The 72,089-nt window shown below is 38.9% G+C and overlaps 1 protein-coding gene and 1 long non-coding RNA gene across 2 annotated transcripts in view; both read right to left on the minus strand.

Moving 5' to 3' along the window:
- Window positions 1-16,034: 16,034 nt before the first annotated feature.
- Window positions 16,035-51,041, minus strand: ADSS2 (adenylosuccinate synthase 2). Its single transcript, XM_057389749.1, has 13 exons — window positions 50,803-51,041; window positions 36,145-36,247; window positions 33,621-33,689; window positions 32,825-32,875; window positions 30,532-30,598; window positions 28,931-29,038; window positions 28,569-28,650; window positions 26,745-26,871; window positions 23,837-23,991; window positions 23,313-23,437; window positions 22,271-22,368; window positions 17,509-17,658; window positions 16,035-16,807 (listed from the first exon to the last, which is right to left on the minus strand). Exons 1-13 carry the CDS (start codon window positions 50,962-50,964, stop codon window positions 16,755-16,757), a joined length of 1,350 nt encoding a protein of 449 aa, XP_057245732.1. The 5' UTR covers window positions 50,965-51,041; the 3' UTR covers window positions 16,035-16,754.
- A 13,002-nt stretch (window positions 51,042-64,043) lies between these two features.
- The window catches only part of LOC130588812 (uncharacterized), an 8,625-nt gene continuing 579 nt past the window's right edge, over window positions 64,044-72,089 (minus strand). Inside the window, exons 2-3 of the long non-coding RNA XR_008967030.1 lie at window positions 70,337-70,472; window positions 64,044-67,154 (exon numbers count right to left, since the gene is read on the minus strand). This is a non-coding gene — a long non-coding RNA (uncharacterized LOC130588812). The remainder of the gene's footprint in view (window positions 67,155-70,336; window positions 70,473-72,089) is intronic.

Genomic DNA, 72,089 nt, shown 5'->3' on the forward strand with positions numbered 1-72,089 from the left:
CTCTTCTCCTGGGTTACAGAAACGAGATACAATAATTGGATCCTTTGAGCTGAAAGGACACAGGGCCATGCCTGCTCCCTAGTGCAGTGATACGAGGCGACAGGCAAAGGTTTCAGCAGCGTTTTAAAGCCGCCAGATAATCAATAGGGAGGCGAGGAGGAATGGTGGGGTTTGCAGCTAAACAGATCAGGTGTCACGTAGCATTTGACCTATTTCACAGCATAAGCATCACTTCTGCCCCAGTTGTCTTTTAAAAGACAGCCATGGATACTGCCACCACTGCAGAACAAGAGGTAAACACCACAGTCATCCAACAAGGTGTTAAATGGGGTCCCTCGAGGGTTAAATTAGCAACCGTCAGTGGAATTCTTTGCTAATATTTCTATAATATTGAAAACAAAAATGAATGGTCCAGTGGTTCAGGGCAGACTGTCAGCGGGCTTCTGCTTTTACAAGCCCACTGATCCACCCAGTCAGCATCAAGGGTATTCAGGTCCCTCTCAGGCAGCCTCATCCCTACGGAAGAGCAGGGCAGTATCTTTCATTCCCACCCTCCCACAGCCACCACAGGCTGACTGTTGCCAAATTCAGGACCACAGGCTGGAGCAGGCAGGCCCAACAAYGTAGGAGTGCAATCATCCCGATTCCTCTTGTCAAATGAATCCTTGCTGCTGGACAAACTAAGTCATGCTGATCAGCAGGTATTTGTGTGTCAGGGGTCCTGTCCCAAAGAGGTTGGATCAGAGCCTCCTATCCCAGCAGCTGTGGAAGGTCAGTCCCAAATGCCATCACATGCCACAAGGAAGGARCTGCCTGATTAGGAGACTCCAGCCATTACCCTGCAAGTGTTGTACTGGAGGTGAGAGGGCACCAGGTCAATAAAGGTGCAGGCAAGGAGGAACTGGCTCCTCACACATGTGGGGAGAAGGCAAAAGCCACCAAAATTGTCCAAAAAGGACAYTTTTCCAGCCTGCCCCAGTATCTGAATGGCTGGCACTAATGACTGCCCCTGATTTTTATGTTTCAATGTACAGAAATGCACAGATGATCGATGGTTCTTGTTCCCAATGAGAGCACAGTTATGCCTTGGGTGAAATCCAAAAGCATGCAAGAGAAAGACCATCTTTGACACAGCACAAAATGCTTTTCACCCCTGGGACTCCATGCACCAAGTGATTTCCTCCTTAAGCAAGCTAATCTTAAAACATGTTTCCAGGATCCCTTGATGCAGAGCAAAGTTAAGGCCAGAAACAGGATATTTAGAAAGAAAGGCAGCAATTTGTATCCCTCCTTTGGTGCACAGAGCCTGCATGCTAGGTTGGAACGCGAATGACACGGTTTCTCAGCTGCCATTGAATGAACTTTTCTCCCAGGGCTGGCTAGGAGCAAAGACATTTTGGGTACATGCTGTTTCACCTCTGTATCAGATTCACAGCCAGTGGAACTGGAAGTGCGTGAAAAGGATTTCCTGCCTCTCTGAGCCCCTCTCACATGAAGAGAGGTGAAGGTGACAGGAGAATGCTCCTTTGGGGCACTTTTTCATCCTTTTCTACCTTGCTGACTGGGCACTGCCCTTCARTGCAGCTCAGGACATCTCCCATGTCCCCTAAACTCCATCCTGTCACACCCTGTCACCCTGTCAATTTCAAAGTACGTGTTTCACAAACGTGTTTCAATCCCTGGATGGAGAAACTCACAGGTATTTCAGATTCAATTTGAAATTAATTACAAATAGATGCTGYGGAGCAGATGGAATTCTGCAGGTTGGATCCCTGCAACTGCATGTCCTGCTCCTGGATTACCTTGTGTCTAATGTGCTCCCTTCAGCAATTTCTCCATTTTTCGCTGCAGAAGGCAGAGATCTGCAGCTTCAGTGCTTGTCAATCTTTCYTTTCGTGGCACCTGCTAACACTGCTCCTGAAGGTCTGGGTTTCTCTTTTCTTCTCAGGTGCTTGTTCAGACAAAGGAGCTGAACTGCRGGGACTGAATACCTTTGAGAACATCACCTTCATCAAACTGGGCAGAAAGCAGAGAGTTTGAGATTCCTCTGGAGGGAGCTAACAGGATGATTGTCTTGGCCTYGTTTCCACATGAAAGAAGGTTAAAGAAAAGCCCCACAGATACAAATCTATGGAAGCCTCTTCCAGCCTCAGAAGAATCCTTTGCCTGTCATTCCCAATACAGCGACCTGGTGCTCTCACCCTTCCTCTCCTCCTCACAGAAGTGTGCCAGACACCAAGACTATGACCTCTGTTTCTCAGCAATAAAATAGTCTCAATATTTAGACTTCCTTCCGAGCCACTGTGTGTCCCCAAGGGGACCATGATCTTATTTTACAGTTGCACACTATTTTGATCTCCTTTTCAAGTTGCTTCCAGTTCCTGGCTCCTTTCCCCTTGCTGCCACAACCAGAAAGCCTGACCGGTTTCTCCAAGGTGGGAGCTGGATTCTTGCACCTTTCCTTTGCTCCTGCTTCTGCCTCGCTGATCCCCCTCCAGCATGGAGCTCCCATCGCAGCATCTTCCCATTCTGTGATAAGGGCAGCATATGTCTGGATCATGTATCTGGATCCAAGATCCAAGTTGTCTCTTTACGAATCGCCAAGAAAAGAGCACTCCTCAATCCAGCCCATGTGTTTCTTCTTCCCACCGGTGCCAGAGCGTGTGATTTGAGCGAGGCACCCACCTTTCCTATCCTGAGGAGAGCTCTGTGCTGACTTACGTTCGTGCAGGAGAGCTTGGAGCTGTGCAGCGCTGCTCCTCTTCCTCTCTGTGAGGGTTGGAACCAGGCTGGCACCCTCCTTTGCTTTTCTTACTATTGCAGGTCAGCCCAAACATCTCCAGGTGCRCCTGGGTGACTGCTGGAGCCATCCATGTGGAGCTGTGGGACGTTCTGCCTGAGTGAGCCTCAGAGAGCAGTCTTCCAAGAGCTTACCACTCATTCTGTTATCTTCCAGAGGAAAAATGATTTTATTTTTTTTCCGCAGATGAAGAACATTAATGTCATTAAAATAATAAGAGATTTGGAACATACTTTTGTTTATACAGTGACATGCCACAGTGACAAGCACAATGTAAACAGCTAAACACTGAGATAACCAAACACTTAGGCTGATGAAAAAACCCCAGCATTTTTCCCATTCCAAATTCTTTAGAGTAATCTGATTTGACCGCCAGCACAATGCATACTTTAATGATGCCTGAATAATGACTAGGCAAGGAATTAACTCCCACAGTGGGTTAATGTACTTTCACCCAGAAGACCTAGGCTCAAATCCCGAATAAATCAAATGGATTTGGTGATCTCATTCCAGTTCTTCACGGTCCTTTGTTCACACCGTGTGATTTGATAGAGCCAGTGGCCCCTGCCTGCCTCCTGCAGAGAGAGGCCAGCCTTTGGGGAGCAGAGAGGGTGTGGTTGGGSRGTGCAGTAGCAAAAACGAGCAAGTCCCTCTAATCCAGGGATCTCAGCTACTGAAACAACTGGGCAGGGGTAGGGAGGGCTTTCACAGATCAGCAGYGTTTCCACACCACCTCCAGGGTGTTGGACATGCACTGTTGTCAGACACCTTGATGTCAAAAAAAAAACATTTTCAGCTGCATGACAGGTGCTCGAATACAAAGTGTCTGAATGTGACCKACCACAAGTTTGTCTCTCCGGTGTATGTGCGAGAGAGCAAAGCCTCTGGCAGGGTCGAGGGAGGTCTTCAGCAGGTGCCTGTGCTGACAGCATTTATGCATTCTATGAAGGTGGTAATGTCAGCAGGGTGAAATGAAACCATGCTCCTATCAGAYAGGGAACATGGAGAAAAAAACACCATTTTTCTGGTGTCTGATATTTTCTGCATTAGTTTTGTGATCACTTGGATGAAAATGGGAATCTTTGGCATTTACAAATCCTGTTACCAAAAGCCAGACTGCTGGCACCTGTACTGGAGCCTACAAAATATATTGGTGAAAGTTCTCCACAGCTACGAAAATTACGTCACTCCAGCCTAGGCACTCCACTTTGGTTTAAAAAAGCTGAAAGGCTGCTTTGTTTACTTTTTTTTTTTTTTTTTTTTTTTTTTTTTTTTTTGTTTTTTTTTTTTTTTTTTTTTTTTTCCCAGAGCACACATTTTTTTGATTCCTCTTTTTTTTTTTTTTTTTTTTTTTTAATTTCTCCTGCTAAGTCTGTACCCAAAACAACCAATGACACCACAGACAAGTCTCAAGGAAATAATTAAGTCAGAATATTCTTTTACCTTTCTGAAGGCTGGTGAAATAAAGTACATGTATCTATGCAAATACAACTGGTATTAAAAACACCATGCTTTGGGTGCTCTGCCCCAAAGATGACAGAAAGAGAAACATGAGTAATTTTCCATGAATTCAGCATGTAAATCTAACAGGACTAAGTGCTTTTTAAGAGATGAATATGGACAAGTTTTAACAAGTTTGACTGCGTCTTTTTCTTGAACTGCCATTGACTACAATGCAGAAGCACCTGGAGTGATATGAAGGGAGCTTGTGACAGCTGAGTAGTGATGGCTGGTGAAATTCTGGTTACACCAGCATCTATGGAGGTTGTGCCATCCTTTAAATAGTGACAGGATGTCATCTCATGTTCTCAAATTCTTGATGTGCCAGTCTTTGTGAGGGTGCCCATTACTTAAATTCTCAGAAAACAGTTGAGGTTTCAATTAGGAAACCAGAGGAATGGTGCTAGCACCRAGCAGGATATCCTTCCTGTGCTGACTTGACAGAGAGCAGTTTTATTTCACATGTGAAGCACATGGGATAAACCAATGCAGCTGAATTATGGAGCCCCAGTGATGYCTACCAACATGAGCAGGCGCAGCCCTCAGCCTTTGTAGAATCAATCCTATTTATTAGCAGTGGCAGAGGGGGTGCAWGGCTCTTTTCAAGCTGTAGCTCGGTAATTAATGGTCCTGGGCTTAGCTCACTATTTGTGAGCTGTACCTGAGGCACAGGCTCCGTGCTGAGGTGGGTAAACTGAGGCACGGAGGGATAACACCTGATCTCCGGGAGCAGTCGCTGCTGGAGAGCAGGGCTGGGAAGCGGTCCTGGCAGAGCACCGCCCTCTGCCTACCCCCTGAGCGTCCACGGCTCTTGTCTTGCGTGTGCAGGGAAGTCCATGCTGTGCCTCCAGCTATGGAAAGCCACATCCAAACCCACATCCGCTCTGCCACAGCTCACCTCACCACCCTAAGCCAGCACAGCCAGTTAGCCAAGCTCTGCTTACAGGCAGGAAGCAGGAGCCGGCATCCACTGAGGTGGSCTGGAATGGTGACAAAACCCAAGTGGTTTGTACCCAGGTGAATCTACCAACACCCTGAGCTTCTGGGTACCTCGGCAGGGAAAACTCTGCCACGTGGGGAAGTCCATGGCAGCTTCAATGAAGAGACCCATGTAAGCCAGGGGAGACTGCAGCAGCAAAGGATGGAGACGCTTTAAAAATATCACGCAGACCCGCAGGAGCCGGATGAGGTCAGCCTGGCTTCCCGGAAGAGCAGCCAGAGGGGACAGAGAGGACAGAGGGGACACGGACCGCCAGTGATGAAGCTAAGCCACGAAACCGCACGGCGAAAGACCAAGCGCCATTCACCTGGCCCGGCGCTCTCAGCACACGCACCGGGGCYGCGGCTCCACAGGCCCGGAGTCAGGAGAGACTTTTAAAGCGTTTCTCTGGCAGGAGGGTTTGTGGTGCAACGCCGGGGCAGACAGGTTTGCGGCAGGGGTGCCCGAAGCTCTCTGCCTGCCGAGGGCTTTGCAGAGGCCACCAGGAGCGGGCAGGCTGGCAGCCAGGGAGCCTGTGCCCTGGCCCATGCCCCGGGACGGGCACCGCGCCCCCGGGAGCCRCGCACGCCGCACTGTTTGTGCTCGCGCTGTTTACACACACGAATTTAAAGCGTCTCCCCCGGTTTCTCTGCAAATTGCTGCATTCAGATGAAGTGGCAGCTGCTGTAATTAAGACACAGTTAATTACATATCCCCTTAATTGCGATGATAGGATTTTGTCAATTTGGTAAATAAGAATTGTGAGGTTTCTTCCGGCAAGTGCAGCCTCAGCAGGGCTCAGATGCGRCTCCCTTTGTCTCCCGGCAAGGGGCGAGCAGCCCGGCACCGGCCAGGGATGGCAGCTCTCAGGTGCCGGAGGTGTTCGCATTCGGCTGCCCGGCACTCTTCAGTCTCCAGCAGCGTCTCCTGAAAAGCTTTTGCAGCCGGCAGCATCTGAAGGGAAAGGCTGAGCCTGAGCTCCAATGCAAGCGCGGTCTCGGGAAACTTCAGGGGCGAGGGGATAAGTTGACAAGAGAGGCAAATTTTCTCAATTCTTTCTATTTCTGTATTTAAGAAAGGAGTTGGATTCCTGTAATCTCCCACTCACCTGCTACTGGGCCCAGACCATGGCAGTCAGAACGAGCACTGTCACAACCTTTTAAATTCCAGCTCTACCTTCAAAAATGACTTATAAAAAAAGCTCCACATATTTATTTATTTATTTACTGTGCCTATTTTTCTCCCTTACTGACTGTGCTGAATTTGTAAATAACTTTTCTAACTCACCAAGCCCAGGGCCAGCTTGAGCACATGCCCTCTGTCCCTGGCAGTTTCTGGCTCTCCTATCCTGTGCAGCCACACATCTGGCTGGCTGCTCTCCCAATGATAAGACTCCACCCGTGCTGAGATTACCACGTTGGTATCATTTTGTCTGAAAGGAGAAAACAGGAAGACACAAGAGTTGCACAATGTAAGGGCTGAATCTGGCCATCACCTGTTCTGGACGAGAGCTGAACTGGRCTTCCACAGGAATGGCCAGACCATGGAGTGAGCAAAGTGGTCAATGTGAAGAGAATCCCTTTCCATGCTGCTCTGGCAGCAGCTTGGTACTGATGAGATGTATGTTCCTTTTGGAATTTGTTTTTWGTGATTCAGTACACAGAGCTGTCATCCATATTAATTAATGAATTGTGGTTGACTAAACAAGTATGTTCAGAATTCTCTCATGCAAAAAAAAAAGAAAACCATGGCACAAAAAATCATCTAACTGCAACCAATTATCTAAGATCACCCTAGACTTAGTAGTTAGATATGATTAGCTAGAAATTAATAAAAATATTGTTTATTTGCTTCCCAATTCTTTATCCAACAGGCAAACTCAACCTTCCTCCTCATGGGAAGCAGCAAGCACCACCTCCAGGTGAGCAAGGCAAACTGGTTTGGCACAAGGCTCAGCAAACACAAAGCAAAGATCAGGATATTTTCTTGACAGTATTGGCAAGCTGTTGATATCAGCTCAAAKGGTGACATATTCAGACTTGCAGGATGCTTTCATAACCAAACAAAGGAATGTGATTAGATAAAATTGCTTTGGGGTAGGTGCAGAGTTGGTCAGGCAGCAAAAAACCCAACAATAATCACACCTAGAAAGTGATTCACCTTCATACCAGCAAAACCTTTTCAGTGAACAGGTCCTGATTTCATACAATTCAAATTTTTCACTGGTAAAGTCAGCAATGGTATAAAGTGTGTCCTTAGTAAATGTGCAGGAGATGCAGAGCTGAAAGGAACCCAAAGTACATTAGAAAACAGGTAAGAGTTCAAACTGATTTTAACAAATCACAGAAATGGTCTGAGAAAGATAGATCACAATGCACTAGGGCTGTAGGCAAGTTTCTATGTGTAAGAAAAAAAAAATCAGTAAGGCAAATGCAAAATGGACCAAAATATGACTCAGCAAAGGTATGACATTGAAATGCTGGGAAACATCATACTAGAATCCATAATTAGATTTCCTGATACAAGATACTTGAGGTCATCCATCCCTTACATTCACATGCAAACATCAGTGAACAAATTGTGACCATTTTCAGGTCCCAATTCCCCAGGGACAGAAAAAAATAAACCAAACACACCATCTTGGACATCTCTCAAAATTATCTCCAAGCAGAGCCTCAGAGAATTGATTAGCCTGAGGAGAAAACTGGGGCACAGCAAATACCGAAAACAATGCTGAAGGAAAAATAAGGAATCATCTGTATTCCCTATCCATAGCAAACAGGCCACAGAACAGCAAAGCCTCAACTTGCAGCAGGAGTGATCTAAATGGCTGGGAGGAGAAACTTTTTAAGGGTGAAAAACTGGATCAGAATAGCACAGAGGTTATGAGATCTCAGGGTAAGAAGTTAGGTCTCCTTCACTAAAGGCAGAAATGCTCCTCCTATCCCAGAAGCTCATGGTCSCTCCTGGCTCTAGACTGTGTCTGAAAAACAAACAAAGCTCTTCCTCCCTCTCTGCCCCACCTTGTTTCCCTTGATGTCTCCCTGTTTCAGTACTGAGATGTAGGTCRTAGCTCKTATGACAGAAGGGTGCATAAAATARTCCAGACTCAAATTACACCTACGCTTTTAATTCCAGAAAGGTTGAAGAAAGCTTTGCCTTCTGTCTACAGCATGGAAGAGGTACTGGAGAGCATGTCCAATAAGACAYCAGAAGATTTACCCGTTAAGCCCATCCCTGGGCTCCTGCTCATGTCAGATCTTTATTTTCTTACCCTTTGACTTCCTTCTTTAAACTTCACCAGTTAGGAGATGCTTCTCCTCTGAAATCTAGACGTAACTTGAGGAGAATGCAACCTGAGGACTAGCAGSTACTACTACTAATTTACCAAGTGCAGTAGCACTCAGGATGGTGGCTCAGGTGCACAGGAGTACAAGTTTCCCAGTGATTTGTTAACAGATCCCCTCCCCTGTCCAGCTCTTAAGTCTCCCAAGACACCACTCCATTTTTTGTGTGTATATATTCAGCTGCAACATTGCCAGTAAATTGGCTCAAACAGCACTCCAAAATGTACTCACAAGGCTGATGCCRGTGGGACTGCTCCTCTTGCCCCTTCCAAAACCAGTAAGGAAAGAAGGAACTATCACAAAGCCAGGCCGAGTGAGGCAGAGGGACTTGCTCCCACCAATTTAGCAAGGTAAAGGGAGCCCAAGCTGACAGCACCCATGATTGTACCTGCAAGCTTTGCTTTTCCTGATCTTCATTCCATAATTTGCTTAAGTCTGTAACCTCACTGCATGGACCGGGAAAGGTAAGCTCATATTGCAGCCTCAGTCTTTGCCCAGTCTGTAAGCAGAAATACCACTTAGTTAAACGAACKTACTAGTATGGCCTTCCTTGGTTCTCAAAAGCAGTACAGACTCCATCCTGGCAAAATAATTCCTTTTCAGAATGTTAGGTTTGAGAAAGTTCAAAAACAAGGGGAGGCTATTTTTTAAGGGATTATTATTAGTTAGCACAATGAGTAGATTACAGATGGTTCTGCAATTTTAATTGTATGGCTGTGGCATTTGGATGTATTGCTTCCCCTTGACTGCACAAGGCTCCCTGCAAGTCCCTACATGAACCATTTGACCTCTGCCTTAGGCTCCTCTCCTCCCCATGGGGCTGCCTGTTAAGACTGAAGCCACTTTTGCTCCCAGCATGATGAGGTTTTTTAATGCAGCAGGTTTGCAAAGCTTCTGAGACTTGTAATTAAACTTTTACATGCAAAATTACAAGAGAAAGATGTAACCCAAGCATTCTAATGGCAAATTTAAAAACTATTTCTGGATGTATATGCAGGATGAAAGATAAAATCTGAAACGATTCAAGGGTCCTTGAATTGTACACYAGGAGACAGGCAAGCAACCCAGGGTTTGGAAGCAACCTTGTAAATTCTGTGGTAGACAGTGCTACTGGCACTCTCTCAGGTAGCTGGGCTGGCAACCTGAATGCATGATTCCTGCTGGAGGAAGGAGGATGCAACCTCCCCCACTTCCCAAAGACAGGCATGAGGAATGCTTCCCGCTGAAGCCACGCCAGGGTAAAACTGGAGAAGAATCACCCCCGGGGACGAGTTGGGGAGAGGAGAGGAATCCTCTCCTCTGTTGGTGCTGCTGACTATGATGAGGACAACAGTTGTGCAGAACTGGCTGACAGGGATATGGAAATGTTGGTAAATATAACAGTGATTCTCAACAGCTCATATTGTGTGTGAGTGTTGGAGTTGTCACTTTTGTATGTTGTATAGCTACATTTTCCAAGATTGACTGAAATTATCTAAAGCATGAAAATACATTCTTTTGTAGACTGGATTGGATAAGGAGTTTTTGCATCGTGCTCTGCAACTAAGTAGAAGATGCAGTGGTCTTAGTTTTAGAAAAAAATTGAACTGTGGATGTGTTCAAGGAGTTTCTAAGATGGCTGTGTCMTGACACGATTCAAAACAATACTCTGACTTAAGATCTCTGGTGAGAACCAATTTTAACATCAAACTCCTGGAGCTGCCACATTATTTCACACTCAAGTGAAGTAATTGCCATGGAATAGCCAAAACATAATTCACCAACTTTGATGGGCAACAAAGTACAGAAAACATCCACTTTGTTTTCCAAATACTGGTGAGTCAGTGCTTTACACACAACAGCCAAATTTTGTTCCTTGGGAGGGAGGTAGAATAAATTATTACTTAATTGTGATAAACAAGCAGACCATATCAGACCATGGATATAATGAATCAGTCTGCAAAGAAATTCTGCCTTGAGTCACAGAACAGCACATTTTTRCCTGGAAATAAAATATTCTTTAAATAAGTTAACTGGTTCCTGCATTAGTTTCTACTCAAAGACCTGCCACTAATATTGTGCAACTCATTCTAGAAACTTCCATAGCTCTGCAAAATTTAATATTTTGTAGAACTTTCATTGTTATATGCAGACATCATTTCTTTTCTTCCTGGGGGATTCCTAATAGGCACACTATCCCACAGTGAATTTTGATACTAAAATGGAGATTAATACATTCATGCCATGTAAGTATTTTAGATCCATCAGAAGCTCCTGAACAAAAGGACAAACAAAACACCCAAACATTTTACATCATTGCTTGGAATTTGGCATGTTATACTCCRCAAAAGAAGCCAAGGTCATTTATAGATCCTGCAGCAATCTTGTCACCAGCTTCTTAAACAGAGGATGTGCACAGGTCAGGCTATCAGTTAGCAGTATAAAAAAATCCACTGAAGACTCCTAGCATTTCAAAGGCATACTTTTTTTGGGGAAAAAAAATTTAGAAGTCTCTCCAGCTTTTCTTAAATTCAAAAAAATGCATTCATCTGCATGAACTCACATTTTTTCAACTAAAATTATGCCTTGTTATCAATGTCATCCCCTTATTCATTTGTAAGCTCTGTAGTGGGACAAAAATATTTATTTTCCATGACTGTTATACAAAAAAAATTTACCTTTCCACAGCTAGACTGAGATTGTTACTCCGTAGGTTCCTGCTTGTACCTTCACTTCACTACCTTCTACTTGCTTGCTTCGTCAGCTCAGCTGTTCACCCTACAAAGGATGTCTCATTTCTGTCAGGGGCAGCTAGGATGGGTCTACAAGTCACATGCATCCAGAGGCGCTCCAGGGTAAGTTTGTGCACCAAGTAAACCCATGAGACCCGTGGAATATGCCTTCCCCCTTTCATGCCTATTGTGGGCAATACTGCAACAACCAACAACTTCTAGTGTTGTTTTGGTTTTTTTTTGTTTTTTTTTGTTTTGTTGGTTTTTTTTTAATAACTTTGATCTACAAAAGGAACAAGAGAATCCAGGCAGAGGAAATCAAAACTACATTCTGAAGTTTTTGGCCATACCAGGAGTGCTGCATGACCTGAATTTATCATGTATTTGAGAGTCTAGAATGGAATTTGCTGTTAAAAAAATCTGGATTTTTTTCTCCTCTATGAAAATTTGTTCTATTGCACATTGACTTCAATGTAAAATGTTGTAGGCTATTTATACTGGGTACTCAAGGCTTTGAAAATTCTATTGAAATTAAACTAATGCAGTTAGTTGTTCAACTGCAAGAGGCACAACCCTTATCGTGCTAATTACAAGTCAGATGGAGCCAATTGAACAATACTGAATTATTAAGGTCTTACTGTACATTCTCAGACTGTTAATATCTATTAGATTACAGCTGCATTATACTGAGTGCTCATTTCAGCAGGAGATTAGAAAGTACATTTATAATGCTGGCTACCCTTTGGGTGGATCATGGTATTTACATACCATATGTCAGCATGAGATTACAGAAAGATTTATGCTTTTTGCCCAGACCTTTCAGTAAACTGCAACTGGCTCTAGTAAACTACAACTGGCTCCAGTAAACTAAAAAGCTGAAATGCCATTCCAACCTGACTCTGACATTCAGCTCTCAGGAAAARCCCACCAATGACTGGTACAATCATGCCTCATTCACAGCAACTATTAACCTGCCCTTTCTCAATACAGCTAAATAATCCATGCTTGTTTTCCTGTCGAGAGGGACACAGAAGAACTAGGGAGGTGTGCTTCACTATTAAAAAACTAGTCCTAAATTGCATGCAGGCAAAAAAAGTGAATATTCACCTCATTTTTTGGAAAAAAAAGAGCTGCCCCAGAGCCATATGAACTACCAATACTCGGGTATCCCAGTTCCTTCTGTAATAACCAGACATCAGTAACTGTCAGCCAGTGAACAAAACAAGAAAAACCAGTCGTACTTGTGAAATTGTTATCTAAAAACAGTTACTCAAATAAACTATTGAGAATTTCAGCCGCATGCATCAAGAGCTAAAGAGTAAGTACTTGGATGCATGCACAAATAGATTAATCAGTGAAAAAAAATCTAATGTAGTGTAAGAAAATACATTGCTTTGATACACTTGGTTAGTGTTCCAAAGGGACATAGGGATTTAACAGTGTTATCTGTCTAAAACTGATAGAAGATATTTTAACGTGTATCTATTGCCAGGTATTTTGAAGACATGTCAAATGAGTTATTACACTCAGACCAACAAAAATGGTGTGAAGTATTAAGTCTCYGCAAATAATGCATCAGCTATGTGTACACAGCCATGCACAACAGTCTATACTTTACCTTCAGTATGTAAAGCTGTCACACACCAAAAACCAGTTTGCTTGATTACTATACTACCAGACTTAAGTTTGTTTCAGAGACTACCAACAGCAGGGACAACAGAAAAAAACTCACCTAATTGACTCGTCCCCTTCATTCCTAGCTACTTTGCCTTTTACTTTTTCTAAACTAGTCACACCTTTCGTTATTTTTCAGTAACGGAGCTGGTCATAACCACAAAAGGAAACATCTTTTATTAGAGAGCAGATTTCCAGGATGATGCTAGATGAAAGCTGCTGTTGTGCATGACATCAACATCATCTGTCTGCCCCTTTATCTGAAGGTTTTGTCCATTAGCTGCATGTCAAAACCCAGTTACATGTGGAACACAAATGAAAAGGCTAAGCAGCAGAGGTCTCCCCACCTTTCCCTCTTATTTAGTCAGTAAAGGAGGCTCACTAATCTGCAGGGACGTAAGGGCTATTAAATGAGGTAGTGGAGCACAGGCCTGGAAGATTCAGTCTCGTAAATATTTCAGTGGCAGCATGAAGAGAGTGAGATCAGAATACCTTGTCTGTCATCAGCTTTGTCTGGTCTAGCAGGTATATGTGCCTCCTAAAACATCCCATTAGCAGGAGGGGACACTTGGAGGAGAATCAATTTCAACTACTATCCTAYGCTGCCATCCTCTCCCCTTACATGGCAGCAACTGAAGAGCCTGCAGAGAGTGAGCAGAGGAAAGGCTTGAGAAACAGATGCCTGTCTAACTATGAAGTTTTTTTTTTGTTTTACCACAGCTTACTATTAGCCTGTGATGGCTAATGAATAAGGCAATTCTTTGGTGAATTAGGTCAATTCTTTTCTTGACCAATGAAGGGGAGGGGAGGAGGCAGAACACCGAATTTTATCTAGAGGAAAAAAAACTACACGTGTCTTCAAAGCCATTTACCTTTGTCCATGCTGGACACACTGATGGAGGTAAAGTATTAGGCTGCTGTTCCCTTCTTCCTTCTTGGTTCCACAGCTGAACATGAAGCTTGAAACAAATCTCTGTAACATACTATTTGCTTCCACAACATTCAGGTTGGTGATAACATATCCCAGCCTATTTCCCCACCTGTACAAGTGAAATAAGGAGAAGAAGAGGTAGCACAGGGGAAAGGGGAAATTTGGTAGGGTATTACCATTCTTTGACACAAAGAAAGTGTGCATGAGTCCAAGAATTCACTCCAGGAAGATTTAGGCAAAACTAGCATACAGGGACAACATAATACACTTTGCAGATGCCAAGTTTAACCACCTGAAATTGGAAAAGAAAAATTCTTTGTTCCAGGTCATGGGAGTAAATGCATACCAAAAGATCCTACACCACATATATCCTGAACCAGTATTGGTAGAAGAATGTTTTCAATTTCCCARGCCTGCCCTTCAATGTAAGAATCAAAGAAAAAGCTCAGCTGAATTTAAGAGACAGCAAAAGAAAATAAAACACTATTGCATCCAAGACAATTCTGTTTTGTTTCTTTCAAAATACTGCACAAATACTTTGTATCATTTTAGGCTACAGCTGTATTGTTCAGAAATGCTGCTGCATCTGGAAATATGAAGTCCTCCACCGGAAAACAACAGTAGTTTGTACTGTGGAGTTACAACAGTGGAAAAACTGAAACCTTGAACCTGAAGGTCTTTGCTTGCAGAAGTGAAACGCAGCTCCATAGATGTGTTTCATTTATTCACTGACTGTAGAAGGAAACATGCCCTCATTCCTTTTTTTTATTCACTAGGCCCACAGTCCTTGGCTGGTAGTTTTACTGACAGCACAAATCCCCTTGGTGCCTCCTACAACTACAAGGAAACAAGAATACTTGGTAATTATTGGCTATTGTTAGACTGCAACGTCAATTCCCTCTATTGCCTAGAAAATAGTAACTTTTTTTCTTTTAAATAAGCACAGGAATTTATGTTTCACACAGTTCCTCCTTCTCTCCATCCAGGAATTAGGAGGTTTTCAAGTCAAGATGTCCTTTAGCTAGGGAGGGATGGACGGTTCTCTACTGGGCTTCAAGGCTGACAGTAAAATAAGACCTTCACCATTTCAAAAAAAAAAAAAAAACAACACATTGCTTGTTTTTTAATGCTGATGAGAATGATCTTTACATGGATGCTGATACAAAGGTTTCTCACTGTATCTGCCAATTTTCAAGCATTCTGTGGTATCCACCTCTTTCCACATATTACACAAATAAAATACAGACTTGCTCTGTCACATGCAAGCAATTCAACAGAATATGTTCCTTAAAAAACAGTAGTTTTATCCTTACCCCCCCCCCCTCTCTTCTAAGGAAATAAAAAAAAATTAGAATATAAAAATTGTGCTAACCATCTTAGCAGCTGAATAGTCCAACAAATCTATTYCATTTCAGGCAACATGCGGTTACTCAAGACAAACCAAAAGGCCATGTGCCTTATTTCACATTAAAAGTTTCTTATATTCATCTGTGCACCTAAGATCTACTAAACTAAAACTAAAACTATTGCCCCACCCTGATATAAACTTGGGTTTAGGAAACAAAGTAAGTTTTATTTTGAAGTGAAAAGGAAGCACATGAATACCATAGTATAATGTGCAAAACCAGAGTCATTCTCAGCAATCTGGAAAGGGAATATGCAATTACTGAGTTGTTGCAATAAGAAATCAGATTCTTTGGAATATCTAATAATGGTTATAAATTTAAATATTTCTAGAACATTTCCGTATTTCCCAACAATAATTCAAAATAYGTTAGATGTCTTGAGGTGAACACTTGTTATTTACCATACACTCAAAGCAAATGCATGGAATATCTTAAATGTTATTTCTAAAGCATCTTCAACTTATAAATACAGAAGTGTCTGCACTTTGGCAATCCTCCAGAGAAAGATCTACTATTGACTCTCAAGAAAGGAATTTAAAAGGGCATCAAAATGTTAGACTTCTCACAAAATATAAATATAACCCCATTTAATTAGGGGAACGGTTTAAGATAYATGCCTTGGAAGCAGAGAAGCACAGTTTTTAAAATACCAGGAAAAGAAAGAGTAACATTATAAAACATTTAACTCAAAATCAGAATGGTTCTTTAATAATTGCAAATGAATTTTTTACAATATCAGTTTTCTAACTTTCTGGGCACACTTCCTGGTAAACACTTGAGTATCCTCTGTGAGTTACAAAGAGTAAGTTTTCTGTGTTATACAGCTAAAAAAACCTGGACATTCATAACAACTTGGCATCACATCTTCTTTTAAAAAACAAATCACACAATAATTTAGACAGCATTTATAGCATTATAAAATCAGACTCCCCCTCTTTAATCACTCACAAGAGCAGTCATTAAGAATACAACAGCTTTAGGAATACAAATAATGAGGATGAAAAACTATCTGTGCAAAACTGCATTATTTTTACTGCCTAAAATTTCAGGGAAGTAACACCGCCAAAAGCAGAGAGAATAACAAAGACAAACAGTCATGAAAGCAATGCTACCTTAGATTTTCAAACAGGAATTACATTATGAAGTAAATATTAGGTAAAGAAAAAAAATCTGATGGCACCTTGAACAACAATGACAAGTGTCCTGGAAATTGCAGTTGAACAGGAATTGATACAGGTTCATGTTAGAGTCTTTCAGGAGTAACRATTGATTTGGGGGTATCAACTCTAGCATTTCTTCCCATGCAAAAATCTATCTTTCCAACATCTTTGCTTTGCGGGCTACTAATGCATTTAAGAATGAGCAGTCTTTTGAGGAGTGTGCTTTCTTCCATGCATCTGAAATCTTTAAAACAGCTGGATCATTGATTCCCTGGATTTCCCTACTCCAATCCATTTAACTGCAGGAGAGAAAAGCAAACTTATTGTAAGTAATACAAAACAAGAGTGGATTGTATCTTAAGATACAAACTCATCTTAAACACCATACTTTGAAGAAAAACATAGCATATATATACTATTCACATACTAAGAAACGGTAATTTTGTCTGTTGTTCTCAAAGAATGCATTGATAACTTCAAAAAGCAGGTAGTCTTGAAACTGCTGTAATAAATTAATCACTTTTCTAGATCATAGGATAAAAGACATTTAGAAACTGTCAGAAAAGTAAAAATTTGCATCATCTTCTAATTCCCRGCTTTGGATGGAACCACAGGACCATCTTTATTAGGGAGCATAGAGAAATACATCAGTTTACTCTTACTCTCATATACAATTCATCACACTAATTAATAACCCATACTCCCGCTGACTTTATAGTAGCAGCAAAACTGAATTCCTACTATAACCAATCTAAAAGGCACTTGAGCAAGTTAACAAAAAAAAAAAAAATCTTAATTGAACAAGAAATGTAGTATGAGCCAAAGAAGGAATGCATATTCTGAAAATTTTGAGTTCAACAACTAAATAAAAAGTAGTAAAACAATAATCACCAGTGGCACTGGTTTTCAATATCTTACATGTTCATTAATACAAAATACTATATAGGTTTCACAGAGCAGGAATAACCCAGACAACAGGAAGAAAATCTGTTCTACTTACCAGGAACACCCAACTCCATTTCTATAAAACGAACATAATTTTGTGCATTTACAGGCAGCTCATCAAACGTCCTTGCATTTGATATGTCCGTAACCCATCCTGGGAGTGTCTCATACTGAACCTCGACTTTATTTAAGACTTCGTGGTTGGCTGAGAAGTAAACAGAAACAAAAAATGTTATGTCCACGTATACTGTAATTCTCTAACACAAAACACTAACTGTAAAGCTTTTATTCTTTCCTTAMACAAAGAGGTTTGCTCGTAACATAATACAAGCACTGAAGCTGCGGAAGTGTTGGGGTTTTTGTTAATATAAGCACATGGGAAAAAAATCCAGTAAATATCAAAACTTAAGACTCTAGGAATTCCAGTGCTCAGTCACATGCGTATCTTTTGCTGAAACCACAATCTTTTCAGTTCAAGAAAACAACTTTTCAGGGAAACAATTCCCAAAAATGTTTTTGGTGGGTTTTTTTTTTTTTTTCTGAATGAGTATTGAGAACCAGTTCCCCTTTCATGGGGGAATTGTGAAAGCAAAATTAAGAACCAGCATGTAAACTTGTAAGTATCAGGCAGCTAAAACATTTTAGAATTACGTGGGAGCATACTTTTTACTAAATATAGTAATAAAATCTAGTTAAGACATAAAAGACTTCTGATGCCCACAGATCCTTTGCCCCAAAACTCTACAATGAATTTATCAACCAGTGTGGAGCCCCACAGGATGTATGAACAGTAACTGATCCAATTGCTTCTCAGAACAGAAGTGATATTTTCCCTTTCATTTACATTCATTGGTTACAATGTTGTCCATTAACTGTGACTCCTGTGATGACTTCTAGAACTGAAAAACATGATAAGCATATTGCACTGGAATTGAATCATTCCAGTAATTATCTGAACATTAAGTCTTGGAATGACAAAGGGCAGCAAAACAAAGGGCTTAAGTCTGAAAATGGTCAAAATACACTGATTAAAAAAAAATGGGAGGAGTCAGGCATTACTTCTTGCCTTCCTGAAAAAGGGCACATGGTAATTAATKTTATGTAGGCTCTGTGTCTCAGATCAAGTCGCTCCTGCCAGGACAGCTAGCCAGCCTAGGAAAGGGTTTGAGGTCAAGRAGCACAGCAGAGGTGCAAATACAAAACCACAGCTAATCCCCTCCAGCATGTGTGTAGCCAACACACTCAAGCTCAGCACATTGAACAATTTSTCCAGATGCAGGCAACAATTCAACAGCAGAAATGCTGTAAGGACAGCCTTAATGAATTAGGCATTTCAAGAAAGGCTGACAGAAGACCGCTCTGCTGTCTTTAAAGTCTGGAACAGTGAGGAAATGTACATGTTTTGGACCAAAGCATTCCCAGGTTAAGGCAAATGATCYTGAACCAATACTCGTAGCAATTAGAACAGACAGAACATTAGGGATGTTGGGTTGTAGAGGCCAAGGATAAACACTTTCTTGTCAGCAGTAACCACTGAGGTATTGTCTACTCTCCAGGTGATCTGTACAATAAATAGATATGCTCTGTATCAGAATATAAACCACAAACTCATCTCCAGGCAGTACAGATGGTCCGCAGCCTCCCTCTTTCTGAAGAGAGAAAGTGAATGAACACCTAATCTTGGATGTTAATAGGCCTTTTTTGTTTGAAGCCYCTCTGATGAGGTTACAGGGAGACAGCTGAAAGCATTTGGTATTTAACAGTCTAGTACTGACTGCAATCTTCCATTAGCCTGTATTAGTTCARTTCCTTACTTCCCCATAACAGAGAAGAAATAGAAGGGATGACTTTGATGTTTCAAATGATTCTTTAATTTTGTTCCAGCAGGTGTGATATAAGAGGATGTGCATTAAAGACAAGCCACAAACTGAGCTCAGTGYAATATCAGATCTAGTCACCATCTACATTTCTCTTGGCTTTTCACTGAGGGGATTTATCTTTTAGGGTTTCTAGAATATTCGTTAACACCCTAATTACGAAACAGCCAGAGCAAATGTAATGACATCATAATTTGGAGAGTGATGTGATGTTACTTCCAACTCAGATAAAATAGCTCAGATTTGGGATCTTGGCACCACTGTAAKAGAAAGATCCTCCACCAATTTCCAGAAACTGAACATGAAAGTAGTCATATAGGTCAGACCTAGGGTGCATATAGAATAGTGTCCCAGCTCTTTAATCTACAGCAAATGCCCATGGAAAAAGCACGTGAGAAAAAAAAAAGCATGAAAGTAAAGCTTCTCCAAAGTGATAGCCCAATTTCCTACGCATCTGTGTTTTCAAAGTCTCCTGAGCTAGAGGTTATGTCTCTGTGCTGAAATCAACTGATATCTGAACTTCAACAGGAGACCATAGCTTTCACATTCTTTTTAAACTGATTGGCTCAAAGCTAGCAGCAAGTTTTGTCTTCCATAAATTCCTCTTACTGGCCAGCAAAAGACTACAGCCTCAATAACACCAACCAAAGTCATCTGTAAATTTACAATACATTTTAGGTTCCTTCTTAAGAGGCAATTATGAAATGTCCACAGAAAGCGAAGTTAAAAAAAAACCAGGAATAAGACTCATATGATTCTCTGATCCAGGTAGAAAAAGGAACAATATATGAAACACGGCACACTTTTCCAGAGATGGTGGCTACTGTGTGTGCTTCTAAATTAGAGACAGTCATTTCACAAGAAGGGTAAATCATGAACATCTCCAAGAAAGTGAGAGGGTAGGAAGGGGAGAAAGAAAGGAATAGTCTGCCAGTGAGAGATTCCTGGACTAGTTTTCTTCTAAATTAAATTCAAATGTCAGTGGCAAGTTTTTTTTAAATAAAGCACACAGCATGCAGAAATGTAGACATCAGAAACAGTCTAATGATCTGCAGAACACAAAGTGGAAAGAAAACAACCTTTTGTTTTTTATGCCGGGGTAGGGGTAACCTGCAGACTGTGCTGAAAATGTTGCCAAATGTTGAGGATTATAGCAAAGAGAGGTGTGGAACACAGAGGCACTGGGAGAGAGAGCATCTTCCAGCCTTCCAGAAGTTCAGCTCAAACTCCTTCCTGACACTTCAAAGAAGACAGCATGTCAACAGCTTCTACTAAACTTCTATCAGAATTCCTAATTGTTCATACAGTAAAGAAAAATACAGGCAGGTAAGCCACATTGTGCTGCTATGACCAAAGGTCAGCTACCTGTTACCTCAGTGCATACAGGGSACAAAGTCTGCCCCTTCAGGAGTTACATCTAACAAGATTCTGGTCCTGAGACACACAACAAATGAAAAAAAATTTCCGAAGTCTTAGTACTGTACAATATGGCCATCTGCTTACATCATCTTTAATGACAGACTACCAGAGAAGGTTTCCCTTGCTCGAGCACAAGGTCAGACGATGGGCTACAAGAAAAGCATTTACRAAGCAGTTCTCAATTCGAATATACCATCTCCATTACGTCCAAAGGCCATTTAAAGTATACACAAATGTCCTTAATGTTTTGATATGAGTATCAATCAGGGAATATCTCAGTCTTAAAAGGGGAAAAGCATTCCCTGGTTTAGTGCAAGATGAGTAATAAATTTCCTGAATCAAAGTAATTCAGCATGCATTCAGACTGAACTGGCACTTTTGTTTGAAGGCATGGGACAGCGTATCAGTTAGAAAACTCCCACAAGCACATGAAGAAACAAAAGGTTTTTTAAAATCTCTTATGAATTACTCCAACAGATACATGCTGTTTTCAACGACTAGTGGCAGATTATCATTTATTCCTTCACACATAATCACATCTTTGTACTACATAAATTCTCCTGTGCATTGTATCCAACTACTACAGTTGATCTCACCCACAAAAAGTTCTCTGATGATGATGATATCATATGAAAAAKTGTAACCTGTTACCAGCCTCTAAACCTGAGGTACCAATGGAAGAAAAATGGGCATCTRTGTCCACATTACACAATCAAAAAGTCCAGCCTTTAGTACTGTTCAATGTTCTCCCTTTCTTTCTAGAGTATCTCTAACTGTTGCAAACTGAACAAGATGTACTATCAATAAAAACACTGGCTTGTAGTATTTGGATWTTTTAACATGCAGGTGCACTTTTCAAGTGATCATGACCACTGTCCTCCTTAAGAACTACAGTTTCTATCATGCTGACCTGAYGTACGTTGGTCATGCATTAGAATAYAGTTTYGCTTTCACCTAAACCAGTCAGTTCCCTCCCCAACCCCTTGTCCTTCTTTTACACTGTGTAGGTGTAAGAGGTTTTTGGCTGCTCTGTGAGTCATTAAAGAGAAGTGAACTGACAGAAGAGTAACACAGAGMAAGAAAAACTTGGTCTTTCAACAGGACCAGTTTTGTCAAGGGGTTTACTGCATGCTTGAATGAACACCTGGCCTGCTAAAAATGAGGAGCAATTCAGTAATGAGAACAAGATAACTGAATTTAGAGTATGAAACAAGCTTCCAATTCAGCTTGAAGGTGATGCAGGCTGTATGAAATAAAAGGGAAAAGTAGTAGCATTTATGTTTTACAAGCTTTATATAGCTCTTTGCATCTTTCTAGTAGACAACAWTGTTTGGTACAGGTGTCTTTAGGGTGCAGGTACGGGTGTGGTAAAAGATATGTCTGGTGCATTTGGAGAACATTAATGGCTTGATACTGAAGAAACACATTGCTCTTGTTAGTTTTACAAGTAGAAGTCAAATGCATTTAGTACCAGATTACAGTTCACCAAAACCTAATTTATTTTTTAATAAGCAGTCTTACCAGGAAAATGAGGTATGATTTCACCATCTAGTTTGTATGCAACACCAACTTTGATTTCGGGAAACACATCCAAAATATCCAATTTGGTAAGTGCCAATCTGTAAAGAAACATTACTCTGGTTAAACAAGATCAACAACTCTCAAATCTTGTAACATTGTAAAACCAAAACRAATAAAACAAACCAACAAAGAATCAGACAAAATTAATTCCTGCAATTAATTTTATTTCTTTAGAAAARTATCTCATATGGAACTAATCTGTTATCTGGTCTGACTTTAAAAAACAGCCCAAACCAACAATAAACAACCACTGAAACAAAACAACAAAAGGAAAAAAGTGCTAAATGAAAATGTAAAAAAAAAAAAAAATCAAAGAACAGATATTCTCCAACTGAATTATCTGGTCTACAGCTTTAAATGTTGTAATTTTCATTGGTGAGGATGCTGCCAAGATACTTTATAACCATTTAAGATGACCATTTCACTGCATGATGCCTGTTGGTGTCTGTTCCTGTCCTCTGCCAAATGTTCCTGTCCTACAGTGAAGGCAGAAAAATAATCAGACCCTGGCTCTACAAATACCTGGTYGCATCTTATTTCAAATAAAACTCASAGAGAACAAGAAAACCAGAAATATTTAAATAAAGTATGTATTTACACTATTTGATCTGCTAGAAATTTTGTACCAGTTTGTTTCAGGCACCTATCCTTCATTTTAATTAACATCCCAAAGGCATACCCAAATTTTTAATATTTACACATACTAATGAAGATACTGCTGGTTTCCCATCTATCTTATTTTGAAGACAATTAACAAAATAAATCTCCACAAAAAAAATCTATGTATATGAAAATGTCAARTGTAAAAATATTTAATGATAGGAAAAATTAGGAACAACTTATTTATCAAAACATCAAAATAATCAACAGATCAATACTAACAGTACAAATATTACTAACTAGTATATGTACAGTTTACAGTACTCTACAGCACTTCATGATTTTCTGTCAAGTTGCCAGCAAAGCTGTCCAAACAACTCACGCAGTAAATCCATTAATCATGTAGACATATCGGAGTGAGACAAGGTCCAGCCAGCCACATCTTCTCTTCCTACCAGTGGTAACACCGAACTCTTTACCTCTCTGTTGCAGCAATTCTCCAATTTCCTAACAAAGAGTAAGACACATGAGTGTGTGGGTTTCTTTTGATTTGTAATACATGACATTATAAATTACCTTGAAAGTCCTTCCTCCAGTTTTCCACAATRTTGTCCACTTGGATTAAGACAGCAATACAAAATGCTATTTCTAATTCAAGAGAACGATTTTTAGGCAAACTTCTCAAAATTTRTTCCTGCTCTAGCCTTCTTTTTCACAGAAATGTCTAAGAAACTTGCACTCAGATTTGGCAGTCCTGTAAACTCAGCCTAGAATCAGAAGATTGAGATATCCATACACTGTCACCTAGTTGCACTTAACCATTAACACAGACTTAACAAAAGACAGACAAGGCACACCAAGTTATCTCACCCYGTTGCAGGTCACACCTGAGGCCGCAATACTCACGTTATTCTGTTCCGTAGGAAAGGCACCAATCCCAACCCTGGTTGTGTAGGCTTTCACAACCCCATACACTTCCCCAATRTTCTGCGGTGGCATGCCCAGACCTGTGCACACACCCCCAACTGTGCAGTTTGATGAAGTCACAAAAGGATATGTGCCTATTAAAAAACCAAAACATTGGGTTTAGGAAGATATTAAAACACTGGGTTTAAACTATTTTTTTTTAAGTCTAACTTGATGAGAAATAGTACCTGCATCGCACTTACCTAGATTTTACAACACTAAAAACCAAAACATAATAAATGTATTTTTTAGTCAAGAACACATTCAATTAGCTCTTAGCTTTGTAYGTACAGTGTCTGAGCCCCCTTTATTGAAAAAGGCAGAAATCTTACCACTTACTTCAGCTTGTAAAAATGGACTATATAATGATCACAGAGGTAAAAATTTGGAGCAAGACACCAGAAAAACATGTCTTGCTTTCTTATATTAAACATACTCACTAATAGAACAATGCAAAAATTTGAAGGGAGACGCTTGAGAAAATGGTATTAAARGGTTAGAATATACAGGTTTACTATTTTTAATTTTTGGAGGAAAAAATAAAATACAAGCTCCACAAACTGGTCAGCACGTTATAAGGATAAGAAATTGCAATGAAATGCAGAATCTGGAAAGAACAACTTTGCTTACATGATCCAATGAAAAAAAATCATCATTAAAAAAAGAAGACCCCTGGAATATAGTGCAGTGGTACAAGTTTGTCTCTAGTTAAATATTCAGTTTGCATTTAAAATGCAGCCTGGACTGTAAAGAAAAGAGTTAAACATCTCAAAATCCTTAGATTTCTGCCTTTTTTTATTAAGTAGTGGAAAATTAAAATAAACATGTCAGTCCTCAGCTGAATTGTRAACAAATACTTCAGCCTCACTATAATGGCACACAAACAAGAAACTTCTACCTGTTGCTCAGATTTTGTTGTATGTCTTTTGATATGAAGCAGAGAAGGGTAAGAGAGGTACCACCAAGAAAAAAAGAACTGAAAGCAACACAGTTCTTTCAGCAATACACAAATCTTTAAAAAGTAAAAATCCTTCAGAGACTGCTCAATGAKGTTTCACAGATTAGCTTCAGGTATCTCAAATTGCTCGAGAGAAAAACCCAGGCTTACAGGTGATACATAACAGCAGTTTGCAAGCATTAATTTGTTTTTAATCTTAGAACACAGTAGTAAAGCTTTTCTTTACTGATAGGTGAACATAGCTAGTGGACATAAAAAACAGAGTCAATGAATAATTCTTATCCTCCTTCACTTCCCAGCCTGATATATTGACATTGCTTCATCGTTACCTTGTGTTTAAAAACACACCCCCACACCTGCATCCCCACYCTCAGACAAATACACATATGAGCTTCATTACAGGCTCCAGGAAAGTGGGATGGACTGCAAGCCTGGGGATTTACTATCCTCACTGCCAACAGACACACACATTCATAAAACTCACTTCAATATTAAGACTTCTATGCAACAAGGCATAGACAATAGCCTCATTCAGAATCCTTAATAATCAAATCTGGCCACACCAAACCTTTTGATTAGGGCTTGTCTATTGTTAACATAAGTGTTCAAATCCACCGATGGTATCTGCTTAAGGAGAGTAGATAYTCTGTGTGTGTTTGGGTCTTATAGCAGAGGCAGGAAAAAAAATCAAACTTGAACAACTCTATGGATTATAGACATATCTGTGTTTCAGGATGCTTGCACCTTCTGATACCATGAAATTAAAAAAACCCATTTACAAAAAACCCAGCCCCCCTAGAYAGACCTTTTTGCAAATATCTCAGTTTTGGAAATATCTCAAAGATTACCCTGTGACAAGCATATTTGAAGACTTCTTTCCTCTTTCTTTTTTTGTATTGTTAAAAAAGGATGTGTCTTCTAGCATTCCAATTATTATGGGAAAGTTTGGTGCTTATACTTAACAGTGACTAATCTAAGACATATCTTACTCTTAAAAGAAGAAGAGGCTTTCAAACTGAGTATGTTTGAAAATGCCCAGTATCAGAACTCATTTTCRTTGAAAGCTGAGTGCATACCAATTTCCTATTTGTTTGACAGCAGTCTTTATAGGCTTCAATTTCAGGCTTTAGCACCTTCCTAACAATAAAAATGGTGTGGTTATAAGGCTAGCGAGATTGAAGAAAAATGTAACAAAATGCAGAAGACAATCACACAGGCTGCTTATGTTTACAGAGGTATCAGATTATCTGTCCTTACAGCATAATAACCAAAGAATCATCTCATAAAAAGGAAGCTGCTTTTAGTACCTAGAACCTTYTAATAATTATTAAACTTACAGTGTTTTAAGAAAAACGGCATAATTTTTAATATCAAATTGATTGGGACAATCTTTTCACTCTTGCCTCCTTAGCAATCCAATTACCGACACCTTTCCTGACACTGTGAAACAGTGGAAAACTGTTAAATAGAGACTACTAAAAAAAGCAAGCTGATTTTTAAAAGTCAAGAATATACTGCATACATGCTTTGCCTCTCAAAGCCCTCCATTTTTGTACTCAAGTGATTTCCACAGATGTATAAAATCATGATTTATTTCATATAAAATTTAGAGACACTGAAGTAATAGCTACACTCTAAGAAGAGCCACTTGATCTTTACTGTCATTCAAATTATTACTCTTGGGAGAGTCTATAGCGTTTTGAAATTATTTAATTAACACACCCACTCACCCACTCCTGTATTATTTACTAGCCATACAGAGTGCTGTTCTTCCAAAATAAAAACCACTTCTGCCATGAGAACAGCTAATCATAAGAGAGTTTGTATTTAATGTTCCTTTTTCACAACGTAAGTGTATAGCAACATGTGTCTCAAAAAGACCATACCTACCAAAATCTATGTCCAGCAGTGCTGCATTTGCACCTTCAACTAAGATCTTCTTTGGTGGTCCATGTAAAGCCTCATACATGAAATAAACACCATCCCTTACCATTGGTTTTACTTTTTCCATGTAGCCCTGAATAATACAAAAGACTATTGTATAGTATAACTTCATTATGATAAAAGCAGCCAGAATAGAATTGTTATTGTTCCCTTGTAACAATGCTCATATTCCTTTCAAAAAGGAAAAGCAAGCAAAGAAATGTTAAATACCCCATAATGTGAAAAAAGGGAGGAAGAATACGAGACTCAGAGTTACACAATAGACACGTATACTCTTCTAGGAGGAAAAGAAAAGAAGGGGGAAGGGTGAGGAAGAAAGAAATAAATCAAAACTTCTGGAATGCTTTAGAAATATTCAAGCATATTATCACTATAATGTGTTTGGTATTTCATTTTCAAGTCTTCAAAATGTCTCCCCCAAAACCAGCATGTAGGGAGTTCCACTTCTGGGCATCTGAAGCCAACAAATGCACACAATTGTGAATTGTAATTTGTGAATAAAAGTAAAAAGTTATTTATTGGAATTAAGGGTCAAATGCCTGAATGCCACTGAGTAGCTGAATGSAAGAAGCTAATAATGTTCAGATTATCACTTGGTATACAGCCTTTTCCTCCATGAGAACACACKGAAATTCTCATTTTAACAATCTACTCCACATGAAACATAACACTTGCTCTTTCAGAACTGAATCAAGTGCACTAGCATAAGACAAGTAATTTTCCTCAAGCTACAAACACATTGTATTTCCACCCTAATGTGGAGTTTCATATATTCTGTAATCCTGAACTGCATTAAACAAACTACAGAGCATTATAAAGCAATCAACTGTATACATATTGATAAAAATATTGTAACTCAACATATGCAACACAGGCATTATTTAAAGCAAGACAAACAGAAGTGCAAAGAATATATATATCCCATATATATTCTTCTGGAGCTGTAAAAATTAATCTAGTGGCAACTAAAGCTAGAGGAAGGATGATTTCTTTGGCCTGATTTTCTTAAAGAATTATCACATAATTGTGCATTCCCTCTCTGTTCCACACATACCTTGATGGTTTTAAACAATGTCACATTTGGTTAATGTTTTAAGCCTTAAAAGACATCTCATACAAGTATGTTTCTATAAAAAGCATGAACAMAAAGGTTGGGTAAGACACCTCACAAGATTTTCAAATAGTAACTTGGATGCTGCACAAATAAAACCTAATACTAGCAAGAAAATTCTCAACTGTCCCAATCACAGGGAAAACATCAACTCAGAATTCATAACTAACCCCAAGACTAGTTTGCTGGCAAACTAGTCATTCATTTAGTTCTGCTGCTATCAATTTACATTTTTTATGTTGCTAGGCAGTATTTTTTTTCTTAAGGTTTAGTACTTAGAAAAACAATTTATTTCTTGACTTTCTGAGACAAGGAATTAATAATTTGCTTTACAAATTAAACATACTCTCTCCGGCTACAATCATGGTTTTCCCCCTAGACTGTATGTTTGAGCCAGCAGAAGTTAAGAAGATATCACCTTACACAAGGCCTTTTCTTAAAATTCACAGTATCTCTCTGGAAACCAAGTTTGGAAATTTGCATAAACAAGGCCAAGAGCATCTTTAAGGATAGCAGCAGACTCTTCAAAACTGATAGATACAGTTTCCTATGATATATTCTAACTCCTCACACAAGCGTAAGCATCAGTCAACAAGGAATTTGCATATCAATAACTGCACACAGTGATTACATAATTGAAGAAACAGAAGCAGGCTTACCTTCAACTTTTCCAATTCCCCTTCAATATCTATCTTTAAGGTAGGATATATTGCTTTGTACTGATTGGCTAACACTTTGAACCTGAAAGGCAAAAATGCTTCACTAAGGTTTCTGTTTATTTGTTTTCCTCCTCAACCCTCCACCAACCCTCAGTTTTTACTGGTTATGTATCTGCAATTATGTGGTAATTTAACAATTTCAAACAATAAATAATGGTAATAACTATGATCATACAATTTTATAAAATTATTTTTTAAGAAATAAAAATAAATAATTTTAAATTAAGAAAAATATCAGGAACCAGATGTTACACGGGGTACTATCCAGAAACTGAAAACTGTGCTTACGACTGTGTAATTACCTCTCTGAAAAGTCATCAAAATCAGAAACAAGATCACACATTCTGAGTCCACTTCGAGCTGCCTTTGAAGAATATACTGGACCAATTCCTTTTTTGGTAGTTCCCAGACTTTGAAGATAATAACAAGAGGTTATTGATATAAAGATGTTTTTTTCTTTAAAGCTATTCCATCCTTAGCATAAAATGAAATGYTGTTGCATGGATTGAACCTTGTTTCAAGTATTTAAAACAAAATATACTTTTAAGGATGCAACCTAGTGTCAGAATATCTCTGTTTATACAAGCAAATATGTTAATCTTTTACATACTTCTGCTTTTAAACCAATATTTTTTCATACTTTAGTCAACTCTTACATATTTATTTGTACACAATTCTGAACCTTCATACTTCAGGAACCAAATGTAAGAAAACATCTTTCAGTAYTATGAAACAAAACTAAATAAACACCTTCCTTAAACACTGTTCTGAAGACCTAAAGAAAGTCCTCCATAAACCAACAGCACAAGGTGTATGGATTTTAAGTTWGCATGTAAGAAATACTTCATTTAATTCTAAATACCTCAGCTGGAGCCAGGAAAACAGAAAACACTGCTAAATATCCAAAAAGTCACAGAGACACTCAAAATGCTCTATGTCRAGGGTTTAGGAAAAGATTTCCCACTGTAGCTGATTCTGAAAACCTGAACTCTTTTTCTCAGCCTGATGTGCCCATTCTGYCAGAAAAGCCTTTTCCAGCCTTAAGTCTGTGATGATACAATACAAAACTTGTACTGACTTTACTGTGAGAGAAGGACAGCTAGTTCAGAGAATGTCTTCTGCCATAGTCATGCAAATCAGCTACCAAAATGAAGCTAAACTGCCCTTATCATGGGCAGATAATCAAGTATCCTCCCAATCATGCTCAAYACATGAAGCAACTTTTTAAGGAGAAGTGAACAGGTCTGCAGCCTTTTTAGAAGTGTACTACATGTTGCTAAGCTTAGYTGTGCACTTAATCTTAGTTTAGTAGGTTTAGTTGTTTTCAGTTTACTGTCTTCTGAGAAGTCTCTAGTGCTATGTTCCTTTCTCACTGTAGGTAAGTCACTTAATTCTGCCAGTTTTCTCCACATCTTCAAGAACTAGTGAGCTACTTGGAAAGCACAAGCTAAAAACATAGTAGATCACTTGTAAAAGTTTTAAAAGCTTCAGAAAGTCAGTAGCATCCTATAGTTGACAATGTCAACATCTACATGCATTTCCAACTTATATTTATTGGGAGATGCCAAAGAAGTCCTTCAATATTCATAATGAGAAATACAGTTTTACAACAATAAAACAAAATACCTCCAGTAAACATTTTAAACACTAAGAAGCATAGACTAGCAAATTAACAACCAGGAACCCTTTCATAAGGCAAAATATAAAAATAGAGCCCATTCATTAAGCATATAATCTTTCAGTAGCCACTGGAAGATAATGTTTAAGAAATAATCCCTGCATACTCCACATTCAAGAGTCACATGGATAATGTTTTTAACCCACTGACAAAGCAAAACAGAGATTGAACGCGTTAAGTCCTGTTTGTMCTAAGATATCCCATGTTTGACAAAAAACTACCTACTTCTTTCCTGCTTGTTCTTGCCTCTGTTGTTCTTGGATGCCATCAGCAGCTTGGTGGAAATCAAACACTAAGAAAATAAAATAACTAAAGTTGAAAATTTGTGTGAAACAAATTATTATCTCAGCAATGGTTTCTTCAAACCAACTCTAGTCCTCTTTACCAATGTGGAAAATAAATACATACACTCAAGACAGGCAAATAAAATTACAAGAGGTTTTTCTTCTCTTTCACATTGTTTTGCAGGGAAGAATTCTAAAGTTTTTCAGAGACATTTTTGTAAGTGTTTATTTTGTAGAATATTTGCAGAGTGAGTATACATAACCCACAGAATAACTAAGMCATTTCAACTTCATAGTGACCCCAAAGAATATATGGAAAAATGAAGAAATCATGCAAGAGAAAAAAAGTCCTGGAAATAGGATACAGCAAAAAAAGGTCATACTGCTAAAATTTAGGTGGAAACTTAAACATTTTCACTCATTCTACAGATTTCTTAAATAATTTTATTTTTATATTTTAGGCAGCATCAATTTAAACACATTTGAAAATACAAAAGCTTCCACCGTCTGTTATGCAAACCGAAGTCAACTTCATAAGCCCTGATTATTCTTTTGCACATTACATTGTTATTAATGACAAAGATTATGCAAAGTATCCCTTGTATCAATTCTTTGTCTACCATAAAAACACCCCCCCGCCAAAACAGAACAATAACGAAACTCAGCACCCCCAACACCCCCACCCCAATAAAAAAACCTTACAGGAGGACTCATGTCAAATACAAAGATTAGTGGCTTGGTGCACAGCTTAGGAGTTCACAGAATTAATTTAACTGATTTTCTTAAATACTATTTCCTGAAAGCTAAAAACTAYTTACACATTGCACAGGAAAGACTGAAAACTTGCAAGAAAGACTGATTTCATAAGTACTCTAATCTCTCTAGAACAGAAGTGGTTTTCCTGTTTGCCTTCCAATTTGGTTTAGTGTTTATTTCCTCACATTCCCATATTTTAAAGAATTACCTTATGCCCAGCAGCCTGAACCCATGTTTGGCTGATCTTTTGTTACAGACTAATCATTCACAGATCAATACCCATTTTAGAGAAGACATTTTTATCATGGCAACAGATTTTCAAATTGTCATCAAAATTTTCTAAATAGAGGCATTATGAAATCTCCCTTCTGCAAAGAGGTTGAATGATGAGTGACACTCAGTAACTGGCCCTTTATACTCACAATCTCTTAAGTATGAAAAATTCATAGCACTACCATTGCAATATAATCACCACAGACTAGTTTTTCTAGTAATTGAGCAATTTCCAAGTAATTCATCTACAGTGATTCTACTGTAAGTAAAGATACTGGTAACTTAGAAGCAATTACTCAACTATTTCAAACTGATTAGTTACTCCAAAGTAAAAACGTATTTACTCTGAAATAACTCTCAATAAGTTTACTCACTAAGCTATTCCAGATTGGTGTAAAAAACAAAACAAAATCAAAGAAAGCAAAACGAAAACCAAAACCTTCTTCCTCCCATGTTGGAAGCTTTTATCTTACGAAGCCCTAAATAGTTTACATCTTCAGAACATGAATACCAGAGGCAGCAATAACATTATAATAACTAAAGAGCTAATTTTAAGGATGAATTCATGTAATAAAGATGTGGTAGGAGTGGTACAGGAAGAGTTTCTGAAAGTCTGTTTTGGTGGATTGGACTCAACACTATTTTACTTCAGGCTTTGAACTGCAGTGCTGTCTGAWGCAAAGCTGGATTCAGTGCTTGATTAATGAGCTCCTTGCGAGGAAGGCAGCCATTCTCTCCATCCCTACAGAGTCCTTCCCATGAAATCTCCTTTAGGAAGCATGTGGCAATTTCCTTGATAGGGAGACCACTGGTTTGAAGTTACACCCAGTCACCTGATTTCCCKGCAGCAGTGAGCAACACCACTTTTACACCAAAAAAGGAAATGAATCCTTCAGTCAATTCACTTCTGAATGCTTTCTGACTGTCCTGTGCTTCTAATCTGACTTAGAAAGTGAACATGCTTTCCTGTCAATGTGATGCTTATGGAATAGGATTTTAAAAATCACTAAAATATAAACCTGGGAGGGTTCTGAGTGAACAATTTTTTTCTAGGTCCTTCAAAAAAACAAAGGAGCCAAGGACAGACCTATATAAAGAGATGGCTAAAAATTRTAACACTTTTACTGCCACAGAAAGTCCAGAGAAACCGAAAATTAACAAAAAAACTAAAATCAACAAAAAACAAACCACCAACAGGAACTTACCAATATGAGCCCTGTCAGAAATTATTAGTCTCTTTTCCCAGCCTTCCATTCCTTTAAAGGCAAAATGAAATAGTTTAAATTATGGTTTGTATAGCATTTTTGTCTTCTGATGTATAAAGTATAAATACTTTTCATACTTAGTCTTCAGTCAATCTATTTAAAGACTCAGCAATCACATTGCAAAGTAAAAAAAAGTAATTTCAATAATTGAAACTTGGCATCAACCTACAAAGCTTAGAAAATCAGGCTTATTCTAAAGAAGAATTCAAGTTCCTAACTCCTCAATTTTAGCAAACATTTAGCTCTTTTGGCTCTGAATAATCTCAACCATTGATTTACCCCACTTACAGCAGACTGCTGCCAAGCACAGCTATAGACATAACATGAAGTATCCAAAAACTGAGTTTTGAATCAAGAAATGATTACCACAGTACTTGTCTACATTAACATGGTCATCAAAGTGTACACCAATATTTTAAGAGGTAGAATAACTTTGAACAGGTTAACACCTGTTAAAAACAAGACACCTCACATCTTGAATTCACTTCTTGAAGAAAAGAAGTACGTCTGCAGACAATTCTTAYTTAGATTACATTCTGAAACTCTACAGAGACTCCTTTAATCTGTCTTCCCATAAGGGCTCTGGCACTTCTACCAAGACTCCTGTCACAAAACAACAGCTAAAGGAATTGTGGAAAAATACATTGCATGTAACATCTACAGAGGCATCCTCCACCTAAATCATTCAAGGAGTGACCCACAAACTATTTGAAAGRTAGTAGCTTCAAATTCTCACCTTTTCCTTTCTCTAAGTTTTTTTCAGCTTCTTCAAAGAGTCCCGGCAAATGAATTACAACACCATTTCCTAAAGAAAACCATTATACAAAATTTAGTTAACTATGTTGAGCATGGGAAAAATATTTCAAACAGTTCAAAAACACTTCATATTTTGAATGCAGAGTACTTATTTAAGTTTTTTTTACTTAGTGCAATTGCAGTTCTTATGAATTTGTCTAAAACACAGATTTGCTCAAGTATGCATTTCTACCTATATGCATTGAATCTAATAAATGCAACAAACTTTCAATTTAGATCAGTACAAACAGTAACAGAATCGTAGAACAGTTTGAAAGGCAACTTCCTGTTCCTCATATCTAAAATTAACTTTCCTCTTTGTACTTCATTTTAATAAGCCTATTGTTTTCGAAAAGCTTAGCACATTTCTATCACCATTATAAACCRGCATCCCTGCAGACACTCTTTTGCTGCAAACAGACTCAGAATATTCTRTATGCAGAGGTGGGACTGCTAACAGACTAGCAAAAATAACAGAGGAAAAGCTCAATCAAAAGCAAACTTGCCTTCCTACAGCTGTCACATTGCTCAGAAAAAGACTACCAGTTCATACCATTAATCAGCAACAGTGAGTGGCTATAAAGAAGCATTCTCATAGGAAAACTGAACCATCTTAAGGTCATTTCAAAGTCAGCAGACTCAAATAACCAGTATAACATTTAGCTAAAGAAAGGATCTGCCATTCAAAACTATTTGCATATTAACCTAATTTCACATTGATAAAAGCATTATAAACATCAAAATACAAAGTATTTTAAGACTCCTTCATTATTACYTACATGGTACACTCTATTATAATACTCCAATCATTTTGCCGTTGCGCTTTTGTTTGTTTGTTTTTTGGTTTGGTTTTTTTTGTTTTGTTTTTTGTTTTGTTTTTATTTTGGAACATATAAGCTCTTCCAGTGCTTATATGTAAGTATTTTTTTCCTCMAAAGGAGATTTTAAGGCATACCTAAAAGAATCTAGAACAAACGTCAGAACAGACATGACCAAAACATAGAAGATACAGGCAAGAGGATTTGTACAAAGTTCTCTAGACCAACTTTTAAAGGATGGGGGCTTTCCTATTCAACCAAGTGCCCCAGACAACACAAGGCAAATGGGCATCCTTTTTTTTGCTGTTTCTCAAGCAAAAATCTTAAGAAATATAATACAGTAACATCAAAAGAGAACAGAAATAATATGCTCTGCCTTAGCCCTAAAAACGGGGAACAGTTAACATCCCTAACTCCCCACCATCAACAGGAATATCTCCATGCCCATTGGCTCCATTTCARTCGAAGTATTAGGCAGGATAAGTTGATCCCATTATCAAGTCACAATATAACAGCTGAAAAGAGGCAATTAACCACCAAATCCCATCAAGTACAGAACTACTGCTGACAGAGTATACAGTCACTACCAGCTGGACTGTTTATGAATCAAGTAACTTGCGACAGAGGCTCTTCAGTGGCTGCGTAGCAAACTGTCWATGACCACTTGCTCTTGGAAGCAAGCTGAAAGACTACAGGCTCAAAGCAAGGAGATGCAAGAAGTGACAGGAAGAGCATGGCAATAGAGTCCTGAATTGGAGAAGTACACTGTGTAAGGGACAGGAGATCTGGATATCAAAAGAGCAACATGGCAGTGCTGCTAAGACATAGCCTTTAGTGACCTAGAGACCCACATGTTGGTGAAAAAAGCACTCAAGCACATCCATCATTATAATGCTGTGCACATATGTTTCATATTTACCTTCATTTTTGAAAGGAAATTCTATGGGCTACACAGAATTATTAAGTATGTTGGTCATACAAGCAATCCAAAGAAAAAAAAAAAAAAAAAACATGTAGGATTGGAAACATTTGTCTGATTTCCAAGAAGCAAGAAGGGTATTAGGTAAGTAGGTTTGCAGGGACAACAGACTGGACAGTCTAAATCTCTTTTTGCAAAGCAAACAGATCACAGATCCTCACATCACCTAGCACTGCCATTGCCCTAAGCTTTCCAATGTACTCTCCTAAGAGGACTTCCTGGTAAGAATTCTTGAGTGCAGACATCTTTTGGAGTAAGCATTCATTTCACAATCCAGTGAAAAAGGAAGAAAATATCTATGGTTCAARAAGTACTGGTAAGTATGTGGCAGCGCTGAAGATTAAAAGAGAGAGGGTATCCTGAGAATAAAAGAAGTAAAGACAAGATGAGAGGGAATGGGAGAATGAAGATATGCTGGGCAGCTAGCTGTTTATACTGACAGATAATAGATAAGAACAACGGTGAACTATCCAAGAGAAGAGAAATTTCTGTAATCCAAACTTCACAAATGAGTTAKGGCAGTATTAGAAAGACAGTAGAACAGTTCAGATCTATGAAAAATGGAAGAAAAAGAATCCTGATCCTGTATGTCCTTAGATACATTTTGTTATTTTAATGTGTCAGAAGCCTGTAACTACAGCACTGTTTTTTAAAGATGCCCCACTTACCAATGAACGCAGTGACTTTTGGATTGATGATCCCACTTGGCAGAAGATGGAAGTCATACTCCACAGCATCCACAACAACTGTATGTCCTGCATTATTGCCTCCCTGAGTGGGGGKGAGGGAGAAAAAAAGTATTAATAGTTTTTGACACAAACGACAAATGAACACACAGTGATAGAATAAATTGGTTCTGCAGTTTTCATTTCTGTTTCCTTTCTATTTTCATTCTGTTTTCTGACAAAACAGCATTCAGAGACTTCCTTTTCCCAGGAAATCAGCCAAATTTGTTCTGTCAGACCGGACAATTTCAATATCAGTGTTATCTGCCATATGGACTTTGGACAGTGTTTTGGTCCATCCAAAGTACAAAAGCGTGGAATAAGATTAAAATGTTTCTAAAATTATCAGATAGAAATATAAATATTCTAGAGCATGCAAACMTTTCTAAAAGCCATCATCAATTTTATTAGTTTTGTGTTACACTTATGGAAAATAAAGCATTAAGAGCAGAATTGCAACCTTAGTAAAAGAAAAGAACCCAAAAGCCCAGTTAAACTGAGAGTATAAAACCATACAGTTATTGGGATAGCTAAATCCAGTTAGCTGGCAACATGCAGGCTTGTTCTCAATTTTGGCTTCAGTCTTTGGAGTGTTCTTCTACAAAGAGAAACCAGCAAAACTACCTAATTCATTTTATACCTCCTTCCTGATGAGAAAGGTTCTGGAACAGTACCAATCAATTATATCTGAAACATGCTGTTTAGGGAGTGAATCTAAAGACAACTTAAAACAACTGTGCTTTCATAAGACACCATAAACCTTTTAGATCAAACTAACACTTCAAACATATTTCTAGCTCTTTTCATTATAAAAGAGAGTATTAAGAGATTTGTTAAATTGTGAAATCCATCTAAACTACTAAAAGAAGCTTGTGACCAAGCCTTAAAGACAGTCAAGAAAAGCTTATGAAACTAAAAAGATTACAAAACAGTTACCAAATATCCCCAGTTCTTGTTTGCTGTACTTTTGAAAATAAGCTTATACTCTCTTGTGACATAATCATTTGTGCAAGGCAAGGTTACATACAAAATGGCTGTTTGTCATAAGCACAGGAACATCTTTAACAGGAATCTTGCACTAGAAATTAAACAAACTGCTTCACCAAAGGAAAACCTTAAAGGAAAGACTTTTAAGCTGAGCTATCTTTCAGCACAAGATAAAATGAAGGCATTATATGAAAAGAAGAAAAAAGAAACTATAAGAATTATTATGGAATCATAAATCTGAAATATTTCAATTATTGTACCACAGATGATCTTTTTTAAGCAATGGACTCAACAGCTACTCACTACTTCTACAATGTTTACAAAGCATGAATCCAATACATAAAGCTGTATTTGATAATACAAATAAAGAGTAGTTGTAGATATCAAACATTTGTGCCAGTACACAGACACACATGTAACAGGTAAAAGTCTAATGTCATTGAAGTCAGCAATGAAAATTTTGTTATTTCAGCATTATTTATTTGAGGACTTGCAACCATTTCACCTCCCCTGAGAAGAGAGAAAACTTACAAACCTCCATCCAACAAAGGAAATACCTGAATTTAATAAAAGTTTAAATTTTTAAACAATATAATGTAGAATTTTTCCATGTAGTAAACATTACCTTGAAGTAGGTGTAAAGATTTCCAGATACAGATTTTCACTGCAAGTGATCTGACYCAACTAGAGAATAACAAATTCTCAATTCACAACATATGAAACATATTGAATGAAGACACAAAGCAGGCTTTTCAAATTTATTCTTTCAAGAAATCAGTAAATACTCAAGAATAAACTTCCCCTTCCTGTTTACATTCTTTCTACTCAACAGCTTTAAGAAAGATTATTTTGCAGTCTACCACTCTACGATTGTGTGTTTGATTTTAAATGACATTAACTAGATACATTAACAGATAGATCATATACAACTATTTTTGAAATGCAATACTGATAGTCCTGAGCTACTGCAAGATACTCCAAAACTAGACAATATTCTAAGAACTATTAAGTTATATACTAAGATAAAATATACTAGGCTTTTTAAGTAATAAAAAAACTTAAGTTTTCCACTCAATGTTTCRGAAGCTAAGCAAAACCTTGCTTGGCTATGCACTAAAGTATCATTTATAGTCAAGAACAAGTGCTGAAAGTGGTAGTTACCTTCTTCCACATCAGATTCTAATTATTCTTTTCTATTAAATTCACTGCTAGTATCAGTCTAGACAAGTGTAAGCACTGAAGTGTGTTAGATGAAAATTCAATAGATAGGTCTAAGTACAACACTGAAGTACTGAGGAATTAGTAATTTACAAACTGGAAGACAAGTCCAATGTCTCCCACTGCAGAATTAATAAACTGGACTAACCCATAAATAACACTAACATTAGTGAATGACTATTCATTTGAAACGTTCTACCAGCTGGACAAGTTTATTTCATGTTTTGCTTCTCAATTTATTTAAACAAAAAAAGGTTCTCTAGTGCCATGAATGTCAAACAAAGAGAAAGAAAAACTGGCCATTCTAGAGATTAGAGCATGATCAACAAGAGATTCTTAGCGACTTAAAGTTTGCCAAGTTACAAGTGCCATTTAGACATGCTAACTTAAAGTTCAGCAGTCACATGTGCTTGAAGGTGTACAGCATGCAGCCTCTGACTCTGCTAATCACGAGAGCATAACTGCTGACTTCTGGCCATGTCAAGATTTCTTCTTTGCACTGGTGAGTGATGCCRAGTGTGTTGGCTCCATGCTCACTGAAAAATACCCCATGGCTGACAGAATAAAAATGGCATTTTACTTTTCAAACCTTGAACCTTTCACACAACACAACTCATGCTTCACCTAGAAGCAAACTAGTSGTATTTAATTCTACATGTTTACTGTGAGCAGTTCTACTTTAAGGGATTTTGCTGGAGACCAAAGTAAAAAATGTGTGATGAATTGCCATCTTAAGTTTTTTGAAACCTCGGGGTATTCATATGGCTTATTTTCAGATTAGACTCAAATTTCAATCTCAGAATTTATTGTTTATAATATTATAATGCTTACAACATAAAAAAATTCAATCCTAAAAGTGCTATTGATGGAAGCTGTCTGGTAGAACATTAAGTCAGACCCCACCCTGGGGATGTCATTCTGTCAAAACAAGTCATTTAAAAAAATATTTTTAATTTCAAACCCTGTTTCAGGAAAATTCAGATTCAGGAAAATTCAGGAAAAATTTCAGGAAAATTCAGGAAATTTCAGATTAAAATAACAGCATGTCATGAACTCAGTTTTCAAAATTCATCTGCTGACTTGCAGGTAAGCTTGACCCTAACTGCAGAAGTGCAAGCATGCAGTTACAAAGTATGAATTGTAATATATTAAAATAATGGTTTACAGTGTACACTTACAGTGAACTTGCAGTAAAGGGCACACATGTTGTGCGCTCAGACATTGCTCAACATGGGTTTGGTAAACAATTCTAATTACAGAAATCTGAACTCAGAGTTCTAGTTGTGGTGAGGTGAAGGGAAGGGTTGTTTATAGGTTAAGAGGTTTTACTTTGTTTCAGGTTGCTTTTTCCCTCCTCCAGAAAYAGACATTAATGGAGGCAACTATTGCCTCTGAGCATAGTTTAAGCTTCAAACTGATGAAGTCACTCCTGGCTTTTGTGTTTTSCATCTGGATTTCTCACTCCTCCCTCATCAAGCTAAACCAAATGGGACCAGTTAGGTCATTCAAACTAAAACTCCTTTGATTCAGATGTTTAAACATTATTAATGGAGAACTAACTGTGGAATTTATTTYCACTATTAGTTAAACAATGTTCATGCTCAAATGATCTTCAATACCTTACATAAAGCTTTTGCCAGAGGGCAATGAAGATAKACAAGTCATTTCTTGAGGCTGGCAATACTCTCTAGCTAACTAAATAAAAAATCAGTTTACCACATCTCAGTAACCTTCTAGGTATCCAAACAACTGGACTTCTCTTCCATATATGTGAAAACTGAAATATCCATGTGCCAAGACAGACAGAGGACAAATGTGCAGCAAGTCCAAAGGATGCTCCTGCTCATTCTGGAATAGACTATGGGTGTGTAGCAGGAGCTTCTTTTGCTATTCTCCCTGCATAACAAGATTTCCTTCAGCTCAGCCAACAAGCGTGCCATGGCCAAGATATTCACTCCTGAGGGCAAGACAACTCTGATTCAACTACAAATAGACMTATTGCACAAAAGTATTGATGGGGGCGAAATATGACTTCTCCTACATGACAGTTATAAGATCCCAGTGGCACTCTGAACAAACAGAGATGCTTTCTTCACAATCTGCAGAACAAGAGCAGAGGAAACCTCTTTCATCACAGAAAAACGAGTATATAGGATCAGAACAAAGAACAGAACACAAAACCAATTCTCCACCTGGCAACAAAACAGCAACCCAAAACAAAGAGCAGTAGGAACCAGTAACAACCAGTAACACTACACTCCTKTCAAGGAGCTAACTCACGCACAACACCTGAAGTCCCAAGCATAGTTCACTTAAATATAGTGCCATTTATTTGTACATCTCTATCAAGACACAGCATTGCAGTCTAAGCACACTTCAAGGTTTCTAAAATTGGATTTTCAGAAATCAGCAAACTTCTTCCCACTAAAATAAGTTAAAAGCATTCAGTCTATTTGTCTTCCTTCCATTATTTTTTCTCCATGTGTCTTTCAGCACAGTACTTGGAACAACTACTCTCCCAAAGGATTTTTGGTGGCCGAAGAATCAGCACTTYCAGAAGCTCACAGCTTTACCAAATTAAAATACAGCTCAAAAGGGTGTCCATTGCATTGGAACAAAAACATTTCCTTTCCATTTATCTGCAGACATAGCATGAAAGTCATCATGAATAACAAGCATGAACCTTTGCTGTGTGTCTCAACATGATATGACCTACTGGAGCAAGTCCAGAGAAGGGCCATGAAGATGATGAGGGCTGGAGCATCTCTCCTGTAAAAAGGTTGAGAGAGTTGGTATTGTTCAGCTTGGTGAACAACAGGCACTGGCGTGACCTTACTGCAGCCTTCCAGTACCGAAGACACCTACAATGGACCTGAAAAGGGATTTTTTTACAAGAGCATAYAGAGACAGGAATAAGGGTGAACAGCTTTAAATTGAAAGAGAGTAGGCTAAGATTATGTATCAGGTAGAAATCCTTTACTGTGAGAGTGGTGAGACACTGCAACAGGTTGTCCAGAGAAGTGGTGGATGCCCCATCCCTGGAAGTATCTAAAGCCGGGCTGGATGGAATTCTGAGCAACTTGGTTTAGTGGAAGGTGCCCCTGCCCATGGTAGGAGGGGCTGGAACTAAATGATCTTCGAGGTCCCTTCCAACTCAAACCAGTCCAGAATTCTGTGATTTCAGTAAAAGGATTTAGTCTAAGGACATAGCTCAATGCTCTGATGGATGAACAATTTAAAACCCTATCAAGAGACAGTAGCCTTTTTTCTCCTTGCACAATCTTGACACTATTAAATTTTAGTATTAAAATATTTCAAGTAGAATAGGGAAAGTAAGATCAGGCACATAATTGTTACCCAATCTATTTATTAGATTATAAATATTAAAWTATTTATAAAAATRTATTTGTTTAAATATTTATAAAAAATATTTAAACAAAACCTGCTGTAGGATAAATGAACATATAAACTCTCAAAAAGCATTATTCCAATTTTACTAGTGCAGTATGCTAAAATATGATCCCTGACCACCAGCTGGTAATCCTGAAATATCCAAGTTATTCAACATGTAGAACAGCTAAATTTACAGGAGACAGAAAGGCGCCCACTAATAGACAAATTACGACACTACTACTGTTAAGAGTGACAGCAATCCCTGTAACAAAACCTCATACCTATCTGCTTTCTAGAAACATAATTCTATAAAACATTCCCTACAAAACACTATTTTTGAAATATTTTATGGAGGTAAGCTGCTCAGAATATTTTTTTTCAAGTAAACAAAAAAAACAAGGGTTTTTTTTCTTCATCTTGTTAAAGATCAAGTAGCCCAAAAACCCTTCTCAGTGTAAGCACCACACACAGGAATCTGCAAATTCAATTCAGATAGGTTAGTCAGTACCACTCACAAAACAAGATACCATTCTAAAACATACCTATCCTGGCAAATATGAACAGAATCAATGACATGCACACAGAGGGGTCATAAGATAGCAAAGGCAGCTGGAAGTATTGCTCATCTGGGAGCTGTTTGATCAAACACTCTTTTGCAAACACCATTTTTACAAGAGTGTTGAGTGCCTTAAAATACTAATTCGAACGAGGAAAAAGTCATTATCTGCTAGCTGACATTTTACTAGAAACAAGCTCGAAACATCAATAAATCAAACAAATGACTCCTGCTAGCCAAAAGCAACCATCAAAGCACTGGAAAACAACACTTACCACAAACACTACACTTGTGTACCTGACACAAATACAACAGYAACCACAGCACTGTGCTGTTGTCCAGACAGCATCACTGGAAAAACCACTGAAGACTAATCAATAGTATCAAAGAGGACACATTTTAAAYATACTGATTGAACAGTGCTTCTAATAGGACATCTATGGTAACTTTAAGGTCAATCATTTCAGCACTTACCCTGGCTATGCAGAATTATTTACTTTCTTTTGCTTTTTATAGCTTTTAAATACTGTTACAGCCAGTATTTTGGGTAAAGAACAGTACAGAAATAGCAACAATACTAATGCAGGCACCTGACTGCAGTTTTAATTTTTTTYTTCCTTATAGCTCTGAAGACTGAAAAAAATTTTAGAAGTGTAACTCTTACAGAGGTATACTTCGGACCCAGACTGGTAAACTCATAAGGATGTATGAGCAACTTTAAGGATACGTCTTCTCACTTTGAATGTTCCCAAAGCTCTCTAGCTTGCTACATTATGTCCATGCACAACAGCTTTCTAATCACATATAAAGCATAGAGAAGAAGCGTTGATGATAATATTTAACAGCAATTTTTCTTCTAGAATTGCACTGCTGTACTAGTGAAAAGTTTCCAAGGCACAAGTAAGAAGTTATCTTTTTACTGGAGTTATGGAAAAGTCTTGATATTTTAATAAATTTAATTTGACAAAACAGTCATGACATGCTGGTCTTCAGAAAGTTGAACTGATACCTAGTTAATCAACATTTCTGCAACATGATCTCAAATCTCAGGATTAAAGAGAGATGCCTTTTTTAACCAAAATATTATTTTCTTGCTGAACTAAAAYTGCACAAGAAAGTTTATCAGCTAAGACTTCAAGTTTACAGAGCATAACCAGCCACTACCAAAAACTCAGCTAATCCAGTGGGGTGTACCACAAGGTATGCTTTATGTGGAACGCCTGTTAACTTAGGAGCTCAYGTGAAGCTGAGTGAAGCCAACAACTCAGAAAACATGGAATCTCASTTTCCAAAAAGAGTCTGAAAATTACAGAAAGCCCTATTCAAATGCTTATAGAGACATCCTGAATCAAAACACCTTTCCTCTGGTGAGTTTGATCAGAGAAGGTTCTTTCTCCTGAGTCTGCAGCCAATCTCATTGGTTTGCCTGAAATCCATGCAAAGGACTTGACTGCTTGTCTTTCCAGGTTAAGAGATAAGAATTTACAGTTCTTCCAATTTCCTAGCATAGAGAAGTCTTTCAGGAAATATGTACATACTTAGTACATCCACCATTCACTGAAAGACCATCCCTCTTAATTTTAAATTCATTCTAGCTCAAAATTTTGGGGTTTTCCCTTCCTTTTTTTTTGGCAAAAAAGTGCCAACAATCTAATAGGAAACATGAATGGATCAACTTAGATATTCAGCAAAACCAAAAAKGAAAACAGAGTTCTTTTTCATAAACTGAAAGCAAAAACATGACTCCTCATTATAAGGCAAAAAAACAGCAAAACACTCCTTGTTCTGGAAAACCTTTTTGTAGAGCACAAAGATGATGAAAAAATATGGGCCGTATGTGCTAGCCAAGTATTACATGTGCACATATGTAAGTATAACATGCTAGTAGGAAATCATTGCAGGAACACAAATATAGTGCATATGAAACTAAGGTAGAGGAACAACAGCGTATCTTTCTCCATTTTGGATCTACATAAGTCAAAACCACACATCTTATATTGAGGGTGTATCTCCATTGGTCAAGGGCAGACTAGATGTCAATATAACCACCAGAACAATTAAATCCCTTCTGAACACTTGAAGACAGCAGTTCAARCCCCACCGCCTACAGCAGTCCTCCCAGAGCTGCTAAGACTGGTCTGCATTGCTACAACTTTACCTAGCAGTGGAGGGGGAGAGGGAAAAAGAGATTTGAGGAAAGCAGACTGAAATTACAATTGATAACATATTGTGAAATGGCTCTCTAAACCAYACTAGATACAAGAGTATTCAGAGCAGCTTTGAAATACTGACATGTGCATATAAGAGAACCATCTAACCAAAGAGTCTATGATGACAATCACTGCCTTTTCTTATGACATGATCATGCCAAGTTGTCTATCTCAAAAATATGATGCCTCAGGGGAGAGCAAAGAAGTCTTTCAAGTTATTTCCTCTAGAATAAAAATTAGTTGTCTACTTTAAAGAGATGTTATCTCATGCAACGTTAAGGAAGAAACCATACATTCCTTTCAACTCWCTCCATCAGATGTGTGTGTGCATAATTTTTTCTACAGTTTACTTTTATTGCTACCACATTCCAGCATTCATTTTTAGCTCAGGGCAACCACTGTTGTTTCTGAGCAAGCTAACCAAGTGACTGCCAAGTTGGGCAAGAAGCAAGTCGATGTTGCTTTGGCATCATATGGTTGTAAACATTTTCATTTAACTCTTACARGAAAAGTCAAAAAGACACCAAGAAAGCTGGATACTACCATTACTTACAAGAAACATATGAAAGGCTGCTTCTTGCCACAATCAGATTCTGGGAATGCTGAACATACCTTTAAAAAGTTCATCACTTTAGCAAGAAGACATATCTGAACCCCTGTAATTTAACCCCTGTAATCCTAACTAGGCAAGGCTTTGCAAACTACACTACTCGCTTCCCATTTCAAGACATATAGTCAAAAATCCATTTTGAACTTAAGACTGAAAATCAACCCACTTTAAGAAAATTAAAAACCCCAAGGTTTTGATATTAATTTTCTCATGTTCTCATATATTTTGCGATTAATTTCCCTCTATCCCCTCTTCATCCTCATCCTCCTGTGAATAAACAGCTAACAAACACTAGTGTACAACTTACTACTGAATTTCATTATAAACAGCACCCAGCAGCTAGCTATTTTCTTCTTTGACGAATCTGTTCATATTTACAAGATCTAAACCTAGTTCAGGAAGCCCTCATGTTACACACTTTATAAAGATTTCTCAAACTTTGGCTAGACTTCAGAAATTTTTGAATGTGTAGTACAAGYGTTGTTGCATCAGAAAAAGATCAAGAATGTAGTTTCAGGCAGAATACAACAGAATAAGCACATTATGTTTTACACATTCACCTGTTYTCTCCTCACAGATAAAACACTAACTTTACTGAAGTCTATTAATCTCAAGAAACTACATCCATTTTTCTATACAGATAGAATTAGCTCTGAGGAACTACTATGGAAGGGAAATACTCTGGAAAACTCTTTAGAGATGGTTTTTGACTTCATTTTACCTGACCTGCAAAACTTTATACTGTTGCAATGCCTATATATGCTAGGTAGGAAACAAGTCACTATTCAAGTCCAGAATAAGACATAAAAGAGATCATGTGAGGCACACAGATAAGGAACAATAAAAACATTCAAAGCACAGATATGTCCAACACTGCATTGCTTCAACGCACAAAACCCCACCAATGTTTGCTGCAATAACRATGTTCAAGACATAAGAAACAAAAAGTGACTGTGAACACTTACAGGTAACAYTTTCCAAATGTGTGAGGTAGCATAGTAGAAATAAAAATATGGATTTGAAATCTAGATGAGATGCTACAGAGTACTGCGTCTTAGTCAACAAACACATACATTAAGCTTTTGTAGTAACAGGTAGCAGTTAGATGGAAAGAGCATTAAGAAATCAGTAGATCAAGGTATAATTTGTTTTTCAGTGCTTTTAAGGCCTCCTTTGTTAATGGTACAAACTTTATGATCTGGAAAATCACATTTCAACTGTTCTGTTTAAAATAATGTAGACATTGTGTGATTGTTTACAGTAATAAGGGATCACCTGGCAGTGATGCTCTAAAGCAGGTCTGTAAAGCATGTGACTCACTGATGGGGTAGGCCAAAGAACTCATTTTACTGCCCTCTCTTTCCTCACCACAGCACACCACAGGCATGCTGCCAACCACTATAAGGGCTAACAGTGCACCCAGCACTTAAGAAACTTCTAGCTAGGCATCACTTACTGAATGCCTGAGCAGCTAAAAAAACAGCACCAACAACTATAGCTATCGATTCTGCTATTCCTAATTCTGCATGGCTTGCATAAGCTCTAGACTARAACATTGTTCAAATGAGAATATTTAGAAAAACAGTGGGCTTGGCAAATGGAAGATTAAAAATATTCTTTTTTTTAAAGTGGTGATATAAAGATTAGTGATATGGAGRTATCAGGCAGCATTGGTGTGAGGACCTCAGCAATTGATTGATAGCCATCAGTTATCAATCAGTTATCAGCTGATTGATGGTAACTGCTTAATCCCAAGGATTTGCACACTGAAAACTTTTCTAGATATTGCACTGCAGTTACCACATATCAAGTGATTAGCAGTGGCATTGCTGTACTCACTGCTGTTGGGTAGAAAAGGAAAAAGGAGTATGAAGACTCCACACACTGCAATTCCTATGCATTAGCAGTTTAGGTGTAGGAATCGTGTGACCCCACAACAGGCAGATCACACTGAAACCAGATGAGAAGATTTGGTAAGAAGCTGAAATTCTGCTTTGAAGTAGCAGCAACATGTACAATAGAACTAAAGAAGCAKGAAAATGGGATTCTTTAGCATTGGGAATATGGCATGAACATAATTTGAAGGCTTAGAAATCTTATTCACTCCTGTGAATTATATTCTCGGAATAAATCAACTACCTCCAATAGTAAGAAAAGGAGATGACCAAAAATCTGCTAATGAAATGAGTGAATGAGAACAGAATCATGCTGTGCAGACATCACCATTTTTTGCTCTATGGCAAACACTGGTAGATTGGATGGAGGCGTGGTGTTAACGTAAGAGATACATAGCATCTTTTGGTACTCCATTTGTTTGKAAAAAAACAGTATTATCTAAACTTGCTTTCAATCATGTGCCATTTCCATCACTTCCACTAACAAATTAAACTCTGGTAACTAATTCCCTAATTGGCTGCATTCTCTAGTGGTAGGAAGTCCTTTATCAGAACAAAAAACATTTTCCTTTWACTTTCCATTTTCTGAGGAATTGACAAAAATACAATGTAGGCTTTTAAAAATTGCCCTGTTTGCTGGCAGCAAGGCTAGCTGCTTACTAAGAGGAAATTATATCAATCAAATCATATAAAAGTACAGTTTATCTGCCAATTATCCCTGAATTTCAAACCAATTCTCGCTCTGTTTTATTGTCTGAACTATGATTTATGTGATAGCAGGTATACAGACTTTGTCCTTTAAGCCACYGAAGACAAGATGTAGGTTTAAGTGCAAAAGTCTCACCAATATATTCATTTTATCAATAGTATCATTTTACCAGATACTTCCTAGAGGTAAAGCAAGACCAATTCAGACTGCAGTGGAAAAACAAGTACATGCTTTTTCTGCCAGGCCGACACATTTGTATTAAATATATCTGAAGCTTCTGCACTAGCAGTGTCTTCATAGAAGTATCATAGTTGCCAGTGCGGGTGCATTATCAACTACATACATGCAGCTACTGRATATATTTCATTTTAGCTCAGCTCCTGCAAACAGTTGTTTTTGAAACCATAATACTAATTCTGAAGCTGCTTCCTGAAAAAAAAAATACCACTGTCTTCCTCTGAGCAAAGAGGAAGATAGAACTGAGTCACTGCTTTGCACGACCTCTAAACCTAAGATAAAATGCTCTAGAGGGTGCTATTTAGAAGGAATAGTCATAACGCAACTTACTTGCCGACACACTCACTCAGCTAATCACACCCAAGTAAGGACCTGGCTCCAAATGCCACAGTTGGCTGATCAAACAAGTGACTGGAGTTATCAGCACACCTGCTACTAGGAGACAAGAAGGCATGGCCACAGATTTCAGAGTACAATTTCTTGCAATGCCTCTACAGGCACTGCAAAACTAAGTCATGTCTTGCTTCTGGAATGGGACCATTTTCATGCTCTGCATCTGCCCAAAACAAGAGTTTTTCAATGCAAGGACAACACAAATTTCCAAGACATCCTAGATCCGCTACATCAACTTTCCTAGGCCTCCAACACTTGTACTAATAAACTTTCCATAACAGCATGCTRGAAATATTTGACATCATCCACAGGCATTCTAGCATCTCTGTGGCATGATGAACAGAAAAAAACATCCTGGAATAAGTGAGAGTATAACAGTGAAAGAAGAATCAGAAGCTCCAATAACAGAAAATTGCTATTACCAAGGGCCAGAGCAAGTGCGTGACAATCTTTCTTTCTGGACTTGTACCACAACAAAAAGCACAAGGGTCACACTCTAATTTACCAGCAATAAAAAACTATSACATATATGGTTGTATATATAGCAAGAATACTTAATAATCAATTACCTCATAATAAATCTATTTAATTTCATCAGCACCACTGAAGGAAAATATTCGYATTTTCTCCTCTCATTCTGGGAGACCATTATTYGTGCTTAACCTGTCCTGGGCCCCTCTTTTCACCAAGGTCCTCTAAACCAATAAAATCCAATTTTATTTACTAAAACGGTGRAAAGTAAATCCAAGATGTAATAGTTTCCTGCCACTCTGATGAGTTAAATCAACTTACTGAAGTGCTCAAGTGCCAGAGTTAGTGCATGGGTGGAGACTGGGGGAGCACAGCCTTTAATAGGAAAGGGAAGAAAGAAGGAAGAAAAACTGCCTCCTTCACCAGGAGCAACAAGCTGTTAGAAATGGCAGAAGTTCATGGCTTGGTACATGGCCATGAAATTCATGCTGGAGATAACGCTACAATTTCTCCCTTTTGTTCATCCTTTACCCAGCTGATTAAAAACAAGTAACAAGTATATTAAGACACGCACACAGAAATTCACTGTTTGCCTCTCTTGTCTCTCCTCCAAAACTTCCAGCATTAAAGATACACATTCACTTATGTGCCCTTCAAGTTTCAAGAACAAAGTCGTAAAAGACAAACTGAGTCACTCTGTTCTATGACCCACACAACCAGGCAGTCATACCAGAAACCACATCACATTTTATTATTTAATTTTTTTTTTTAAAAAAAAGCAAAAACAAAAAACCAACAAAACACAACCTGAAAACACATGATATAAGCAGAAAAAATAATTCATTTGTGAAAACAGATATTTAATATATTTGTTTACTTCAAAATTTAGTTCTCCGAAGTTCAAGATATTGATTTGTCAGCTTTGCAACTGACTTGTTTTTGAAAACATTCGTTTACGTGCAGTTCTCATTGGATAACAACCCTTCAGGGTTTGCACTCTTTGGGGAATGGTACGCACTTCCAAAAATATGTTTATTTAAGAGCAAATTTCATTTGCGCACTCAATAAAAGCATACAGATAACAACAMTTCCATGAAACCTGATGCTGCTGTATCTCTTAACTTTAAGAAAAAACTGCGTGTGCCTTTAGCTCACTGTGTTGTGCTCTACAGAATTACTATAACAGAGATGTTAAGAAAACATCTCAGATCTGTGTTGTTTTAACGTAGGCATTACGAGTACTGAGCTTGCAGGCTAGACTCGCTGTTTTTGCTCTTTCGCTGGAAAAAGGCCTCCATACAGAGAAGAARAGTGATAAACACATAAGCAGGTAAATGTGGGATCCCACCGACACAACAAGGATCTTGGAGCAGGGGCGGGCCAGTCATTTAACAGCTCGTTTAAGCTGAAGACGACCGAGTTGTGGCGGACTACACGGATCCCCCACGTGCATCCTGCAACTCGCGGTCGGTTTCGCGCCGCTCCCGTCGCCGCGGCCCGGGAGGGCTCCTGCCGCCACCGCCGGGGCGGGATCCCGGCCCCGMGGCGATGCTGCTGGAGCCGCCGAGCGCGGCCCCTTCCCCGCGCCCCCCGGACACAAAGAGTGGGAGGCCTGAGGGGGAGGGAGGACGCGACCCCGGGCGCATTCCTGCTACCGGGGCCAGCTCTGGGCGGCGGAGAGGGCGCCTTCCTCCTCCACCCCCGGCGCCGGGACAAAGGAGGCGCGGGAGGGCTGCGGAGCCCGGCCCGGGGCTCTCACCGGGGAAGGCTCCGCTGCCCCGCAGCCCCCGCGTCTCTCCAGGCTCTCGGGCGAGAACCGGGGTGGCCACAAGCGCCCGGCGGGGCCGGTGGCGGGGCCGCCCGCCTCAAGGTGACACTCGCGGCCTCCCCCGCGCCCCCGCCGCCTCCCTTCTCCTCCTCACCTGGCACCTGCAGACGATGTCGGCGTCCTGCGCCAGCAGATCCACCACCTTGCCCTTGCCCTCGTCGCCCCACTGGGCGCCCAGCACCACGGTGACCTTGTTGCCGGGGCGGCGGGCGGCGCACTCGCCGTTGGGGATGGCGGGTCCGCCGTGCTCCGCCATGGCTCGCGCTGCCCGCTCCGGCGCCGCTCCAGGCACATGCGGCAGCGCGCGCCGGCCGCTCCGCTCCCCCCGCCTCCGCCTCCTCCGTCCCCTCCCCGCCAGGCGGGCGGGCGGTGCCGCCGCTGCCGCGTCCAGGTGCCGCCGCCTATCGGCCTGACCTGCCCCGCCGCTCCCCGCCAGCCCGACCCCTGCCCTCAGCCGGAGCTCGCCGCTCGTTCCCGTGGAAAAGTGGAGCGGCCGCCGCCTCTCCCGGCCACTCTTTTCCCTGCCGCTCTCCACAACGCCTCCCAGCTCCGACTACATTACCCAGTGCGCCGCGCGGCCTCTCCCGCGCGGGGCGCCGCGGGGAGCTGGGCGCGATGCATGTTGGGGCGCGTAGTCGCGTCGGCCGCACCTGCGGCAGGATGGCGCCTCGGCGGTTGCCCCGGGCGGCCCCGCTGCAGCGGGAGGCCCAGCGGGCAGGGCGGGGTGGCCATGGCGGGCGGCCGGGCCGGGGCGGCGGGGCTGGGCTGGGATGGCGCCTGCGCCGGGCAGCCGTGGGAGGAGGGCGCCAAGGGAGAGCGCTGATGCTGTGCCCGTCCCGGAGAGCTGGCTCTGGCTCCCATTATCCGTCGGGTTCCTGCTGTCGCGGGTGTCAAACCTGCACGCGTGTGTGCAGTATATCACAGTGTTGCCTACGCGGTTGGGCTTGCTGGATTAATGGTCAAGGCCATAAATTATAGTATGGAGAACCAAGGGCTGAATGTAAGAGGCCATTTTCTCCAGAGACACCGGAACATGGCCCCAGGCTTATTCATGAGGGGAAAAAAAAAACAAACAATAATGGAAAAAACCATAGCAGAGAGACGCCTTCACCATGCACACTCAGAAGTGGAACTCATGTCTCAGTAGCATTCCTTCCTCCTTCACAGAACCAATAGCCCCAAGGGAGATTTTTTTTCTTCTTTTTAAAAGTAGCTATTAAAAAGGCATAAAAAAATCTGAATGGTGTAATAATTATTGCCAAGACAGTTATTCTAAGACCTGAGTCACTGAGCAGTCACAGTCTGCAGCTGTCTGGCGGGTTGTAGTGTTTCATTTTAGTTACTTGCTTGCTCCCTTAGATTTACTCCCKCCAAGAAGTTGAAGATTTATAAAAGCCACTGAAGAAAGCCACACAGACAAAACTGTGTCTTGTAAAGCAGGAGAGGTATATAACACATAATTAAATATAAAATTGACATAGAACTCTTTTTTTTTTTAACAACAGCTGAAAATATCTAAATCCTGAGTGGCAATGCTAAGAGATGCTATGACAAAGTAGTCAGTTCAGAACAACGATATTAAGCAACTGCAAATGATGGGAGGCAATTGTGTGTATGTACTTCAAAGAGCATAGTTCCTTAAAGGTACCTTATAATCCAATTTTGTCTGGTTATGCTAAAAAAAAACATAGTCATGATTTCTGTATACCTGCACAGAGCCTGTAGGAAGTTACTAAAAGCCACGTGGACCCGCCAAAGTAATTTTCTCCAGTCTTTTTCACACAATGGCAAACTTTGCTTCAGTGCACTCACTTCGGCRGCCATAGATCATCTCATGACTCCCCAAGCAATGGTCAAGATTGTTTCAGGATATGATTTTCCAGTGTAGCTGAATCATATTAACACTTCACCATTGCCAAAGCAAATATTACCTTGGATCTCAAAATAAGAGTTCATAGTGTCCTAGTAATGTGGAATTAGTGTAATGTCACTTTCCAAAGAATCTCAGACACAGGAATCTGTTGTTTTGCTATTTTTATTTGGTGTACGAGATCTCTGAGATTATGTTTTAGTATGGTTTCTTATTAGGGAAGAAAACTATAAACACTTCACTTTCAGAAAACCTGTAACTATTTAATGAAGATCAAGTTAATCAATACTGGTTGGTACTGCAAGGTTTAGAATTTTTATCTAATATATGGTATTATGTGGGTCCATCATCCATCCCCTTTTCTTTGCAAACCAATGGAGGCTTCCATTCTAATGCCAAAAGATACTAAATACTCTTTATTTGCCCAACTCACTAACTGTATTTATAGTGTAGTTCTAAAACATGGTGACTGTTGACCAAAGCACAAGCACAACTGGTGTCTAATGTCTTTTATCAGAAACGGGTAACACACTTGTGTTCATTTACTATAARCAAGAAAACCAGCAAGAGCACACAGTGCTACTGTACTGGGTTTTCCCTCTAATGTACATGGACTACATTAGMTTTTTTCACTTACTTGGGCAAGCTGAATCTGCTCTGTGAGAGGCCAGGTGGGCACAAAATGGCAGGAGTTTGTGTTTGTTCACGGAATAAAGGAATGTGGCTGTCTTTTTTGGCWTTACCAAGATGGTATGTGGGATTGACTTTGTCAAACTGAACCCATGGAAGAAGTGTACACTGGTAAAGCTCAGGTTGTATTGTCTTCTAGAYTGTTCAGTGTTATTCACCGGATATGAAGAGCTGAGCCAGTTACATTTATTACAAATTTCACTCTACTCACTTTCTGGGTACATTCATGCTTTTCATTTGACTGCATTTCTTGCCTCCCAACAAATGCAGGACACTCAGGATTTTTTGATAAACACTGCACAGAAGTCGTGTGAGATCTGCATTTCATTCAGATGTGTTAAAGATCTATGTGGAATTGTTTTCAKGTGTGTTTATACTGATGAAGTATTCCACATATTCTGATTATTCATTTAAAATTAAATACCAAGTAGTTGAGAGGAGAATTTGGGTAAGAACTTCAGTAGTTCAGAAAATCAAGAGTGAGCATGAATGAAGGGAAAATGCTGTAAGCAAGARGGCCAGCTGGACAGTTAGCTTATGGCTGCTTGGTCAGAGTGTACTATTTCTTTCTCCTTAATGATACTTCTTAATTGTTTTTAAGGACTACTGAATGATGGTAATACTCTTCCGATATTGTTTCTCCTACTGTAAGCAATTTCTGAGTTTCAGGGAAGRCACAAATTGAAGAAATAACCCTGAACAGTGAAAATATCAGGGTACATGGCCTATAGTAGGAGTTTTCTGTTAAAACAGACATGTCTGCCTGTGACAGTGATGTAATACACAGATATTTTACGCTGAGGTCTTATCTACACTAGAACAGTGGCTGCAGAAAAGCAGTCTGTGGGCCATGGTTAGCTAATCTGCGCGTGTCCTACAGAACTGTGTTAAACAATAAAACTTTGAAATTTTTCACTAATCTCATTACAATGTTCAATAAAATGTAGGTTAGTTTTACTCCTGATTATTTACAACATCTTTAGAGCATTTTCTTATTGTGAGTTGGTGTTAAAATGTACAGTTAAGATGACTCACAAAAAATATTAGGTGTTGAAAATGTCATRGTCAAAAAAAGCCTAAGAATCGCTGTGCCAGACATGGTTGGCATCTGTAGTACTTCAGACTCTGCAGAATGCTGTCAGCTTAGCTKAGGAGGAAGAGAAATCATTATACAGTCAGGACATACATAATTTTATTTGAACAGTGTGCTAATGTAATTGATCCCTGCTTGTTGCCTGTTATTACTATTTTTAATTAGTTTTTCCAGTTAAAATTTCCCTTAATTATTTTTGTTACGTTCATTAGAGTTTTTTTTTATCTTAATGAGATAAAGAACGTTACAAAGTAATGTTTTTGTATGTTGTCACGAATTATATATTGGGGCGCAGTAGCAAGTGCTTTCAACTCTTTGGGTAGACGTATCTAGAACATGAAAGAATTTCATTTATTGATTGAATTTTATTTATTGAGTTGGAATTTCCTGATGTATGTACTGCAGAAGATAAAAGGTAAAAAATCATAAACACCACCACAAAAGCAAGAGTTTGAATTCAGTGGGAGAATAGCTCTGATAATACAGGATACTTTTGAATTTCAGTRGCAGTTTACAGACACATATTTTTTACATGCAAGTGTAAATGAAGTAGCAGCTGACAAGACTGGAGATAGACAGGAAAATAAAACACTGTGCTTGACAAGTTGCAAAGCTAAATCCTTTGCCTGAAAATGAGATTTGTAAATTATTATTTGCAAATACAACTACTTAATATAAAACTAAAAAAAAGCTAAAAAAATTGAGTTCTTCAGATCTGCATACTTCATTTTTCTCTAAGAGAACAGCAAGCAAATTGCTGTCTTTGCAGAGCAGAAATGAAATTAAGATTTCTGTTTGTGTGATACTGTAATTTAAATAGATTTATGTCAAATATGAAAATTGATGTATATGTTACAAATCAACTTTTATTAGTGTTCTCCTCAGAATTTCACTATTTGTCATTTCAGCAGCAGGTTATCCTTCAAGGCAGGTGTAAATAAGTTCCCTGTTCCTTAGTGTTACTTGTTAAGAGTCTACAAAGACACTGTRTTTTGTCTCAGTCTCTAACAGCATCAGCCATTGAAAGTCTAATAGAAAGGAAATGTGGAAGATATGAGGTAATGGCTTTTTTGAGGACTTTATAGATGTATAAATTTCTCAGAGTATGTCTCTTTAATTCAGAGRGAATGGAGCACTACGTAAAGGAAATGAACAAAACAAACAAAAAATCCTTAATGAAGGTATAAATCCTTGTTGTTGTTTTTATTTCTAAAAACAGGATGCCAAAAATCACACAATACTTAACAAAGGAAAACATTGAATTCGCTGAAAGGATTTCCTTTTTCCTTTGTCTGTTTTTTTGTTAGAATARTTCCCTTATCTGGATCATTGCAAAAGTGTTGGCTCAATAGAGGGAAGCACAGTAGCCCCAGTTTACACAGGCTTAATCTGTTTGAAAACAGCACACGGAGTTCACAATCTCTTGGAAGTGCAACTAGGGCTGTGGGTAAGAGCTACTGCATCAACAGAAATTCTATTTGGTTGTTAAATACAAGTTAGAATAAAGAGTTTTGTCTCTATTAGCCTGTTACCCAWATACCCACGTCTTGAAAACCCTTAATTTCTTTTGCTGGTAATGCTATCTGATGTTTTGGGCCACAATAGTATGAGACTAAGCCCGTGAATGGGGTGAAGTGTGACCTTAAAGGCAGGTGAYAAAGATGTGTGGGCCTCTAGAATGACCCATTCCACATTCTCGGAGAGCTCAGGGGCTGGGAAATGTACCCTGCCAGCTGCCTGTCACTCAGACAYTTGTTTGTAGAGCTGTTGTGAGACAGTCGTCTTGTAGTTCCCCAAAGTGTCACTGATACTSTACAGTAGGCAGGTTGTCTCACATACATGTAAGAAAAACTTGAGCCAAAAGCTTTATGAATATTTTACATGCTTTTATGCTCAAGTTTCTCTCATATTCTTCTTTCTTTTTTGTTTTCTTTTTTTTTTCTTTTTCTTTTTCTTTTTTCTTTTAATGTGGTCCAGTGTTCTTATAAATAATGCTATAATCATTCAGCCTCAGAGGTGTAGATTGTCTGTCATTGGAATGTTGAACTGTAGATGTATTCTCAGTTCAAAAGAAATGTGAGTTTTTCTCAGAGGACCCAGAAATCTTAACTTTTCAAGATGTAATCTAAATATATTCTCAGTCCTTATCTCATGCTAACTAGGTTTAAGCATTTATGTGTTMTTTTAAAAATAATTTTAGTCCACCAAAACCAACACTGAACTGTCCAGAGACTTACAGAGCAAAATCAAAAATGAAGTCTGTGTAAGTAAATTGTGGTCTGATCATTGTATCCTCATGATGCTTTGGATGCAGATGTCTCTCAAAGCACCATAGTCTGTAGTGAAGTGGAGCTCCTGAACTGGATATGCTATTTACAAAATAACCCATCTTTATTGCTAAAGATTGTGAAACTGCCAAGTAAAAAACAGCATTTTGTCAATGCAGAGATGGTTTGATGAATCAACGAATCTAAGATTTCTGATAGCCTYGTTTATTTTATTGCAATATTAAATATTTTACATTTATCCCTTTAAAATTCAGCTACTCTTTGCCCTACAGAYCTAGCTACATCCCATATCTTCTGTGGGGACAAGAGGCAGCTGGTCATCATGTGTAGCTGTAAAACCCCTCAACTTCCATACAGGAGGTTTTGTAATGACCACTGAGTGCTTTTACACATCGTTCTGTATTTTATAGTATGATTAAAGCTTAAAAGAAGTGTGAGACAATGCGACAAAATTTTAATCTTACATTAAATGAGAGATAAAAAACCACTATGCAGACGTTATTGCTATGAAGTAATAATGAATGTTAAAATATAAGAAACCTCTCTTAACTTCATATTTTCTCTTACCAGATGGGATTGCTGAAACTTTTTTCATGAACATCAAAACTAATTGCAACCTATTTGTTTGTGTTCTCTGAGTTTCCAAGCATCCCATGTGTTTGTAAATAGTTTCACTGAACACATTTGCACTATTTATAAAAAAAAGCTTTTTCTACAAGTAGTAAAGCATTGTATAGATGTATATATTGATAGAAGGAAAACATAAACCAATAGGACTAGGAAGAACAGTGTATCAAAGCAAAACATACTCCCGATCATTCTAATTTTTTCATGTGGTGGTAAGTGATGGCAGCTTCACAAGCAGACAGTTATTTTTTTAGAAATATGTAATAGTTACATTTTCTAACAGATAGTATTTAATGATTTATGTAAGTAAAGTAAAAATCTGACTGTTTGGAATTCATGATTTTTGGATAATGTTGGATATTGTTTATCTATATACASGTCAAATTGAGACCTCCTTTGCATTTTGAGTTATGGAAGGTTAAATGTCTCTGTATTTAGATCTAAAAATGAAGGACATTAATGTGCAGATTCAGATATAGCACTGAACAAATCCACACCTAGCCATTGCCCAAGGTAAATCAGTGTTTCAAGGCAGAAGTGCAGAAGCACCTCATGAGCAACAGATTACACAGATGAGACAAATCTGGGAGTCAGAATAATGTTGCAGCTGAAAAACATCTGCTCAAATAAATAGGAATTAAAAGTAATTGAACAGAGGGTGCCAGTGGTGGGGAGGGAGAGAGAATGCTCTCAAAGAGTGCCAGAAAAGCCAAGAAAAATGAGTAGTGAAGCATAAGAGAACATAGTGAGACCTGACAGGAACCCTGGCRGTTGTCAGTCAAGGAAGCCGTACCAGAGTTACAATCCCTTTACACTTGGAAGCATTGGCAAAAAGGAAAGAAAAAGGTTTGTGAGCTTTTTGGAAAAACCTCTGTAGATTTTCTGAATAAACCAATTAAATTTTAGGTGAAAACAGGACCTTGTATTCAGCTCCTACCATCCATGGAGTTTGCTAGTATTTGGTTTGCTTTATTTATTGAGGAGGAAAACATCTCTAATGCTAGACTGGAGTATTTTCATGCCATACTTTTGCTGACAAAATATGTATACAAAGTCTTGTTTCTCTAAACATAATAGGAATAAGTAGCAGTAGATTTATTTCTTATGAGTTTTGAACTGTCTGTGAATGTAAAGCATCATGTGCTTGCCCTCAAAGCTGCATAACTGTTCTGTTTATTTGTATAGTAGGCTAGTAAGCTTCTTACTTGGATTTTTTTCTGTCAACCCCAGGATAATCTTTCTTGCAYGTCTTCTGTTTGATTAATGTCAATATTTACTGATAATGTCTTCCTAAATTTCCCAGATATTACTGTAAAAAAGACCACTTAATTGCTCTTTTAAATTTTGTTTTGCTGGAAGGAATGCACCAAGCACAGTTACCAAACTTCAAGAAGACAAAAACAGCCTTAATAATAGCAATCTCTCATCCTGAAAGAAACATGGAGCAGCTTTTTCCCTTCTTCCCCTTTAGTCACRGGAGTTAAAATTACTTATGTGTTTTCTTGATAATTACAAATTTAGTTTTGTAGTCATACAGATATTTTTCCAGCAATATTGAAGATMATTTGTAGTTACAGGATMACAGAATCCTTAGGGTTGGAAGGGACCTCTGGGGATCATCCAATTCAACGCCCCTGCCAACCTGGGTTACCTGCATGTTACATAGTAACTTATCTASATGGGGTTTGAATGTCTCCAGAGAGGGAGAACCCACAACCTTCCTGCACAGCCTGTTCCACTAGTGCTCTGCTACATTCAATAGAAAGTCGATGCTTGTGTTGAGRTGWAMCTTCTTGTGTTTTAGTTTATGGCCATTGTTCCTCATCCTGTCACTGGGCACCACTGAAAAGAGTCTGGCACCACCCTCTTGGCACCCTCCTTTGAGAGGTTTATGTGCATTAATGAGCTCCCTCTCAGTCTTCTCCAGACTGAACAGGCCCAGCAGTCTCTCCTCACGAGAGATGTTCCAGATCCCTCATCATCTTTCCACCTGACCCTCTCCTTGTCTTTCCCATCCTGAGGAGCCTAGAACTGGACACAGTATTCCAGATGTGGCCCCACCAGGACTGCGTAGAGGGGCAGGATCAGCTCGCTCAGCCTGCTGCCACACTCTTCCCGATGACAGGACACCATTGACCCTCCTGGCCATAAGGGCACTGTTGGCTCATGGACAGCTTGTCATCCCCCAGGACCCCCAAMTCCTTCTCCCCAGAGCTGCTCTCCAGTGGGTCAGTGCCCGGCCTGTGCTGCTACTTGGGGTTATTCCTCCCCAGGTGCAGGACCCCGCACTTGTCCTTGTTGAACCATATTATGTTTCTCTCTGCCCGATTCCCAGCCTGTCCAGGTCCCACTGGATGGCAGTGCAGCCTCACCATGTATTGCCCACTCCCCCAGTTCAGTGTCAGCAAAATGGCTGAGGGTGTCTCCAAGCCCATTGATTAACACCTTGAATAAGGCTGGACCCAGGATTGATCCCTGGGGTATGCCAGTGACTACAGACTTCCAACTGGATTCTACTCTGTTGATTACCCCTGAGCTCTGCCATAGCTCTTAAACATTTTACTGAAGTGGTGATTAAAACATGCTTCCATATTCTAAACTCTGATCACTGTTTACAGCTTCCTATTTTTATTTTAAGTGGATGGATAAATTCTTGACCTCTTTTAAAGGCAGTGGATGATTTAGCATTGACTTAATCAGATTGAACTTTTAAAATTTAAATTAGATTTTATTTATTTAAATTATATTTTAATTTAACATTTTAATTTCATGCAAACCTAATTGTATTGTATTTCTGACATCCAAGATAGAGCAGTTTCCCTGCCTTCCCCTCACCCTTGGGCCTTGCTCATTCCAGCTGTGGTAAGGCTGCAGAAGACTTGGAGGCTCTAAATTTAACCCAAGAAACACTTTGCTCCATCATGTTTTTACAGAGAGGGATGCATGTCCTTTATTTGAGAAGGGAGTCTTCTCCTCATATAGGACACAACACAAGGTCTCCATTGTGCCACTGTGATACAACAGATAAACTTCCTGGCTAACTGATCTTTTTAATCTGATAACTTTAAATGAAGTGATATTTTCAGAAGTCATGCTTTCCTTAAATAGCACATATTTTTGATAAGAGAGAAGCTGTGTTATTAAAAAAAAAAAAAAAAAGCTTTCCTTAAATAGCACATATTTTTGATAAGAGAGAAGCTGTGTTATAAAAAACAAAACTATGAAAGATGCCTAGAGTACGTTTAAAAATGAGAAACAACAGCAAATAGGGATCTCTCTTCAAAAATTAAAATATTTATGCAGTGGAACAACCAAAGCCAGAATGTTAAAAACAGTATTTTAGACACTGTATATACATCTCATACAAGCAGACTCAATAGCAATACAAATACTCAATAGCATCTTTTWAATGATAATTTAAATAATACATAATTCAGTATTTTTGTCAAACTGATCCACTCTCCATCACTGAAAGCAAGGTAAATTTGAATTTGAATATATTCTTTGGCCTTATATCTTAATTTAGCTCTTCTTTTTTTTCTCATTTTTATGGAAAACAATTTTGACACAAATTCAGGCTGATTATGGCAGACTTTGGCACACCAACCTATTATTAATTTCTTTGAATTTCTGTACTTGTTTAAATTTTTTTTAATGTGTGTGGCATACAATGATTCTGATTAAACATTCTATTGGTACAATAAACTAATATCATCTTGTTTATGAAATTTCTTATTTCATAGCATCTGCCAAATTCAATATAAAGAGTTGATAACATACATTTCCTACCTCAACCCATCTTTGAGAAACTGTGAACATGTGGGAAAATATGAAAGCTTTAAATAATAAAAGAAGTGTCCTTGCTAACAAACTGAATTCATAAGTAGTCATAATTTTTGCAGTCTGCTAAAAATGACTGAACTTCACAGCTGTGGAGGCAAGCCTATATTCTTCCTCTGCAAGTTCTTCTACTCAGCCACCTCTGAGCAAAGAGCTGTATGATTACTCAGCTTGCCCTATTCTGAGGATGGATTGCAAGACTCGGCATTTTGATTTYGGCAGATGAATAGGAAACTGCAGGGTGCGAACTGTAGGATGTAAAGTTGCAGCTTGTCAGCTGTTTTATAAAAACTGCCTCTGTGCACATCCTTACACTGCTGTATGKCGTGGTGGAAGTGGTGAGTCCATGGTGCTGAATGTTTATTCCTCTCGCGTGTGCCATGAGGTGGAAATWCCAGGTGTTAGTCTTCGTGATTGACACAGCAGTGTGTCAGCAATGTGCCAGTCATGGAAGCATACGTGATGCACACTGAAATAGCAGCTCTGTAACATTTCCTTGACAAATTCAGCAGTGAGTTACTCCTCTTCCTTTGCTGCATCTGAACACGCTGTACTTACCTGCATAGCCCACAAGAATAGTGAGGGACTGAGGAAAGGCTTCTGAGGGAAGTATGATGTCATCAGAGAACAAAAAATTCTTCTGCATGAAGTCTTATACCTTCCCCTTTATTTCTGAGAAAAGAGGTGCTGCTTCCCTCACAGAATACCAGAATGGGGCACATTGTAAGGAACCACAGCTGGTCATCTGGTCCAAGCTCCCTACTCAAGCAGGGTCATCCTAGAGCACAGGATTGCATCCAGAGACTTCACAATCTCTGTGGACCATCTGTTCCAATGTTCTTCCTGTTTCCCCTTGCTCTGTTGCTCGGCATGAACAAGAAGAGCCTGGATCCATCCTATTCGGATCCTTGTCTTCAGATATTCATAGATATCGATGAGGTTCCCTTCTCAGCTGTCTCTTCTCCAGATTGAACATGCCCAGCTCCCTCAGCTTTTCCTCATAAGAGAGATGCTTCAGTCCCTKAATCATCYTTGTTGTTCTGAGGAGCCCAGAACTGGACACAGCACTCCAAGCACCTCACCAGGGCTGAGTAGTGGGGCAGGATCACCTCCCTCAACCTGCTCTCAGTGTTCTTCCTAATGCACCCCAGGACACCATTGGCCTTCTTGGCCACAAGGACACACTGCTGGCTCATGGACACCTTGTTGTCCACCAGGACCCCCTGGCCCTTCTCCACCGAGCTGCTCCCCAGCAACTCAGCCTGTGCTGGTACCTGGGGTTGTTCCTCCTCAGGTGCAGGACCCTACTCTTGCCTTTGTTGAATTTCCTCTGTGCCCATCTCTCCAACCTGTCGAGGCCCTTCTGAAGGGCTGCACAGTCCCCTGGGGTATCAGCCACTCCTCCCAGCTTTGTGTCATCAGTGACCTCACTGAGGCGGCATCTGCCTCTTCATTCAAGTCATTGATGAACACTACTGGGCCCAGTACTGAACGCTGGGGACACCACTAGTGACGGGCCTCCAACTACACCCTGTGCCACTGATTGCAACCCTCTGGGATCTGGTGTTCAGCAAGRTCTCAATCCACCTCACTGTCCTCTTATGCAGTCCACAATTCCTGACTTTGCTTTTGAGGATATTGTGAGAGACCTTGTCAAAAGTCTCTCTGAAGCAGAGACAGACAATACTCACTGCTCTGCCCTCATCCATGCAGGTAGTTTCTTCATCACAAAAGGCAATCAGGTTGGTCAAAAATGACTAGCCTCCAGTAAATCCACATTGACTACTCCTGACTGCCTTCTTGTCATGCATGTGAATAAAGATGGCCTCCAGAAAGAGGTGCTCCATGACCTTTCCAGGGATGAGGTGATTTAGTCTGTTGTCGCCTGTACAAATCACAAATAGAGGACAAGACTATCTTGCCTCACTTGCCTCACCTGAGTTAATACTGTTACATTATCCTGCTTGCTGTCACAAGAAGAAATGCTATTGCAGTCATAAATTAGTATCTGTTAAAAAGCTGTCGATTTGTGTCTCTTTTACTCATAACAAGTTAATTTTGTGACTCTGATTCTGAAAGTGCAGATCCTTCCAAATACATCAAACTGAAATTATTCCATCACAAGTACATTGAAATGATGCTACTTGAGAGAAAAAGTTAAAGGCATGTCTTACAACAATTTACCAGTTGGAAGTGAAATTGTTTTATTGAAATATGCTGCCTATATACATTTTTACTATTGTGCTTTTACTGTGTTAGGAAAAATAAATTTGCAGGGGTTTCTTTCCTGATAGTACTGCAGCAGTAACACAGGTATAATAAGTATAATGAGGCCTATAATCTATTTTATAGAGATAGAATAATTTATAAGTTTTAGTGATTCAGTCAAGTTTTAGTTTTTGTGAAAATTTTATTCAGAAATCTTAACTGGCAGTAACATGTGATGGTCAATCYCTTCTCAGATTTCCTCATGCACCTGTTTGGCAAACTGTTGGGAAAAGGTTCAGGAAAAAGCATTGTGGAAGCCATTATATGACAGGGATGCCATTTAGTTTGTTTAATTTAGACCTAAAATGTGACAATTTACTTTCCAAGCTAATCTATACAGATTAATCTCTGGACTGAATGGAGATTCATTTAAGAGGGTATCCCACATGGATTAGTTGTAGGAATTAATATGTACAAWAAATTTTGTTAGGAATGAGTTTCTGACCTAAACAATTGGTAGAAAGTAATCAATCTTTGGCAAAGTATCTGACACAAAGTGTGCATCCAAAACATCTCAATGTATATTCTGAAATCATTAGATTGAGTAAATATAATTTTCATGCTATGCCATTTAAAAAAAAAAAAAATTATAATACCAAAGCATTTTCCAGAATTTAAAAAAAGAAATGCTGTAATAAACAGCCTTATGCTAGGTGGACTAAAATATAAATAATAATAATCTCTATTCTGTGTAAACATTGTTCTCAGATACTGTGCAGGCTGCTTTGGAACTTGAAATAGGTACCTGCTTTTCAAACCTGTTTGAAAATCAGAAATGTTTTTCTTAGGAACATCCAAAATTCGGGTATCATTTTTTTGCTTGATTTTATTTGTTGAATGCTATTTGAAATTGTTACACTTTCAACTCATGGCAGTACCATGATGAAAGCTGTTGATGAAATGCCCATGTCTGGGTCTCTTAAACCTACTTTGAGATAACTTTGTGCTTCAATAATAATTTTGCCATTTTTCCTTTTCTTTGAAGGCAGGTTAAAAACAGTAGATGACCCGTCATCATCTACACATTTAGCTGCCCTTTGTTTCAYTCACCATAGTACTTAAGCTTATGCAGGCTTGTCAGTCCTAAAAGACTCATTGCATGTAATTGTTCTATTTCCTTAGAATAGAAGCTCATGGAGTAGAAAGCCAGATCAAAAATTCAGTTTTTAGTTGATCGTGAATTTATTAGAAAGTAGAACAAACCAGTAACTAACAGTGATGTGAACATACCAGGTGCCATGTGTAGCAAAAATATTTGCCACAAGTTCTGTGATCTGCAAAATTKTATCCTATGTAAGCCTTCAGTGAAGCTAATCCAAATCCATCAAAGCCAATTTTTGTCACGGGGTCGCGAGGATGGCTCTGGATTTATACTTTTTAAGAGGTTCTCAACTGCAGGTATTTCCTGCAGCATATTTGCCATCTGACCCTTACCCATTTTGTACACTCCCTTAACGTCAATTATAAAATGCTCATTTCTATTTTTGTGACTTTACCTTCTTTTCATTAAAGAGTTTACTCTCAGCATGTAATTAACGCTATTTATTCTACTGCAGGAAAAGGGTATGATCTTTACTGGGATAAATAGCGTCATTTGTGTAGGTTTGATTTCCTCTCCCTCGGCCGCCATCTATTGTACCTTTCTATTTTGTCACTAGATGGCAACATAGCAACACTCCAGATCAAAATTTGCTATAACCAGAGATGAGATTTTTCTATCCTGTTTTTCACAGCAGGGCTTAAATAATTCACTCCCCTCCTTGAAATGGGAACTTATGCATTCTGGCAATTTCAGTAAATTGCTTCTTAATGGTGTGAATTCTAGCATTACTTACTAACTGCTACTTTTTTACACAACTGAAGTGCAGAATAATCAAGTCACAGAAAATAAAATTGCTTCATTTACAGTCTTTTTTCTCCTACCAAATCCATTGGCAGGAAGAGAATCCATTGARTCATCTGAATTATTTCACATATGTTGGTTATTTTACAGAAACACCTTTTATTGAAAGCAGTAGCACATATACTCCYATCTAATAGACCAGAATTTGCATAATTTTTTACTTTCCAAATATTTCATKTATTAAGATAAGTCTGGAAGTTTATGTGTGATAAAAACAACTGAAGTAAATTTGGGGTGAAATAACTTGTATCCGTTAATCATATGCAAGAGATGTCTTACCATCCCTCTTGAGAGCACTAAGACCAYAGACTAATTCAAATTCTAGTCAGACTGGACAGGATGAGTATCACTAGACAAGGTATGAAAACTGAAACTTCAAGCTCAGTTTCTCGGGAGATACATTTACCAGTGAAATGAGAGAAAAAAGAAACAAGACTAATTCTAAGTGATCTACCAGCTTCTTTTGTTTTTGGAACCTTAAACAGACTCAACAGTCTTGTTCAGTATTTGGTAAACAGTTAGTGAGAGGCTCTTAGGTTTCTTAAGTCTTCTCTGAAGCTCAAGTTCTTAGGAAACCCTAAACAGTTTGTTAGAGTAAGAATAGGCTCCGTCCCGCATCCTGTTTTCTCCTGAAGCCATAATTAGAAAGCTTAATACTCAGCTGAATTGTTTGATTAAGTTTCTGTTAGCCCTGCTGTATTCTGATGTATTGAAACAGAATTGCTTGGGCCTTGGTATCTCAACAAGTCATCTGCTTCAGAGATCCATTATCATCCTATGTATTTAATGAATGAGTTGTATTCTACAAACCCAAATCAAGGAAGTAATATTGGAAGGCTGTTGATTAACTTTCATTATCCACATTTTCTTTTTCCTGGGAATGTTTTCAAACTCATGGGGTTCAAACTCACTCCAGGCTTGATGCATTGGAGCTACCAGAGCCATGTTCATAWCAGCATATACCCAAATAAAGTGACAGTGTGCTCTGCACCCATATATGGGAGGATGACACAGATCATTGATCTTGAAAWGGAACCCATCAATGAATGCTTCAGTAGAATTCATTAATAATGTAGTGAATACTGAGCATGGCCAAGTGAAACATATAAGGATGTAGAATTTCATAATGTGATTTGTTATTTTTATGGGATTCTCTAAGTTAGCTGTTTACCAAGCAAACTAACATTTTCTGCTTTCAGTGCATTAGGGATGCATAACTGTCAGCGTGACACACAGACAGAATGTGCAAGAAACTAAGTCCAAAGATTCAGAAACTCCTGTTTTCAGGTTTGCTAGTCTGCATGATTTATAATAAGCCTATTCTTACACAAAGGTTGCCTCTTTTAAGTCCCATTTTCTCTTACTGCTCATCGACACAACTCTCACAGTACTATCACCTGCTTGGTGTATGYCTCAACATGGCTTGGTATTCGGTCTCCTTAAACTGCCTTCGACACACTCCCAGTAGTTCAAAGGTTACRAGAAAGGTGGAGAGGTGTCCTGAATAACAGTGAAAGCAGTATTATTCCATGGGGTTATAATGTTACTCTGCCAGATATTTCAGTCAGATACAGTTCTCTGAGATATGAATATGCCTTGTTTGGTAAGCTTAGTAGGTATAGTCCAGCTGCAGGCAAATGATGGTATTTTTCTTCCTGATTTTATTTCATCATCTCTTATAGAATTATAACAGAATCTGAAAATAGTTGTGTATCACAGAAGGTGCAGTTCTTCTACAAACATCAATTATGTTGCTGAATGTTTTTCAGTCAGTTCAATTAAGTGAGGTTTCCATCTTTCCAGTTTCTCTGTTTATCTGCTGTTTCTTCAATTTCCAGATTATGAACACTGATTGGACCTGCAGTATCTGAAACATGACAGCAAAAATACATGGAAAGCAAACAGTATTTCAGGATTGCTTTGTTTTAGCTATTTCTTTTATCATTGCAAGACCCAAATAATCATGAAAATTGTATTGCCTATTTCATGTCCTAGCCATGAAAATTGTATTGCCCTCTGCTCCCCACAAAACAGTGACCTCTCCATTAAATAGTTGGTGTATTTTTCAACAACAGTTTAGTTATAAATTTTTGGAACTTCCTATACAAATTATGGATTCAAAACTTATACAGAAATAAAAGTACCGCTAGGTGCTTTGACCCGAGGCCTAAATAATAATGTAACTGATGTGACTTAACAGATTATGGAACCATATTTTTAATAAAGGATATTTCTTATAAGTGAGAAGCTAATAGTTGTTTTTTTTTTTTAACTTGGAGTAAAACACAAGCTTCCTGAAAGTGAAATAACTGGAATACATTCCAGATAATAGTGTTCATCCACTATCCAGTGCAAGTGGGCTATCTCTAGTTCTCATTTGACATTTAAGATGAGGATGGTCTTTATTAAATGTCTAGATGAATCTATTTTAGATCTCCTTTCCAYTGATGTAATGCTGGTTTTGGAATTAAAAATGACCAGAGAGCAACAAGTTTATTTAAAGAACATTTTGACATAAGGTCAGCACACTGTCTTTCTCACTGCATGAGCTCATGCAGCTATATGAAATCATTTTTAGGATCACAGCTTAAATTTGTAAATGCATTTCAGTGAAGCTCTTCCAATTACATTAGCTGCAAATGTATCCCAAACCATCTTGATTTCTTAATGTACATCCTTATAATATATACTTTACCTAAACACTGAGTCTTTTTTCTAACAGAGTGGAAAACAAGTACTTGGCAGAATGGACATCTTCTTAGATAYAATGAAACATTTATATATTCATAAAATAGGAGATACAGCAAACTGAGTGAAGTTCTCGAATTTTCAAAATGTTGCTTTTTTTATCTATAGAGCTTGTTATCTATGACTCAGTCCCAGCTGAATTAATGTTGATGTTGATGTTGATCTACAGAGGCTGCAGCTCCTCCACTTTCTTTTTTTCAGTTTATAATGAAGACAATTTTAGGGCTTAATAAATTTTTACTTACCTGTTCCTTGCAGAACTGTTATGAGGATGACATGCATAAAAGCAGCATCATCTGGGCTGTTGTGTATGATGTGTTTACTAACACAAAAACAACACAGCTAATGGATATTTTCAAGAATTTGGATCAAAACCTTCTCTATCAGGAACTKTTTACTGGATAACTATCTATCAGGTTATTCTCAGTCAAGCATATAATGTTTTAGAGTAGTTATTCTTTTATTAAGTGGTAAAGTAATAGCAATTTCAGACAGGAGATAATTGAAGCTACCCTTTTGTAAAKTACAGTAGCAAAAAACTCATTTTATGTTAAGACTGAAAGTTATTATTTTTAGATTAACAGATACAACATGAAGAGTTAGCAAATTAGAGCTATTTATTCTTCCAATATTGTAAACCTGTATCTGTAACAGTATGATTCCAATAAGAAAATTCTGGGTTTCAGCCTTAGCATTTGTTACAGGAAGATAATTCGATTATTTTTGTTTGATTCTCTTTGGCTAGAAGTATAATGRCATGGTAATTGATTCTTGCCAAGAGGTGACTAAAATGGCATTTTGGTACATCAAAGAGGGATTATTTTGCAATTTTCTGTCATTGTAAGGCACTGATTTTCAGATTACAATCACAGCATCATAYTGAAGATATGTGGAACACAACTGTTACTAAGAAAAGTCTTTTTGCTCATTATCCTAACCTAAGAAAACCTCATAAAGTTTTTTCCCAAGGTAGCTGTTCCTCTTTACTTGGCTATTACAAGAGAGTTTGGCTACTTGAGTCATCTGGTAACTGTGCAAAAGACCAATCTGAGTCCATCTCCATGAAGTTCAGAGTTCAGTGGAGCAGTACTGGACATCACCATGGTCATGTCCTGCAAAATCGTTCATGAAACTTGAGAGATCTTACTCTACAATTTTGAGCTGCTGTTCTATTCAAAAACCCTTCAGACAGTCCAGGACCATATGGAAAAAATCTCTCATACAAAATTAGCCACAATAAATATCTGTTGGGACAAGGCTTGCAAGATGAAGCTATCAGGCTTACTGGATGCTCAGTCTTATCTACTGATACATCTGATAGGGCACAGAGGGCAGATCCTAACAAGGCAGCCTGACAATCACTGCACACAGAGCAGCARCTGAGGCACTGCAAAGAACAAGAAACAGTCAGACAGACTGTTCAGCCCAACCATGGCAGAACTGCCAGCCCAACCATGCACGCTGCAAGCAGCCAGGCCAAGGGGATTGCCAAGAATGTTTTCAAAAAGCACTTGATAAATATTTCTGCTAATGACCTCTAGGTACCATGGAAAGGCATGCTGACAGTGCCATGAGAGAATGTCAAGGCACTGAAGCTGTTTTCTTGTTTGTCCTTTTAAAACAGAACTCAGGGCTCACAGAAGACTCTACCTAAGTACCATTTTTGTATTGATTCAGCAAGAAGCATGAGAAATAAACCCATTAATCAATTTTCCAATGCTCTTTGTTGAGAGTTTCTGCCACAAGGCCACTGCAGCTTCCCTAGCTGACCCACAAAAGTCTTGTGTTACTACCCCTGGCATAGGCAAGAGAATTCTCTGTCCAAATGGGAAGACAAGCTGAGCCTTTGACCTTTTTTCTTGTTAGACTGTGGGATGTTTAAAATAGAAGTGCACTTTMATATACAGCAGCTATAAACAGATCTGCATGACTCAAAATCAGGTCCAGCAACATACCTTACATGAGATAATGATTGAGCTCAAATGCAAAACAAAAGTATACAGGAGATGCAAACAGGACAAGTTACCAAGGACATGCASGGACAGAATTGGGAAAATTTATCTTAGCTGGAACTGAAACTAGCAAGGAACATGAAGGGTAATGAAAGACAGGTTTGTAGGTACATCAGTGACATAAGAAAATGGAAAATGTGAGCCCACTGCCAGGTCAGGCTGGAGATCTACTAAGGATAAAGAGAAGGCTGAAGTATTTAATGCCTTCCTCCTTCCCTCASTCTTCATTGATAAATTCTGTTTTTAGATTTTCCAGGTCTCCATTAAATTTTGTGAAGTTACTACTTACAGTATCAATGGATCTAARCAGGGACTCCTTAGATAAGCTGGACAAGCACAGTTCACAGGATGAGACAGGATATCTTTGTGACTGCTGAGATGTGGCAGGTGTCATTGCAAAGCCACTCTTTGTTGTCTTTGAACAGCTGTAATGATCGAGGGGAAAAGGCAATCAGTAACAAATTATTTTAAWTGCTCATCTATTCTTTGTGTCAGATTTTTACATCTTTTACAATCTTTTAAGAAAATACACAAAAACTGCAACTCTCTGTGAATCTCAGGCACCTCGGGCTTCTCTAAATTCTCATTTATAAAGCTGAAAATTGGTGTTCCTCCAATCTTGGTTATTTTTACATCTTTGAAAATGAAACAGRTAATAGCATTTGCCATAAAGACAAGAAACCAGACTGCTCTTTGAGTGTATTGCTCCAACACAAGAATAGGAAAATGTCCACCATAGAGTAAATGTAGCACAGATTGGTAAGCAATGATTTTGGTTTGTGTTCTCTGAGATTTTCTGTGTTCCCATTAAGGGCTCAGACAGCTTGTTTTTCAGTTTTACAATGCAGAAGTCCCTGAGTTCACACACTGTGCTTCTTTTGTGGTGACAGTGCCCATAAGTGATCTCTGCCCCTCTACCAAACAGCCAGAGTCATCTCTGTGAGCATCCTGGAGTATACCCGTGCTGTACTTCCTCACTCTCCAAACTACGGAGATAAATGCCAACTGCTACGACACACACCATATATGGCAYAACTTTCTGCAGTATTCACTCATGCTTAACATTGCTTCTGACACCTACTTAATCAGTCCTTTTGCTCAAAAGAAGGATTTTCCTTTTGAAGATAACTGCATGAACATATAAACTGCATCACTGAGAAAGTAAGAGCAGTAATACTGTTTTACTCCTCTGTGTATTAAGTCTAGTATTTAAATCCCAAAATTCAATTTTTAAGTCAATTAAATGACACTTTTGGGATTTATTCTTCATAGAATGTGATTTTTTTCCCTCTCCTGTCACTACAGGCTAGAAATTATGTTTTCCTCTCCTTCAGCTTCACAATGCATCTTATAGACAGAAAACAAACACAAGAGAAAGAAGACTAAGTGATTTGTTACAAGTCATTMCAACATTTTGTATTTCTGTCTTCCAGTTAACGCATACTGTTAGCTGGAAATGGAGTCCCTGCCTTTTCAGGTAAGGTTTGACTCCTGCAGAGTTAAGATACATTCATATTTTCCTCAGTATTCTCCAATGTGTAAGCAACTTTGTCCCACAAAACTTTTTGGTTTAATAACCACCAGTTTCCTAGCTTTTAGCCAAATGAGTAAAGGAGTTATGGACCTATCCACATGTTTTACTGGCAAAGCAAGGCATTACTGCCAACCTCAGGTTCWCACACCAGTCCTTCAGGTGCCTGAATTACATATTCTGACAATCAGGAGCCAGACCTGTTGTAAGTTTTTGTGACASTATTCGTTTCCTCTAACTGAAGATCATTCCCCAAAGCAGGAATTGCTTTTTTAACCGCCTGCTGTTATGCTGTAGTACTCAAGGGACAAACCTGTTCTGCACAMAAAATGGAGCTCAGCAGCCAATTGCAGCTAAGAAAGAGGGCCTAACATCTAAATGTCTGCAGCCAAAAATGACAGTGGAAGCCAGGATACCCCTGGGGTGGGAACATCCATCCCTCCTACAGCACCTTTGTCCAAAGGGCACATCCACAGCCTGCTGTGTACATCTTTTTTTACAGTGCTATGAA

The sequence above is a fragment of the Malurus melanocephalus genome, unplaced genomic scaffold (genome assembly GCF_030028575.1).
Source record: "Malurus melanocephalus ecotype Western Australia unplaced genomic scaffold, MMel_1.1 scaffold_19, whole genome shotgun sequence".
Taxonomy (NCBI): Eukaryota; Metazoa; Chordata; class Aves; order Passeriformes; family Maluridae; genus Malurus; species Malurus melanocephalus.